The sequence below is a fragment of the Saccopteryx bilineata genome, chromosome 5 (genome assembly GCF_036850765.1).
Source record: "Saccopteryx bilineata isolate mSacBil1 chromosome 5, mSacBil1_pri_phased_curated, whole genome shotgun sequence".
Classification (NCBI taxonomy): Eukaryota; Metazoa; Chordata; class Mammalia; order Chiroptera; family Emballonuridae; genus Saccopteryx; species Saccopteryx bilineata.
The window spans coordinates 157864820-157936908 of NC_089494.1; the positions used below are offsets into that span (position 1 = coordinate 157864820).

The 72089-nt window shown below is 36.7% G+C and overlaps 1 pseudogene; it reads left to right on the top strand.

The window, feature by feature from the left end:
- Nucleotides 1-30919: 30919 nt before the first annotated feature.
- On the top strand, nucleotides 30920-34225 carry LOC136306574 (protein transport protein Sec24C pseudogene; annotated as a pseudogene).
- Nucleotides 34226-72089: the final 37864 nt, after the last annotated feature.

Sequence of the window (72089 nt, forward strand, 5' to 3'; positions counted from 1 at the left end):
GAAGCAATACTTTCAAACACATTTTATGAGGCCAACATAACCCTTATACTGAAACTGGGCAAGGACAGCACATAAAAGGAAAACTACAGACCAATATCTCTAATGAATACAGATGTTAAAATACTAAATAAAATACTAGCAAATCGAATACAACAACATATTAAAAAAAATAATACATCATGATCAAGTGGGATTCATCCCAGAATCTCAAGGATGGTTCAACATACGTAAAACGGTTAACGTAATACACCATATCAACAAAACAAAGAACAAAACCCACATAATCTTATCAATAGATGCAGAAAAGGCATTTGATAAAATACAACACAATTTTATGTTTAAGACTCTGAACAAAATGGGTATAGAAGGAAAATATCTCAACATGATAAAGGCCATAGATGATAAACCATCAGCTAACATTATATTAAATGGCACAAAACTGAAGGCTTCCCCCCTTAAATCAGGAACAAGGCAGGGTTGTCCACTCTCTCCACTCTTATTTAATGTGGTGCTAGAGGTTCTAGCCAGAGCAATCAGACAAGACAAAGAAATAAAAGGCATCCATATTGGAAAAGAAGAAGTAAAGGTATCACGTTTTGCAAATGATATGATCATATACTTCGAAAACCCCAAAGGATCTACAAAAAGACTACTAGAAACAATAAGCCAATACAGTAAGGTAGCAGGATCCAAAATTAACATACAAAAGTCCATAGCCTTTCTATATGCCAACAATGAAACATTTGAGAACAACTCAAAAAAATAATCCCCTTCACGATTGCAACAAAAAAAATAAAATACCTAAGAATAAACATAACAAAGAATGTAAAGGACTTATATAATGAAAACTACAAACCATTGTTAAGGGAAATCGAAAAAGATATAATGAAATGAAAGAATATTCCTTGTTCTTGGCTAGGAAGAATAAATATAATCAAGATGGCAATATTATCCAAAGTAATATACAAATTTAATGCAATTCCCATCAAAATTTCAATGACATTTTTTAAAGAAATGGAACAAAAAATCATCAGATTTATATGGAACTATAAAAAACACTGAATAGCCAAAGCAATCCTAAAGAAATAGAACAAAGCTGGGGGCATTACAATACCTGACTTCAAACTCTATTATAGGGCCACGACAATCAAAACAGCATGGTATTGGCAGAAAAATAGACACTCAGACCGATGGAACAGAATAGAAAGTCCAGAAATAAAACCACATATATATGGTCAAATAATTTTTGATAAAGGGCAACAACAACACACAATGGAGAAAAGAAAGCCTCTTCAACAAATGGTGCTGGGAAAACTGGAAAGCCACATGCAAAAGAATGAAACTCGACTACAGTTTTCCCCTTGTACTAAAATTAACTCAAAATGGATCAAAGACCTGAATATAAGACCTGAAACAATAAAGTACATAGAAGAAGACATAGGTTCTAAACTCATGGACCTTGGTTTTAAAGAGCATTTTATGAATTTGACTCCAAAGGCAAGGGAAGTGAAGGCAAAAATTAATGAATGGGACTACATCAGACTAAGAAGTTTTTGCTCAGCAAGAGAAACTGACAACAAAATAAACAGACAGCCAATTAAATGGGAAATGATATTTTCAAACAACAGCTCAGATAAGGGCCTAATATCCAAAATATACAAAGAACTCATAAAACTCAACAATAAACAAACAAATAATCCAATAAAAAAATGGGAAGAGGACATGAACAGACACTTCTCCCAGGAAATACAAATGGCCAACAGATATAGGAAAAGATGCTCATCTTCATTAGGTATTAGAGAAATGCAAATCAAAACTGCAATGAGATACCACCTCACACCTGTTAGATTAGCTATTATCAACAAGACAGGTAACAGCAAATGTTGGAGAGGCTGTGGAGAAAAAGGAACCCTCATTCACTGTTGGTGGGAATGTAAAGTAGTACAACCATTATGGAAGAAAGTATGGTGGTTCCTCAAAAAACTGAAAATAGAATTACCTTATGACCCAGCAATCCCTCTACTGGGTATATACCCCAAAAACTCAGAAACATTGATACGTAAAGACACATGCAGCCCCATGTTCATTGCAGCATTGTTCACAGTGGCCAAGGCATGGAAACAACCAAAAAGCCCTTCAATAGAAGACTGGATAAAGAAGATGTGGCACATATACACTATGGAATACTACTCAGCCATAAGAAATGATGACATCGGATCATTTACAACAAAATAGTGGGATCTTGATAACATTATACAAAGTGAAATAAGTAAATCAGAAAAAAACAAGAACTGCATTATTCCATACGTAGGTGGGACATAAAAATGAGACTAATAGACATTGATAAGAGTGTGGTGGTTAAGGGGGGGGGAGGAGGAGGGAGACAAAAAGGGGGAGTGGGAGGGGCACAAAGAAAACTAGATAGAAGGTGACAGAGGACAATCTGACTTTGGGTGATGGGTATGCAACATAATTGATTGACAAGATAACCTGGACATGTTTTCTTTGAACATATGTACCCTGATTTATTGATGTCACCCTAGTAAAATTAATTTAAAAAAAAAGATTTCAGCTTTTTTCACATCCTTGCCAGCATTGTTATCTCCTCTCTTTTTTATGATAACCTTTCTAATGAGCATGAGGGAGTATTTCATTGGTTTTGACTTATTTTCCCTTATGTTTAGTGATGTTGAGCACATTTTCATGTACCTGTTACCACTATGTGTTTTTGAAAAAAAATGTATATTCAGGTTCTTTGTCCATTTTTAGAATAAATTATTTGTCTTTTTATTGTTGAATTACATAAGTTCTTGATATTTTGGATATTAACCTTATAAGATATATGATTTGCAAATATTTTTTGTATTCCATGGCTTGTCTTTTTTAAAAAAATATTTCTTTCACTATTCAGAAGCCTTTTAGTTTGATGTAGTCCTACTTATTTACTTTTTGTTTGTACTTTAGATGTTATATCAAAAAAATCAATGTCAAAGTCCATGTCAAGAGGCTTTTACTCTCTTGTTTTTTACAGCCAAGTGGTATTCATTGTAAAATATATCACAGCTTTTTTTAACCTACCCATCTACTGATGAGAACCTGGATAATCAATCTTATCTTTTGTAACAGCATGGATGAACTTGGCGAGTATTATACTCTAGTCACAGAAAGGCAAATAACATAATTTCACTTATATGTGGAATCTAATGAACAAAATTAAAAGATAAAGTACAAACATACTCATAGATATAGAAAACAGACTGAGAGCTGTTAGAGGAGAGGGAGGTTAGAAAGCTGGGTGAGTAAGTTAAAAGGATTAATGAAAACAAACAAACTCAGACACAGGCAATAATATGGTGATTAGCAGAGAAAAACTAAGGTGGGGGGAGGTAGAAGGGGGATCAATGGTAACAGAAGGATACCTGACTTTGGGTGGTGAACACACCATAGAATGTACAGATGATTTATTATAGAATTATATATCTGAAATCTATATAATTATATTAACCAATATTACACCAGTAAATTCAATAAAAATTAAAATAAAATAAAGAAGCTTTTTGTTTTCTTTTATGAAATGTATGGTTTCCAGTCTTATATTTAAGTCTTTAATACCATTTGAATTAATTTTTGTGTGTGGTGTAATATAGAGAGCTACTTTCATTGTTTTACATGATAATTTCAATTTTCCCAGTATCATTCATTGAAAAGATTTTCTTTCCTCCATTGAGCATTGGTGGTTCTCTTATCAAATATTATTTGACCTGGTTTTATTTCTGGTCTCTCAATTCTTTTCCATTGGCTAACATTTCTGATTTTATGCCTATACAATACTGTTTTGAATACCATTGATTTGTAATATAGTTTGAAATCAGAACGATAACAAAGTGTGATGTCTTCCACTTTGCTCTTTCTCAGGGTTGCTTTGGCTGTTTGGGATCTTTTGTAATTTTATATAACTATGTGGGATTGTTTTTCTACTTCTGTAAAAACTTCCATTGGAATTCTGTTAGGAATGACATTGAATCTTTCAATGGCTTTGGGTAGCATGGATGTTTTAATAATATTAATTCTCCTAATCTGTGATTGGATAGAGTTTTTTCATTTATTTTTATTTTCTTTAAATTTATTCATTTATGACTTAAAATTTTCAGTGTAAATATTTTTTCACCTCCTTAGTTAAATACATTTCTAAATATTTTATTGCTTTTGTTGCTATTATAAATAGAATCATTTATTTATATTTTAGATAATTAGTTGTTCATGTATAGAAACATTACTGATTTTTTCCTGAAACTTTAATGAATTAATTAATTAGATGAATAGTTTTTTGATAAAGCCTTTAGAATTTTCTCTATATAAAATCATGTCATCTGTAAAAAGAGTTAATTTTACTTCTTCCTTTTCATTTTTGCTGATATTCTTCTTTAACCTAATAGTTCTGGCTTGGATGTCTAGTACTATGTTGAATAGGAGTAGTGAGAGTGGGTACCCTTGTATTATTCCTTACCTTAAGAAAAAAGTTGCTAATTTTTCACCACTGAGTACAATGTCGGCTATAAGCTTGTCATATATTGCTTTTATTATGTTGAGGTATGTTATTTCTGTACTTAATTTGTTAAGAGTTTTTATGATGAAGAGATATTAACTCTTGTCAATTGCTTTGACTGCATTTCCTGCTGAAATGGTGCAGATTAATGGGTGAATTATCCTCTTTTTCATGGAGTGAACAGAGAATCAAGAGTTGAGGCAGGAAATAACTGATATGTTGATGAAGATTTATAACTTACTAATATAAATACACAAATTCTTTATTAAAGTTGTCGATTTCAAAGTAATCATCTTGAGAAATCTTCACTTATTTCAGTATTGCTGGCATTTCAAAATCAGTTTGGGCTACTTTTAAAGATTGTTATTAAAACCTGAAGAATATTTTTTCTCAATATCCTGTGGAGCAGTAACCCTGTGGTCTGTGTGAATGAATTTGCTTTTTAGAAACAGCCAAACAATTATTTAGTACTGGGCCTGTTGAAAATGGTGGCTGAACAAAGTAGAGAATGATGGTTTGGGATCTAAATTGAGGTTGATCACAATTTAATGACTGATTTTCTTTTTAATGTCTGTGCTGGCTTGATGTTTTAATACATGTGATCATTGTGCATTTGTTGATGATGAGCCTTTTAAAAGCATGATCAGTGATCCTAGCCAGACTGAGTCAAAATCATACACCATAAATCCGAATGAGTAATATTGAGGGGGCAGAAGGATTCTCCACACTTTCTAATATATCTTGCCCCTTTGTTTATCCACTGAAGTTTTATGTAGCCCTACAGAGGGTAGTGCTTGTCAGTGGTACTGACTTTGAATGACAAAGTCTTCACATAACCTTCAAGCAAAACCTCAGTCCAAACCTATCACTGATGGCCTAGGGATTCCCTGGGCAGCAATAAATGTCTCAGGTTCGTTACTCACCAAATAACTTTGTGGCTTAGGGTCCTGGAAGAAAATCATACATGACTCTATTCCTTTTAAATGCTCCAGATTCCCTTCCTCACTGACTTCCTTTCAAGGAAAAATTTTTTTTAAAGATTTCTTTTGTCATTTATTTATTTTACTTATTTATGTCCTTTTTGTTTCCTTTTTATTATAAATGTCCTAGATAATTATATTGTAAATAATTCTAAGTGATTCTCACATTCATTTTAACATCATTTTCATGGATCTATTCACGTAAAATGAGTTACATCTGTCTTGGCTTTTGTGACAGTGTTAATTTTGAGTCATTTTAACATTAACATGTGAGTCTGCCAATTACAAAAATATATTTCTGTATCTCTATTACTAATTGTATTTTAATATAAAGACTGTGAATTTTTGCATGACATTAACTTTCTAATTCCAAAACAGCTAAAGAATATGATGATGATGTTTGACTTTCTGTACTGTGTAAACCTGTGTTTGCAAATAGCTGAGTGATTTGCTTTTCTGGCTTAAAAAAATGTGCTTCTATTCTTTCCCAAGAAAATTCATACTGTTTCTAAGCTGAATTAAGAAATGTAAAATGGCCGTGGCCAGTTGACTCAGTGGTAGAGCGTCAGCCCAGTATGTGGATGTCCCTGGTTTGATTATTGGTCAGGGCACACAGGAGAAGCAACCATTTCCTTCTCCATCACTCTCCTCTCCCTTATCTCTCTCTCTTCTCCTCCTGTAGCCATGGCTCAATTGGTTCAAGTGCATCAGCTCCAGGCACTGAAGATGGCTCTGTGGAGCCTCTGCTGTGGGCAATAAAAATAGCTGGATTGAGAGCATGGCCCCAGATGGGCAGAGCATTGGCCCCAGACTCTAGAGAAGAGAGAAGCCTGGAGTGACTGGGTCTCCTTCTGCCCAGAGAAGCAGTGAGGGCAGTGGGGCAGAAACTAAACCAAAGTGGTGAGTTTTCTCAGTGGACAGAGCATTGGCTTGCTGGATGGATGTCCCAGGTTCAAATCCTGATCAAGGCACACAGGAGAAGTGACTATCTGCTTCTCTCCCCTTTCTCTCTCCTTTCCGTCCCTCTTCTCTCTTTTCTTTATCTCCTTCTTCTTCTACCACAGCCAGTAGCTCGATTAATTCAAACACCCAACCTAGGAACTGAGGCTAGCTTGGTTTGTCCCAGCTCATCAGCCTCATGTGCTAAAAACAGCTCAATTGATTCAAGAATTGGCCCTAGATGGGTGTTGCCAGTCGAGGCACATGCAGGAGTCTTTCTCACTATCTCCCTTCATCTCACTTAAAAAATAAAAATAAATAAATAAACCAAAGCAATGACAACAAGAGGCCATGGCCGATGTTCCTGCAATCTGCCAGCAACCTACAATCAGCACAAAGACTGAGGAAAATAAAATGAATCCTCCAACCTCCCAGATTCCACCTCCCTCACCTTACAGAGTACAGACAGTGGCACTGACAGATCCCACAGCTAACTCTGCAGAGCCATTCGCCCCCCTGAGAAACAGAAGTGCAGTGTATCTGATCCCTTGGTCTATGGAGATGTGGGAAGAAGTGCCTCGAGGTCTAAGCTCACTAAAGATATAAAGCCCTCACAACATGCCCCAACAACCAATGTGAAAGCAGCTTCGCACACATCATTGTGACAGCAACATCTCAGCAGAAATCAGTTCAGAAATTTTATTGAGCTAAAACTTGTAATACAGCACTACCTACTGGAAGAAAATAAAAACGTCTCAAATATGAATTTTTTTAATTTTCTTTAATTTTTATATTTTTACTCTTATTTTTTGTGTGAGTTTTTTTATATGTAATTAATTTTTTTCTGTTCTTGCTCTTTGTTTTTTTGTGGTTATTTTTTTATTACTTGTCATTATTTTTAATGTTTATGTTTTTCCATTTTTTAGTTGTTTTTTGTTAGATTTCTTTAAAATACCACTCTAAAATGCCATTGGAGCCCTGGCCGGTTGGCTCAGCGGTAGAGCGTCGGCCTAGCGTGCGGAGGACCTGGGTTTGATTCCGGCCAGGGCACACAGGAGAAGAGCCCATTTGCTTCTCCACCCCTCCGCCGCACTTTCCTCTCTGTCTCTCTCTTCCCCTTCCGCAGCCAAGGCTCCATTGGAGCAAAGATGGCCCGGGCGCTGGGGATGGCTCTGTGGCCTCTGCCCCAGGCGCTAGAGTGGCTCTGGTCGCAACATGGCGACGCCCAGGATGGGCATAGCATCGCCCCCTGGTGGGCAGAGCATCGCCCCTGGTGGGCGTGCCGGGTGGATCCCGGTCGGGCGCATGCGGGAGTCTGTCTGACTGTCTCTCCCTGTTTCCAGCTTCAGAAAAATGAAAAAAAAAATAAATAAAATAAAAAAATAAAAAATAAAATAAAATGCCATTGGAGAACAAAATAAATATCATGGCTACACAAGAAAGATACATAATTCAGAAAGAAAATAAAATATCTCCAAAAAGCAATCTTAATCACATGGAAAACATGGAGTAAAATGATACAGAATTGAAAATTGAAGTTCTGAAAATACTAAATGAGATGTAAAAAAACACTAATAGGCAATTTAATGAGCTCAAAAAACAATTTAATAAACAAAATGAGTACTTCACCAAGGAGATTTAAACTTTAAAAACAGAGATAAAGAACACAATATGTGAATTTCAAAAGGAGGTAGCAAGTTTAGCTAATAGAACAGGCCAGATAGAAGAAAGAATCAGTGATATTAAAGACAGGCAACTAGATATGTTACAGAAAGAGAAGAGAGAGACTCACTAATTAAAAAAGAAAAGACAGAGCTCTGCAACAATGTCTGACTCCATCAGAAAGAATAACATAAAATAATGAATGTATATAAAAAAGAGAAGGAGAAGGAAATGGAGAACCTATTCAAACAAATAAAGGATGAGAACCAACCAAGCTTATGGAAAGTTAGATCCTCAAAACCAAGAAGCAAACAGAATTCTGAGTCACCTCAACCCAAAAGACATTCTTTAAGGCACATCCTAATAAAATTGTCAAAAACCAATGACAAAGAAAAAATCCTCAAGGCCGATAGGAAAAAAAAGAACATAATATATAAAGGAATGTTCATCAGGTTATCATCAGACTTCTCAGCTGAAACTCTACAGGTCAGAAGAGAGTGGACCCAAACATTCAAAGTAATGAAGAAGAGAAATTACCAGCCAAGAATAATATATCACTCAAACTTATCATTCAGATATAAAGGAAAATTAAAATTTTTGCAGACAGAAGCAGAGGGAATTTATCACCAGAAAACCCCCACTGCAGGAAATACTCAAGGAGGTTATTCAACCAGATACAAAGAACTAAACTAATCAAACTACAAGTAAAAGCTCCAACAGGTTACAGTAAAAACAAAGATAATGTTTGACAACAAATTATGAACATATGAACATTTTTCTCTTAATAATCTAATGGTAACTACCTACAAATAAAACACATAGCTTAAAGAAATAAGAAATGAGAAAGAAGTATGGAATACCATCAAGCAAAACAATTGATAGAAACAGAAAAGAGAAGAACCAAAGAAGAAACAGAACAACCAGAAAAAACAAACAAACATAAAATGGCTATAGGAAAGTCTCAAGCATCAATAATTATGCAAAATGTAAATGGAATGGACTCACCAATAAAGAGGTACAGAGTAGCAGATTGCATCAAAAATCAAAACCCAACTGAATTCTACCTTCAAGAGACACATCTAAGCTGCAAGGACAAAAGTAGACTCAAAGTGAAAGGTTGGAAAACAATTCTCCAGGCAAATAATACCCAAACAAAAGCAGGGGTAGCCATACTCATATCTGACAATGTTGACTTCAAGACAACAAAGGTAACCAGAAACAAAGACGGACATTTCATAATGATAAAGAGGACGCTGTATCAAATAGACCTACATTTCTTCATATATTTATACCAAATGAGGGAGCACCAAAATATATGACATTTACTAACTGACCTAAAAGTAAAAACAGACAAAAATACAATTATACTTAAAGATTTCGCCCTGGCCGGTTGGCTCAGCGGTAGAGCGTCGGCCTAGCGTGCGGAGGACCCGGGTTCGATTCCCGGCCAGGGCACATAGGAGAAGCGCCCATTTGCTTCTCCACCCCTCCGCCGCACCTTCCTCTCTGTCTCTCTCTTCCCCTCCCGCAGCCAAGGCTCCATTGGAGCAAAGATGGCCCGGGCGCTGGGGATGGCTCTGTGGCCTCTGCCCCAGGCGCTAGAGTGGCTCTGGTCGCAACATGGCGATGCCCAGGAGGGTCGCAACATGGCGACGCCCAGGATGGGCAGAGCATCGCCCCCTGGTGGGCAGAGCGTCGCCCCTGGTGGGCGTGCCGGGTGGATCCCGGTCGGGCGCATGCGGGAGTCTGTCTGCCTGTCTCTCCCTGTTTCCAGCTTCAGAAAAATGCAAAAAAAAAAAAAAAAGATTTCAACACATCATTTATGGCTTTAGCTAGATCATCCAAACAGAAACTCAATAAATAAATATCACCTTTAAATGACACACTAGCCTGACCAGGTGGTGGTGCAAAGGATACAGCATTGACCTAGAAGACTGAGAATCCAGGTTTGAAACTACGAAGTCACCGTTGGAATACAGGGTAATCTGGATTGAACATGGGCTCACCAGCTTGAGCATGGGGTCGCTGGCTTGAGAGTAGTTTCACAGACATAACCCCATGGTCTCTGCCTTAAACCCAAAGGTCACTGGCATAAAGCCTGAGGTCATTGGCTTAAGCTTTAGGTTGCTGGCTTGAGCAAGGGACCATAGGCTCAGCTGAAGCACCCTGGTCAAGGCACATATGAGAAAGCATCTGCAAACAATTAAACTGCTGCAACTACAAATTGGTGCTTCTCATCTCTCTCCGTTCCTGTCCTATATCTCTGTTCACCCTCCCTTTCTCTTAAAAAAAATAACAAACAAAAATAAAAATATAAAACAAAACAAAACTATGCACTAGACCAAAAGAACATAATAAACATTTCTAAGACACTTCATTCCAGAATATCAGGTTATATTCTTTTCCAGTGTGCATGGGACATTCTCAAAGATAAATCATTAGGTGGGCCACAAAAATAACATCTACAAATTTAGGAAGATTAAAATTATACCAAGCATATTTCCTGACCATAAGACTTCGAAAGTAGAATGTGAAAATTAAACAGCATACTTCTAAAAAGTGACTGGGTCAAAAAAATATGACATATTAAAATTTCTGAGATGCAGTGGAAGTAATAATAAGAGAGAAATTTATATCATTACAGGCTTATATCAAGAAACAAGAGAGATTCCAAGAAAACAACCTAACATCACATCTTAAAGAACTAGAAAAAGAAGAACAAATTAACCCAAAGTCAGCAGAAAATAGTAAAAATTAGAGCAGAACTAAATGGAATAGAGAAAAACAATACTATAAAAATAATTAATATAACAAAGAGCAGGTTCATTGAAAAGATCAATAATATTGACAAACCCCTAGTTAGACTAAAAAAAAAGAGAGAAATAATTCATATAAATAGTATCTGAAATGAAAGAGGAGAAATTACTACAGACATCGTAGGTATACAAAGGACCATACTAGATTACTATGCAAGATTGTATGCCACTGAATTTAACAATATAGAAGAAATAGTTAAGTCCCTAGAACTATATAATATTCTTAGACTGAGTCATTAAGATATGAATACCTAAATAGACACAAAAGCAGAAAGGAAATAGAAGCAACTATCAAAAACCTTCACCAAAATAAAAATTAGGACCAGATAGCTACACTAGTGAATTCTATCAAGCACTCAAAGAAAATTTGGTACCTCTTTCTCAAGTCTTTCAAAAAGTAAAAAAGAAGCCATACTTCTTAACACATTTCATGAAGCACACATAACCCTGATACCAAAACCTAACAAGGACAACACACACACAAAAAAGTACAGAGTAATATCTCTAATGAATATTGATGCAAAAATCCTAAACAAATACTGGCAAATTGAATACAACAATACATTAAAATATAATACATCATGATCAAGTGGGATTCATTCCAGAAGCACAAGGATAGTTCAACATATGAAAATCAATCAACGTAATACACCACACCAACAAAACAAGGAACAAAATTATATGATCCTATCAATAGATTCAGAAAAAGCATTTGATAAGATACAACATCCCTTAATGTTTAAAACACTCAATAAAATGGATATAGATGGAAAGTACCTCAATATAATAATGACCATATATGACAAACCATCAACTAATATCATACTAAATGGTAAAAAAATTAAGGCTTTTCTTATAAAATTAGGAACAAGGCAATGCTGCTCACTCTATCCACCCTTATTCAACATAGTTCTGGAAGTTTTAGCCAGAGCAATCAGGCAAGAAAAAGAAATAAAGGCATCCATATTGGGAAAGAAGAAGTAAAGGTATCACTTTTTGAAGATGACATGATCCTTTATATAGCAATCCCCAAAGACTCCACTAAGAAATTTTTAAAACAATAAATCAATATAGTAAATTTTCAGGAAATAAAATCAGTATAAAAAAGTCTATTGCTTTATATACACCAACGATGAAGCTTTAAAATATGAATTAAGAAAACAACTTCTTTTACAATTACAGCAAAAAAAAATAAAGTACTTAGGAACAAACTTGATAAAGGATGTGGAGGAACTATATACTGAAAACTACAAAGCATTATTAAAAGAAATTGAAAAAGACACAATAAAATGAAAAAATATTCCATGTTCATGGATTGGAAGAATCAACATAGTTAAAATGGACATATTACCCAAAGCAACATACAAATTTATTGCAATCCCTATCAAAATCTCAATGTTATTTTTTAAAGAAATAGAACAAAAACTCACTAGGTTTGTATGAAACCATAAAAATCCCAAAATATACAAAGCAATCCTGAAAAAAAAAGAATGAAGCTGGAGGAATCATACTACCTGACTTCAAATTATACTACAGAGCCATGATAATCAAAACAGCATGGTATTGGCAGAAAAACAGACATATAAACCAATGGAACAGAATCAAGAGCCCAGAAGTAAAACTACATATATATGGACAAATAATCTTCAACAAAGAAGACAAAAACAACACAATGGAGGAAAAAAAGCCTCTTCAATAAATGACGCTGGGAAAATTGGAAAGCCACATGCAAAAGAATGAAACATGATTACTATCTGTCCCCTGCACAAAAATTAATTCAAAATGGATCAAAGACCTAAATGTAAGATCTGAAACAATAAATTACACAGAACAAAACATAGGTTCTAACCTGTTGGATGTTGGCCATAGAGAACAATTTATAAATTTGACCCCAAAGGCAAGGGAAGTAATGGGAAAAATAAATGGAATTATATCACAACAAAAGAAAGCAACAACAAACAAAAAAGCAATCAAGCAAATAGGTGATATTTACAAACAACAGCTCCGACAAAGAATTAATATCCAAAATATATAAAGGACTCACAAACTCAGCAACAAACAAGCAAACAGTCCAATTAAAAAAAAAATGTGAAAAGGACCTGAACAGATACTGCTTCCAAGAAGACATACAAATGGCCAACAGATATATGAAAAAATGCTCATCTCCACTAGCTATTGGAGAAATGCATATAAAACTACAATAAGATATCACCTCACACCTGTTAGATTGGCTGTTATCAACAAGACTAATAACAAGACTGGCAGTGGATGTGGAGAAAAAGGAACCCTCATTCACTGCTGGTGGGAATGTAAACTAGTATACCCATTATGAAAGAAAGTATGGTGGTTCCTCAAAATATTAAGAATAGAATTACCATGTGACACTGCATTCCCTCTACTGGGTATCTACCTAAAAATTCAAAAATATTGGTATGTATAGACCACACACACACCCACATTCACAACAGCATTACTCACAGTGACCAAGACATGGAAACAGCCAGAGTATCCTTTTTAATTTTATTTTTACTTTATTTTTTTGTGACAGAGACAGAGGGACAGATAGGGACAAACAGGAAGGGAGAGAGATGAGAAGCATCAATTCTTTGTTGTGGCTCCTTAGTCTCCTTAGTTGTTCATTGATTGCTTTTTCATATGTGCCTTGACCAGGGGCTACAGCAGAATGAGTGACCCCATGCTCAAGCCAGCAACCCTGGGCTCAAGCCAGTGACCTTGGGCTTCAAGCCAGCAAGCTTGGGCTCAAACCAGCAACGACGGGGTTATGTCTATGATCCCATGCTTAAGCCAGCAACTTTGCACTCAAGATGGTGAGCCCGCGCTCAAGCTGGTGACCTCAGAGTTTTGAACCTGGGTCCTCTGTGTCCCAGTCCAATGCTGAATCCACTGTACCACTGCCTGATCAGGCCAAAGTTTCCTTTGATAAAAGGTTGGATAAAGAAGATGTGGTACATATGTACAATGGAATATTACTCAGCCATAAGAAATGATGACATATTGCCATTTATGACAACATGGATGAACCTAGAACATTATACTGAGTGAAATAAGTAAATCAGGAAAAGCTAAGAACTATATGATTTTATATGTAGGTGGGCTATAAAGCTACGTGTAAAACTCATGGTTATAGATAACAATTAAGTGATTATCAAGGTGAAGGGTGTGGCAAGTGGGGAGTATAGAGGGACTAATATACAGTGACGGAAAATGACTTGACTCTAGCTGATGAGTACACAACATAATTAACAGTTCAAATGTTATAGAAATGTTTACCTGAGACCTATATACTCTTATTGATCACTGACACTGTTAAATTTAATTTTCTAAATAAAATTTTTTTTAAACTTGTGGACATTTTTGATAAATAATTTCAAATTTTCATAGTTATGGGGACTAGCACCTTAAAGTAAAGAATGCAAAGTATCTTTGAGCTAACCTCAATTCATTCAAGTTTCAAATGTCACAATGTAAGCATCTTCTATTGATTTTGTATCTACGTTATTCCCTTCTAATACAAAACAATCAACCCCTCAAAAACAATAAAAAATGTTGGCTTGCCAATGCATTTAAAAATTCAGATATCTGCCTGATGTAAGTGGAAATGAAACTTGTTAGGAAGATAGTAAGTAGCTCACAGAACAGGTAGGAAGATTGAAGATCTAGACATAGGACAGTGTTGTCAGGAGTACTACTGAATTGGTTTGATGAGTGCATTTCTGCTACACACATTCCCAGTGCCCAGAGCATTAAACACTCTATGGTGCCACCAGCACCCTCCTCAAAATAAAGGAGGAAGGCACTTTATTGGAGAAGACTCACTTATGTACTCAAAACCTAACTGCAGGGGAGGCTGGGAAAGGAAATATCTACCATGTTTGACTTCTAAAATGGCAGACAGGTTCTCCTTCCTATCAAGACTCATAATGCAAGGACTTCAGATGCAGGTTGACAAAGGAATGGAAAATATCCACTCTAAGAGGATATTTTGCAGGACCACAAGACACTCAAATACAGAGACACAATAGACTCTTCTCAAATTGTATTGCATTTCATTATTTATTTGCATCTTTTATTTTTTCCTTTTTAAAAAATTTATGGGGTAACACTGGTTAACAAAATTATACAGGTTTCAAATGCACAATTCTACAACACATCATGTGTACACTGTATTTGGTGTTCACTAACCCAAGCCAGGTCTTCATATACATATCACTGTTTATCTCCACTATACCTTCCTCCATTTCCTTCCCTAACGCCTCCCTCTAGCAATCACCACAGTTAACTTTTTTCCCTCTTTTCTATTTTTCTTTATTTTTTGCTTCTGTTGCCTCTACTAAATATTAGCTCCTCGAAGGTGCCAGCTATATCTCAATTACGCCTGTGTCTTTAGTGCTTTTGATATAGAATCTGACATTCTCAACTAATGGTTGTTAAGTAAATAGAAAAAATGAATTAATAAATGAGTGAGTGAATGAATGAATGCTATAAATAAGGACTCTTGCTTCACAGTGGCAATAGATCTAGGGTGGCCTGATGATATGTACCATATTTTTTGCTCCATAAGATGCACATTTTTTCCTCAAAAGTGGAGGGGAAAATGCTCATGCGTCTTATGGAGTGAATGTTCTTTTTTTTTTTTAGCTGCTGTGGGTTCCTGGACAACTAGAAGAGTATTTGAACATTAAAGTCTCTTCTCGGCCCTGGCTGATTGGCTTAGTGGTAGAGCATCAGCCTGGCATGCAGGAGTCCCACGTTCGATTCCTGGCCAGGGCATACAGGAGAACCACCCATCTGCTTCTCCACCCTTCCCCCTCTCTTTCCTCTCTGTCTCTCTCTTCCCCTCCCGCAGCCAAGGCTCCATTGCAGCAAAGTTTGCCCAGGCGCTGAGGATGGTTCTGTGGCCTCTGCCTCAAGCGCTAGAATGGCTCTGATTGCAACAGAGCAACGCCTCAGATGGGCAGAGCATTGTCCCCTGGTGGGCATGCCAGGTAGATCCCGGTCAGGCATATGTAGGAGTCTGTCTGACTGCCTCCCTGTTTCCAACTTCAGAAAAATACAAAAAAAAAAAAAGAAGCCTCTTCTCATTTGTTAATAACAGTGCTAATGGTTGTTAATACTGCTGTTGAGTTTACATTATTGAAATATTAGTGTGGTATATTTTATTAAATAGTTTACCACACCATTTGTTCAAATTTTTTTTTCTTATTTTTCTCCTTAAAATCCTAGGTGCATCTTATGATAAGGTGCATCTTCTGGAGCCAAAAAATATGGTAATTAAGTTTCTCAGTAGTTTCCTTGGCATGGTTGCCCACAGCAAAAGTGAGCCTTGAAAGTCCAAAGACTTTTTTGAAAACTTAATGGTGATAACTGTCATATCTGTGATGAGAAAGAAATCTGGGATTTGAGCCCAGAAGTTTAGAAATGGAAGAATGAGAATCAATACAATGAGGACTGCTTGAAGCAGGCAGCTTCTCAAAAATATATGAATTTCTTTCATTTCTGGTGGGGCTGCTTCTTGTTATCCCTTCTTAGACTCATTTATGTCAGAGTTGGCCCTTTGATAAAAATTAATGATTGATTCAAAAAAAAATGATTCATTACACATTCAACCAAAAAGCCTGATTACAATGTGACTAATTGGTTCCTTTCTCTTCAAAGACAAAACCAGGACACATAAACTGAACTTTTGGGGGTCAAAGAAAGCAAATTAAATGACTTTGCAAATTCATCTGAGAAAGTTTTCTGAATGTTCTGATTAGATATTTTCAAGTATTACATCGTTCAAGATTAGACAGACTGAAAATAAGTTTTCAAGGGTGGCTTAAGTGTCATGTTAAGAGACCTTGAAAAAGAAATCTGTTATTCAAAGATTTTTATAAAGAAGATATAAAATCCATTAAACAAAATAATTTGTGAATCATATTTGGCTAAACCTGAAAAATTACTGTTGGGCAAATAAGTTTGTAAAGTTTGTGTTATTTGATTTTGCTCACTTTTATTGTTAAAAATGGCCACTGCCCATGGGAAATGGCTAATTACCTTCCTGCTTAGGAAGGGCCATTGTTATGCTAATGTTTGCTGGAGGAGGCTTTTTTGCACCAAAAAGTTTTAAGAAGAAAGGAGAAGAAGAAGATGGAAGAAGGAGGCCATGTTTTTGAGAGTGAGAGAAGGAAGCAGCCAGGATGGCAGCATGCTGAAGGAGAAGCCAGTTTATGCAGAGAGAAAGAGATAGAGAACCAGAGGGAATTGAGGCTGGTGGGGAGAAAACTCAGAGAAGATTCTCCTGGTTGTGGAACCAAAGAATGTGAGTGGGTTTTGGAGCCCTCTGTGTGTTTGTGTTTATTCGCCGGCCGAGTGCTAAGCTAGAATAAAGGTATGGCCCATCAGTTTTCGGTTTTGCTGTTTCTTTACCATCTGTCTGAATCTAATGTAAACCTGCACATACATTGCTGTGATGGTGGTGACTACTGGCCATACAATTACAGTGATACTGTGAGAGTATTTTTAATCCACAGAAACTGTGTTTCCTTACTTATCTTGCTATAGCTTAAATGCACGTAAAATGCATGCTGCGTAGAAAATGCAACTACCAGCAGTCTATATAATTGGAAAGTAAGCACACAAAGAGAGCCTTGGAAATATATTTGTTAGTCTTTAATCTTAAAACATATTCTGCTGAATTATACATTTAATTCTCATAGTTCTTTGTAGCCAACAAGTACAATAAAAAAAATCTCAAAACTAAACTGAAGAACAGTTTGCACTTTCAGTCCTACTCTATATTGGTTTAATTTTGTAGGGTAAATGATTGTTGCTGTTTTTCCAAAATGAATGTCTGTGACTTCATAATTTTCTTCACAGTCAAAAAGAAAGAGAAGCTTTGGAAAATATGTTATGTGGGATTTATAGTCTGCTTAAACAGTCTACTTCTGGTTCTGTCCAGAAAGCTTTAGTTCAGTGGCCTGAAAACTGTGACTCATGTATTGACATAAGAAGGTTCTCAGTGGTAGAAAAGTGGAAAAGAGAGGTAGCTGGTTATTTATTAGGATTGGATTAAAAAAAAATGAGTACCTGGTAGAAGTCTGACTTGCAGATACTTTGTCTAAATCTCTTCTTTTTTTCCTTATTCACTTTCTATTTTCTTGCAATGGGATTCTAGCCTTGGAGGATTTTTCAACCAATTTCAAATGATAGGTAGAGAGAGAATGGAGGCAGCAAACAATACTACTTTTCCATGGAATTTTGCTGCAAGAGGAACAGAGAAATGGGCATCTGCCATGAGGCATATGGAAGCATAAGAAGATTCTCTCTCTTTAAAGGAGAGAGAAGAGATCATTATTGTGTTGATGTCTTTAAGTAGGGAAAGGAAATGGGATTCAAAATGCAAGTGGAAGTATTGCCTTCAGGTTGAAGAACAGAGTTCATCTATGGAAGCAAGAGGCAAGGCAGGATAGGAGCTGGTGAGAGCTCTACTCTGATTATTGCTCTTTTGTCAGGGAGATAGAAAATAAAGTGATCTGGAAAAAGAGAAAAGTACTTGGAGTGTGCTGAAGATTTGAGAAGAGATAAGTGTAAAATTGTCAGAGAAACAGAGAGAACGTAAATGGACAGGAAATACAGCATTTCCTGGCATTGTTTGAGGTTGGTGGTCCACTTAGCAAGGCTGGGTTTTTCTTCAGCCAGGCTCAGCAGCACAAGGATAAATAAGCCTTGAACACGCCAAGTTTGGATTTAACGAGGACTGAGGTTTTACTATTGAGGATAGTGGAATGAGGCAGGGGCCATGATAGCTAAGGGTTGTAAGCAGTGGAGTTGTAAGAATGAACCATAAAATCTAAGTTGGCTAAGAAGAAAGATGAATACAAGACAGGCCAACAAATTGCAGGACCCAGAGGCATGGAAGGATTTTTGGATATAGGGTACAAAAGAATGTGAGCTTCAAAGTAGAAGGTAATAGTAAAACAGTGAACACCAGAAACTGAAATATGGAGGCTGTGCAGTAATTGGTAAGGACAAAGTCTAGAGAAGAGAACAAGGTCATTCACAGAAAAGCGATCAGATACTGATAGCCCAGTATCTGATTATTATTTGGAATGATAATCTTATTATATATTAAAATCACTATGAATTATGAAAATAGCATTAGAGATAGCAACATGGATCACTTAGCTAAATTCCTCAAAAAATGAGAACAGAAACCTAGAATTTTATGATGGCTCAAACAAAGAAGGTTTAGTAGGTGATATGAACTCATTATGGCATGAGTTTGAAAATGGTGAGGATAGGTAATTATGGAGAATAGAGGAAAGATGATTTGAGAAGAGCAAGAAGATCCAACAGTACGAGGAGTATGAGAGCAAACAGCCACCTTCTGAGAGGCACAGAACAAGTGTTCTGGAGGACAGGCAGGTTTCATTTAAGGTGAGAAGGTAAAGAGGACATCAGAAATCAAGGTTGAAGATGTAAACTGTTTTGGTGCTGATGGACGATGAATTCCAAATGGTATAGTAGGAGGATTTTGAACGTTGGGAATGTGCAGAAATAGGGTTAGGTTAAAGGATACACAGACCATATTCAGAATCAGGGTTCAGATAATAAGGAAAGATATATGAACTTTTAGTCCCTTGTGGTGATTGAAGTAAATGGATGAGGAGTGTGATGAAAATGGATGAGGAGTATTAGCTAGTGAAGATTTCAGTGCTAGAAAAAGTGAATGTTGTCTCTCCAAGAGCACAGCAGGCTCTGTGGTGTGCCTTACTCCTGCTCATGTTAGTATAATGGCTTTCTATGCACCTCGTGCTGTTGTTGTATATCATCCTGGTCCACTGCATTTATAGCATCATACTGGTTACCTTTGGAGAAATGGAAAGCATTTTGAATGTCTCTATATAACATATAAAATTGGAAGTGATAACCTTAGTGATGTTTCTGGAGATCCAGTGGGGCATGTAGAGATTTTATCTCTAAGGAAAGAAAGCAGGCTGGACATCTTGAGCTTCTTACCCACCACCTGCTGAGTAACTTCAGATTTCAAAGATGGAATGGTCTTTCTCAGAGACTTTCATATACTCATTTACCTTTTTATGGGGGCCAGAGCAGTGACAGGCTCTCTAGGTAATCCAGGTCATGCCATTAGCTGGCCTACTGCCATCAAGTCAGGTACAGTGTGTGTTATATGGTAAGCCCCAATAAAATAATTATAACGAGAGCTTTCGGGTTTGAAGAACTCACACAATACCTCTTTAATGCATAACTACTATTCTTTGGAGAAGTAGCTCTTAATTTGGACCAGGCTCTGTTAGAAACTAAAATATTGTTAAGCAATACCTGGCATTCATGCAAATTGAGCTGAGCATCATAGAGTATGAGCTTTCCTTGTCTGCAGAGATGCAAACCTGGGTGTGCTCAGCAACACTTCAGTATTAAGTGGAAGTGGTATGTGTGAGACCAGATGCTCAGATGCCCTAAAATGCAAAAATATATTTCCTACAGTTTGCTTCTCCCATAAGCTTCTTTCCAATCATCTTCATTCAATCAATTCTTGGAGCTTTCTCATGCCCATTGACAGAGTAAGAATATTGAGAGTGTATGAAAATATTTGAGCTATGTTCAGTGAGGACCCTAAAATCTGTCTCCATTCACTCTATAATTCATGGAAATTCTTACTACTCTTCAGAAAATGGTTAATTGTTGGCCTTAATTTCATATTATGTTATTTTTTTTCATCTTTTTATGTGTCTTCTCAAATAATTGAACAAAAACTTGGAAAAAGATATAGTCAATTCTCAATACAATATTTGTGGTCATTATGTTGTAGACATTTTCCACAAACACTGAATTAGTGTCTTTTGAGCCAGAACTCTCAGGAAAAATACAAGTTAGGTTTCCATGAGCCTAAGTCATGACAATTTTGTCAACCAATCAATCAATAAATAATCTTGGTTTATGTGTGTTCTGTTTAAAGACACTTTATTTAATATAGATAGCTAACTCGTTATCATTGAAATCACAGCCAACAGCACCATGCCTCATGACTCATTGAAGTTTATCTAACTCACATATTTTCTCTGTAAGATGCATCACAGTCTTCTCATGCTTAGAAATATTAGCACTTTAGTACTATGGTGAGAGGCCATTTTAAAAAGTAAAATTACCAACAAAAAGCATAACAATGTGTAAAATATACCACTAAGTAGACTGAAAAGTATATTTGTTAACAGTCTGAGAGCTGAAACAAGAGGGCAGAGCACCACCTTGGTCAACCTCAGCTGGCAACATGAGCATCAGAGGACTCAAACTTTTTGCCACTCAACAGTTGTCCATGATTGACTAGACAAATGTCTATTTGATTTGGGGATTTTACATAAATTTAAGTGAGAAGGAGAATTCAAAAATGCAAAAAGCTTCCAATAATGAGGATCAACAATATATTGTAAAAAAAAATCACTGGCAATGTGTTCGTGCTATTCCAGATACCTTCTCTGCGCAAGCTAAACTTTAGACAAGGCACTGCAGTTATTCCTCAGGCCACCCACATGGGAAAAATGATGTGAACACTCCTAGCATCACATTAAAACAAACGAACAAGCAAACAAAGGCTAGTGGGGAATGTTACTATTTACTGGTTACTAGATGAAGAGAAAGGGAGAAGAAAGTGGTAACACTACTTTCTTGTGTTTCCTGTCAGCTACCAAACTAAAATGTTCTCAAAATTCTCTTATTGGGTCTGATCTCCTCAGAAATGCATATTAGCTCTTTGTTCTTGTGCAAGATGACTTGATTTGCATTGGACCCTCTTTAGTAACTTGTTCTAAAGAGAAAGTGATGAGGTGGAACCTGGTCTCATCGTTCAAATATTTGTACCTGAGGGTCTGGCTTCACGCTTATAGAATTTGCTTCCCTACCCACACACTTCCACCAACTCCTGTCCATCAGAAGGGGTGTGTTTTTTAATTGGTCCTCATTATGGTAATAATACTAATAGCTAATAGCTAATGAGAATTTACTACATGCCACATACTATGCTAAGCATTGTTTCATTTAATCATTATAATAACCTTATGAAATGTTAGTATCTTTATATAGTTAAGGAGGCTGAGGCTTATATTTGCATTTAGATAATTTTCTCAAGATCACAGAGCTATGTAGTGGTATATATAACTAGGATAAGAACCTTGATGGAAGTATCCCAGTAAACACTAAGCTTGTTACTTCAGAAGCATTCTACATCAGCAAGGATAGACCAGGTTCTGCAGCAGTAACATGCAACCCCTAAAATCACAGTGACTTAAAAATTGCAGGTTTCTTTCTCTGTATGCCACATTATGTTTCCATCCTGGATCAGCTGTGGGCCTGTGCTGTGCTACCTCCTTTCCAGACTGTTCCAGGCTGGTGGAGCAGTCACAATCTGGAATATTGCCAGTCACCAGAATAGAAGGAAAGTAAGTGTAGCAATATCACATTGGGTAAGAAAGCTTTTTTCTGCAAGTGGCATTACTGCTTCTGCTCACATATGATTGGCTAAAACAAGTCACATGACCAATACTAACTCCAAGGGGTCAGGGAAGTACAGTCCTACCAGGTCTAGAAGAAGTGAAATATGTGCTGAATAGCATTAGTGCCTGAAGATTTCTCAGAGAGGCAAAGGTTCTCATATCTGACTCAAACACTTTTGTGTTCTTAGAGGATGCATTCTATTCAGCTAGTAACTGGAACAATTTCTTCTTTCTTCTTTTTCCAAGTGTGAGGAGGGGAGATAAAGAGACAGACTCCCACATGCACCCCAACTGGGATCCATCCAGTAACCCCCATCTGGGGCCAAAGCTTTGCCCATCTAGGGCTATGCTCATAACCAAACTATTTTTTTAGTGCCTGATGCAGTGGCTCCACAGGGCCATCCTCAGCGTGATGTGCTCAAACCAATCCAAGCAAGCCATGGCTGCAGGAGAGGAAGAGAGAGAGAGAGAGAGGGAGAGAAAGGGGAAGGGGGAGAAGGAGGAGTGGAGAAGCAGGTGGGCACTTCTCCTGTTTGCTCTTACTGGGAATTGAACTCAGGACATCATACATCGAGCTAACATTCTACGACTGAGCCAGATAACCAGGGACTGGAACACTTTCATAGTCAGATCTTGCTGACCATAATATTATTTTTAAATAGTGAATGTATTTCTAAATCCTTATCTTAATTGTATAATATTCTACTATATCACTAGTCCATTTACATTAAACAATACCCTACCTTCCGATATTTCAGTTGGTGTCCATTTTTCACTATTTTAACCCAGAGCAGATATATTTCCTATTAGGCCAGTGCATGTTTCTTCTTAATGGTTTAAATATTTGATGTTTAGCTACTAAACAGGCTTTTCTTGTCACAAATGATGCAAATAGCTTTCATGGTTTTCTCTTTGCCTTTTAAGTATAACTGTGGTAATTTGGACAAGGAAGTTTTTAAGAACTCTGTTGGAACAGTCACATAGGAGTAGATGAACACCCCATGTCCATCCTGTGCATCAAATCAATATTCAGAGCAAATGAAATCTGATTATGAGCTCTGGGGTCTTAACACCACATAGTCATCCTTATCTTCTAGCATTTTGTTAGCCTTTTTAAAATGGACTCCTTGGATGATCTGATCTCTATCCCTATAAACAGGAAAGAATAATAAATCAAATACATGAGAAAAAAACAAAACTTAATATTATTAAAGGAAAAAAAGAGAACACTAGGTTAGGAAGACAGATGGGAAGAATGGATAGCCCTAAACAATGGCAGATGCACTAAGATACAGATCATATTACATTTCTCCAGGTCATTTCCCCAATTATTTTTTCTTATATCTTAGTCTCCAGCATTCATGTTATTGTTTTTTGGCTTTAAGGCTCAAATTTCAAATGCTCATTTATGCTTATGTTAGCTGACATCCAAGAACAATTCTAATACTTTGTTTCTTGCTTTTCCATGAAAAAACAAGTTTATTATCGTCTGTTAATGCAAAATGTCTTAAACTAATGCTTTCTTTTACTATCAATATAGCCATAAAGCATTGTGGAATTTTAAAAGACCTGGGGCATTAAACTTATTTGATGCTCTTTTATATCATTTGAATGTTTTATAAGTATTTCTGGTTATTTTTACAAGAAAAATTTGTATATGATAAATATATATAAATGACCTAAGGAAATAATTTTAATTAAAAACATATTCTTAATTATTTTATATGATGCTAAAGAAATTCTAACGATAAACACAACTGGCTTTAGAGTAGGGTGGTGGTTTGCAGTAAAAAGAGAAGATATTTCTATGTTATTCTAAATGATAAAGTTAAAGGGGTTTCAGAATTAAATAAAATTTTGATTTGGTCATAATTAATATGACTTTTTTTGAAATACATTACTTAGCAGTACTTTGTTCATGTTTTTTTCTCTCAAAAAACAAAATGTTGGATTGATCCAGAGTCTCTATTCAAGAATTACATTGTAGAATATAGTTTAAAAGTGAATTTGAGCCTGACTGGGTAGTGGTACAGCAGATAGAGCATCGAACTGGGATCCAGAGGACCGAGGTACGAAACCCCAAGGTCCCCAGCTTGAGTGCAGGCTCACCAGCTTGACCACAGACAGGGTCGCTGGCTTGAGCGTGGGATCATAGACATGACCTCATGGTCACTGGATTGAGCTCAAAGGTCACTGGCTTGAAGCCCAAGGACACTGGCTTGAGCAAGGGGTCACTCACTCTACTGTAGCCCCCCCTGCCAAGGCATATATGAGAAAGCAATCCATGAACAACTGATGTGTTGCAATGCAGAATTAATGCTTCTCAGCTCTCTCCCTTCCTGTGTCTTTATCTGTCCATCCCTCTTTCTCTCTCTCTGTCTCTGTCACAAAAAAAGTAAATTTGATTTAAGAGAAAAGCAAATTTCTCAGATGACTTAAGATATTAAATAGTCATTTATTTACAAATCACTGACATCAAAACGTACTGATATATTATCAACAAAGAAATGTAGAAATTATATTCTGATTTTTTTAAATACGTCTCGTTGGAAAAGTAAAATTAAATTATGTTTCCATCATAAGATGTAGGAGAGAAATATTCTATAGGTGTCATAAATGTTGTTCAACAGGAAACTTTTTAAATTGTCCCATAAATAAAAAAGATCTATTTTTAAAAAGATATTTGAATTAAAAAAAATATAAGTAATCTCCTGAGAACTGTTTCATTACTAGATTCAACTTCTCCTGACCTTATGCTGATTATATGATAAAGTTTTATGAGGAGGTATAAAATTGTAGCGGTTACTCGGTGGAGGGAAGGGGGACCAATAGCAAATTGACTGCTTAAACTACTCTATTTTAAATAGTAGCACAAAATTATGCAAAAGGATAAAAATCATAAATATTTTAGAACTCTGATTGATAGATATTTGGCACTATTTTGAGATATTAAAAATGGTAGTATATTTCTCTCCAGGCAAAAGCTATGACTTAAAGTTAAAATTACTGTAGCTACAAGTCTCAACTAAACAAAGTAGTATTAGGTTCAAGAATCTTGAGGAACTATTTTATGTGTTTGTGCCACCCTAAAAAATGTATTGTACCCTTTCTTTTACTAGAGACCCATTGAACATAACTTAATGACATATCCTACTGAGAGCTCTTGAGGCATAACTGACCATATATAACAGCAATACAATAATACCTCACAAACACAGTTATTTATCTAAAAACTTTAATTATCTAGAAAATAACTATCAAAAAGGTAATATAGTAATTGAATACCCATGTTTTAGAGCTCTGTGGTCATTGAAGAAATCTTTAGGCATTTGCTCCTGGTACCTAGCAAAAAACTTTAGACATGATTTTAACTGCTTTATTTATTTGCTTTCTCTGTCTATAGCAAAATAGAAGCAATAAATTAGAAGTTGGGGACATCAAAAGCATGAAAATGACATAAAAAACTGGTAACATAGCTTGAGTATAAAGGATGAGATAGAATAAAAGTTATAGCACAGGTGGTGAACATATCGTGAGGTACAAGATGATGTATTGTGGATGACTCACCTGAAACGTATGTAATGTTATTAATCAATGTCACCCCAATAAATTCTTTTGTTAATTAGAAAAATTGAATTTAATGAGGTGACATTGATCAATAAGAGTGCATAGGTTTCAGGCAAATATTTCCATAGCATTTGAACTGTTGATTGTGTTGTGTATGCATCATCCAAAGTCAAATTATTTTCTATCACTTTATAGTTGTTCTCTTTACTCTCCTTCCCCCTACTCATCCCTTTAATCCCCTCCCCCAGTAACCACTTCACTTTTATATATGTCCATAAATCTCAATTTTATATCCCACCTATGTGTGAAATCATACAGGTCTTAGCTTTTTCCGATTTACTCATTTCACTCAGTATAACGTTCTCAAGACCCATTCTTGTTGTCATAAATGATAACATGTCATCATTTCTCATAGGTGAGTAGTAGTATATGGTATACATGTACCACATTTTCTTTATCCAATCCTCTATCAAGGGACATTTTGGCTGTTTCCATGTTTTGGTCACTGTGAATAATGTGGAGGTGTGTGTGTGTGTGTGAGTGTGTGTTGTATATCAAAGTTTTTGAGTTTTTAAGGTAGCTATCCAGTAGAGGAATTGTTAGGTCATATAGTAATTCCAGTCTTAATGTTTTGAGAAATATTCATTCTCTCTTCCATAATGGTTGTACTGGATGATGTCAGAGTAATGGCAGTGTAAGACATACTCCTGATATCTCCCCTTGAAATTTAAACAAATTAAACAACTATAATTCAGTGAAGAAATCCCAGCTGGGCTCTCAAGCATGCTTAAAAGTTCCATGCATGGAATGGACTAAAGGTGGGATGGCTGTAAATGGGGAGGGGGGTAGATAAAACACAATCTCACTGGGCTTTGGAGAGGAGAGGAGACAAACCTGAAGTGACTGGGTTTTATTTTTTTTTCTTCAATGGACTATGGGGAGGAGGGAAGCTCAGGCTCTTTGGATTTTTTCTGAAGAGTATGGAGTGAGAAACTTGGAGTGACTGGGTCTTATTTTTCCAGGAGGAGTGGTGAGACAGGAGCAGAGGGGGAGATAAACCAAAGCAACCAGAGTACGGGGTCATGGCCAGTGTTCTCACAGTCTGCCTGCAGCCTATACTTGGCAGAGACAGAGAAAGCTAAAGTGTGGCCCCCAGCCTTCCAGGTCCCACCTCCCTCACCTTGCTAAGAGTGGCAGAGACAAACACCACAGTTAGCTCTACAGAGAACAGAGGTGCTACATGTTTGGTACCCAGGTCTGTTGAGGTGTGAGAAGGCATGAACAGAATCCTGAGATTGGCATTTTTAGAGTTCTAAAGCCCTCAGAACACACCCCATCCACCAATGTGACTGTGGCCCTGCCTACATCATTGCCACAACAATATCTCAGCAGACAGCTCAGAAACTTCACAGAGCTAAAAGTTATAATACAGCAACTCCTACTGGAAGAAACCTCTCAAAACTGAAATCTATCTTTCCTTTTTTTACCCTTTTCCCCTTTATTTATTCTTATTCTTTTTTCTCTTTTTTATTTTTATATTTTCCTTTTTAATTTTTATATTTTCTTATTTTTGTGGGTGTAGTTTTTTTCTTTGCCTTTGATCTTCTTTTCTTTGTTTTTTCTTTTTTACTTGTCATAATTTTTAAATTTTTTATTATATTTTATTTTTTTAGTTGTTTTTGGTTAGAATTCTTAACAATACCACTCTCAAATGTAATCAAGGAAGAAGAAATTGAATACCATGCTACATAAGATAGGCGTATTTAAGATAGAAAAGGAAAATCTCTCCCCCATAAATTCTCAATCAAATGAAAGCCTTAGAGTTAAATGATAGAGATTTCTAAATTGAAGTTCTGAAAATACTAAATGAAATGCGAGAAGACACAAATAGGCAACATAATTAGCTCAGAACCAAATTAATGAACAAAATTAATACCTCACCAAGGACACTGAAACTTTAAAAACAGAGACAAAGAACTCAATATGTGAATTGAAGACTGAGGTAGCAAGCTTAGCTAATAGAACAACCCAGATAGAGGAAAGATCAGTGACATTGAAGACAGGCAACTAGAGATATTACAGAGAAAAGAAGAGAGAGACTCATGAATTAAAAATAATGAGAGAGCTCTAGAAGAATGTCTGATTCCATCAGATAAAAAGCAATTTAAGAATAATGAGTATATCAGAAGAAGACAGGGAGAAGGGAATAAAGAGCCTATTCAAACAAAGAATGGATGAGAATTTTCTAAGCATATGGAAAGAGTTAGAGCCCCAAATATAAGAAGCAAACAGAAGCCGAGTTACCACAACCCAAACACACCTACTCCAAGGCATATCATAATAAAAATTATAAGAAATCAATGACAAAGAAAGAATTCTCAAGGCAGCTAGGGAAAAGAAGACCATAACATATAAAGTAAACTCTATTAGGTTATTATCAGATTTCTCAGCAAAAACTCTATAAGCCAAAAGAGAGTGGATCCAAACATTCAAAGCACAGAAAGAGAAAAATTACCAACCAACGATACTATATCCATCAAAGTTATCCTTTAAATATGAAGGAGAAATAAAAACTTTTCCAGACATACATAGTTGAGGGAATTTATCACCAAAAAACCCCCATTGCAGGAAATATTCAAGGTGGTTATGTGACCAGACACAAAGAACAAAACAAATCAAAACTACAACTCAAAGCTCCAACAAGGTCACAATAAAAACAAGGTTAATTGTAACAATAACATAAAAGAGAAGAAGATAAAGATCTTCAGTAGCAAAGAAGAGAGTGCAAAAGCACTCATCTGACAGAGGACTGTTGCACATATTTACATTTTTCTCTTAACCTAATGATAACCACCCAGGAAAAAGTCACTACTGAAAAACACAGCTTAAGAAAGAAGAAGCAGGGAAAAGAAATATGGATAACTTCAAACAAAAACAACTGACAACCACAAAAGAGAAGAACCAAAGGAAACACAGAGCTACCAGAAAACAAAATATAAACTGGCTATAGAAAATCCTAAAGTGTCAATAATTATCCTAAATGTAAATGGATTGAACTCACCAATAAAGAGGCACAGAGCAGCAAATTGGAACAAAAAACAAAACCTAGCCATATGCTGGCTTCAACAGTCACATTTAAGCTACAAAGACAAAAGTAGATTCAAAGTGAAAGGTTGAAAATGATTCTCCAAGCAAATAAGATCCAAAGAATAGCAGGTGTAGCCATACTCATATCTGACAAAACTGACTTCAAGACAGCCAAGGTAACCAGAGACAAAAATGAACATTTCATAATGATAATGAAGACATTGTATCAAGAAGACATAACACTTCTTACTATATATGCACCAAACCAGTGAGCACCAAAATATATGACATCTAATAATTGATCTAAAAATAGAAGCAGACAAAAACACAGTCATACCTTGAGGTTTCAACACAACACTGATGGATTTAGATAGATCATCCAAACAGAAAATCAATAAATAAATATCAGTTTTAAACAACATTCTGGACCAAATAGACATAATAGACTTTTATGGGACGTTTCATCCCAAAATGTCAGATTATACATTCTTCTTCAGTGTGTGTGGAACATCCTCAAGAATAGACCCTATGTTGGGCCACTAAACTAACATCAAATAATTCAGGAAGACTGAAAATACACCAAGCATTTTTTCTGATCATAAGGCTTTGAAATTAAGATTCAACTGTGAAAATAAAATTTAAAAACCCATAAAAATGTGAAAATTAAATAACATACTTCTAAAACATGACTGGGTCAAAGATGAAATAAAAGTAGTGATCAAAAGATATATCCAGACAAATGAAAATGATAATGCAACATATCAAAATGTCTGGGATGTAGCAAAAGAAGTAATAAGAGGCAAGTTGTTTTTTTTTTAACATTACAGGCTTATATCAAGAAACAAGAGAGATCCCAAGTAAACAACTTAACATCACACCTTAAGGAACTAGAAAAAACAGGAACTAAGGCAACCCAAAGTAAGCAGAAAAAAGGAAATAGTAAAAATTAGAGCAGAACTAAATGAAATGGAGAACAAAAAAAGCTATAGAAAAAATTAATATAACAAAGACTTGGTTCTTTGAAAAGATCAGTAAAATTATCAAACCACTGACTAGACTTACTAAGGAAAAAAGAGGAAGGACTCATATAAACCAAATCTGAAATGAAATGAAAACTTACCATAGTCATCATAGATATCCAAAAGATCATAGTAGAATACTAAAAAATATTATATGCCACCAAATTCAACAAACTAGAGAAAATGGATAAATTTCTAGAAGTATACAATCTTCCTAGACTAAGCCACAAAGAAGTAGAAACCTTAAATAGACCGTAGGGAGGCAACAGAAACAACTATTAAAAACCTACCCAATGCTTGATCTCTGGTGGCGCAGTGGATAAAGCGTCGACCTGGGAACACTGAGGTTGCCAGTTCAAAACCCTGCACTTGTCTGCTCAAGGCATATATGGGAGTTGATGCTTCTTGCTCCTCCCCCCTTTCTCTCTCTCTCTCTTTCTCTCTTTCTCTCTCACTCTCTCTCTCCTCTCTAAAATGAATAAAAAATTTTTAAAAAAAATTTTTAAAACCTACCCCAAAACAAAATTCCAGGACCAGAAGATTACAGTAGTGAGTTCTACCAAACATTCAAAGAAGATTTGGTACCTATCATTTCTCAAAGTCTTTCAAAAAATAAAAGAAGCAATATTCCCCAACACGTTTTATGAGGCCAACAAAACTCTCCTACCAAAACCTGGCAAGGACAACACAAAAATAAAAACTGCAGACCAATATCTCTAATGAAAACAGATGCAAAAATCCTAAACAAGAGGAGGGAAAACCACCATCAGCTGTAGCATTTGTGGGGGTGATGGGGTGGATCAGCAATGGAGAGCTGGTTAACTGGAGGTGTTGTTTTTTTGAAAACTTAGTTTTTTTTGAAAACTCAGGTTTTTTTCCTCCTCCTTCAGGGAATGCAAGTCCCTGATACATTCAATGCACATCCTACAATATCCCTTGCACATCTGACATGGCTAAGCAGGCTCAGGTGCCCCTGGCAGCTGTCATCAAGCCACTGGCAAAGCTGCCTCCAGAAGAGGTTTCACCGTATATCGTCAACCATGGGGAATGTGGGCCTTTGCGCTGCAATCGCTGCAAAGCATACATGTGCCCTTTCATGCAGTTCATTGAGGGAGGGAGGCACTTCCAGTGCTGCTTTTGCATCTGTATCAATGATGTTCCCCCCCAGTATTTTCAACATCTGGATCATACCGGCAAACGTGTGGATGTTTATGACCGTCCTGAGCTATACCTCGGCTCTTATGAATTCTTGGCCACCGTGGATTACTGCAAGAACAATAAGTTCCCCAGCCCTCCTGCTTTCATATTCATGATTGATGTCTCATACAATGCTATCAGGAGTGGTCTTGTTAGGCTCCTCTGTGAGGAGCTCAAGTCACTTGTAGACTTTCTGCCCAGGGAGGGTGGAGCAGAAGAGTCAGCAATCCACGTTGGCTTTGTCACCTATAATAAGGTGCTGCACTTCTACAATGTGAAGAGCTCATTGGCCCAGCCACAGATGATGGTGGTATCTGATGTGGCTGACATGTTTGTGCCACTGCTAGATGGCTTCCTGGTCAATGTCAATGAGTCTCGAGCAGTTATCACCAGCTTATTGGATCAGATTCCAGAAATGTTTGCAGACACAAGAGAGACAGAGACAGTATTTGCCCCAGTTATCCAGGCTGGGATGGAAGCACTGAAGGCTGCCGAGTGTGCAGGAAAGCTGTTTCTGTTTCACACCTCCCTGCCCATTGCAGAGGCCCTAGGAAAACTGAAGAACAGAGATGATAGGAAATTGATCAACACAGACAAGGAGAAGACTCTGTTCCAGCCTCAGACAGGTATTTATCAGACTCTGGCCAAAGAGTGTGTGGCCCAAGGTTGCTGTGTAGATCTCTTCCTCTTCCCTAACCAGTATGTGGATGTGGCTACGCTCTGTTGTACCGCAGCTCACTGGTGGCTCTGTCTACAAATATGCTTGCTTTCAGGTAGAGAATGACCAGGAACGGTTCGTGAGTGACCTGCGTCGGGATGTACAGAAGGTTGTTGGCTTTGATGCTGTGATGCGGGTCCGGACAAGCACTGGTATCCGTGCTGTAGATTTCTTTGGGGCTTTCTACATGAGCAACACAACAGATGTGGAGCTGGCTGGGCTAGATGGGGACAAGATGGTGACTGTGGAATTCAAGCATGATGATCGGCTCAATGAAGAGAATGGAGCCCTCCTGCAGTGTGCCCTGCTCTATACCAGCTGTGCTGAGCAGCGACGGCTCCACATACACAACCTGGCCCTAAACTGCTGCACCCAGCTGGCTGATCTGTATCGAAACTGTGAGACTGACACGCTCATCAATTACATGGCCAAGTTTGCATACCGGGGGGTCCTGAACAGCCCTGTGAAGACTGTTCGTGATACCCTTATCACTCAGTGTGCCCAAATCCTAGCCTGTTACAGAAAGAACTGTGCCAGCCCCTCCTCTGCAGGACAGTTGATCCTTCCTGAGTGCATGAAGCTACTCCCAGTTTACCTGAACTGTGTGTTGAAGAGTGATGTCCTGCAACCTGGAGCTGAAGTCACTACTGATGACCGTGCCTATGTCCGAGTTCTGGTTACCTCCATGGACGTTGCTGAGACCAATGTCTTCTTCTATCCTCGTCTCCTACCGTTGACAAAGTCTCCCATTGAGAGTACCACTGAACCACCAGCAGTTCGAGCATCGGAAGAGCGTCTAAGCAATGGGGATATATATTTGCTGGAGAATGGGCTAAACCTTTTCATCTGGGTGGGAGCAAGTGTTCAACAGGGTGTTATCCAGAGCCTCTTCAGCGTCTCCTCCTTCAGTCAGATCACGAGTGGCTTGAGTATTTTGCCAGTTCTGGATAATCCTCTGTCCAAGAAGATGCGAGGCCTCATTGACAGCTTAAGGGCACATAGATCACGGTACATGAAGCTTATTGTGGTGAAGCAGGAGGACAAGCTGGAAATGCTATTCAAGCACTTCCTGGTGGAAGACAAGAGCCTGAGTGGGGGAGCATCCTATGTGGACTTTCTCTGTCATATGCATAAGGAGATTCGGCAACTACTGAGCTAGAGCAAGTGGATAAATGGCATAGGGTCCCAGGCCAGCTTCCAGAAAGTACCCCAGGAGAGCAAGGAAACCAGGACAGTTCCATATCTTCTAAGTTATATAAGCTGACCTGTCTCTTTGGGGGAGGGAGAGGTACAGGAGACACCTTTCTGGGCTCAAGTATCCTACCACTCTGTCATGTCCTGCTGATAGAAGGTGCCCCATCCCCTCACTTTGACCTCCTTTTCCTGCTAATCCTGTTGTAATGAATGTAGTTCCTCAATTCACTGTATATGATTCAGTGTTGGGGGATTTGGAGGCACCCAGATCCTGGCAATATTGTGTCCCTTTGGACCAACCGCCAAGAATGAGTAGGCAGGAGGGAGTGGGGAGCCCAGGATTACTATAGGGGAAGGGGCTTATTCAGCTCAGTGCCATCAACAACTTCCTATATTAGGGATAAAACATACAGGTGCACAAGAGCTGAGATATAGACCTTAGGTGGTGGAGAGCAAAGTGGTTGGTCCTTGGAGGGTGGTTGATTAGCTTTCTCTGCTTCCACTGGTTTTTTTCTCCTGCAATGATTGGTGATCACTCCGTGGATAGAGGCACGTTGTCAGGGGTGAATGAGACTGGTAACTGAGTTGCAAAGTATATTAAGACCTGAGAGAGGTACGAGACTCCTTTCCAGCTGGAGAGGCCCCAACACTGGATGGTTCTGTAGGAAGCCTGGTCATCAACTTGCAATACCTCACAGAGCCAGCCCATATCCCACTCTGAGCCCCCACTGGAAACACTGCTTCTCCAAGCTGGGGTTGTTGGGAGGAGAGAGGCAGAGGTGGCCAGAGCTCTGTTCTCTCCTCCCGGGACACCACTCGGGCTTTGGTATTGACATTATCTTCCAACCCAAACTGGCTGGAGCAGGACAAGGGCTAGGTTGATAGTGGCCAGGCTTGCCTGCTCCCAGCCTGGGATGACCTACTCTGGACCTCTCATTTCTCTTCATTGGTTTATTTTTCAATGCATCTTTAATTTGTAAAGAAATAAAATAAATTAAGATGTATTAGAAGAAAAAAAGAAAAAAAAATCCTAAACAAAATACTAGTATATCAAATACTACAACAACACATTAAAAACATAATACATCACAATAAAGTGGGATTTATTCCAGGAGCACAAGGATGGTTCAACATATGGAAATCAATCAACATAATACACCACATCAACAAAACAAAGAACAAAAATTATATGATCCTAACAATAGATGCAGAAAAGGCATTTGATAAAAATACAACATCCCTTTATGTTTAAAACACTCAATAAAATCAAAATAGAAGTACCACAACATAATAAGGGCCTTATATAACAAACCATCAGCTTTTATCATACTAAATGGTGAAAAGAATGATGGCCTTTCCTCTAAAATAAGGAATGAGACAAAGCTGCCCACTCTCTCCACTCTTATTCAAAATAGTTCTGAAGTTTTAGCCAGAATGACCTGCCAAGGGAAAGAAAAGGCATTTATGTCAGGAAAGAAGTAAAGGTATTGCCTTTTGCAGATGATATGATCCTGTATATAGAAAACCCCAATGAATCCACCAAAAACCTATTACAAACAATAAACCAATACAGTAAAGTCACAAGATACAAAATCAATATACAAAAGTCTATTTCTTTTCTATATGTCAACAATGAAACTTTGGAGAGTGAACTAAAAAAAATTATTTTTACAATTGCAACAACAAAAAAATAAAGTTACATAGAATAAACTTAAAGGATGTGAAGGACCTATATACTAAACACTACAAAATGTTATTGAAAGAAATTGAAAAAGACACAATGAAATGGAAAAATATTCCATGTTCATGGATTGAAAAGATAGATCAACGTAATTAAAATGGCCATATTACTCAAAGCAGTATACAAATTTAATGCAATCCCCATCAAAATTGCAATGTGGGTTTTTTTTGCAATGTTATTTTTTAAAGAAATAAAACAAAAAATCACCAGGCATGTATGGAACCATAAAAATTCCTGAATAGTCCAAGCAATCTTGAGGAAAAAGAAAGAAGTCAGAGATATTAAACTACCTGACTTCAAATTATACTATAAAGCCAAAATAATCAATACTACATGAAATTTGCAGAAAAACAGACCTACATACCAATGAAACAGAATCAAGAGCCCAGAAATAAAACCACATAGATAGGAACAAATAATCTTCAACAAATGAGACAAAAACAGACAATGGAGAAAAGAAATCCTCTTCAATAAGTGGTGCTAGGAAAATTAAAAAACCAAATACAAAAGAATAAAACTTGACTACAGTTTGTCCACTTTCACAAAATTAATTCAAATTAATCAAATATCTAAATATAAGATCTGAAACAATAACTCACATAGAAGAAAACATAGGTACTAAGCTCATGAACCTTGGCCATAGAGAACAATTTATGAATTTGACCCCAAAGGTAAGGGAAGTGAAAGCAAAAATAAAAGAATGGGACTATACCAAACTAAAAATGTTTGGTACAGCAAAAGAAATTGACAACAAAACAAGTAGGCAGTCAATCAAATGGGAGATGATATTTGTAAACAACAGCTCCAAAAAGGGGTTAATATCCAAAATAGATAAAGAACTCACAAAATTCAGCAACGAACAAGCAAACAATCCAATTAAAAAGTGGAGAGAGAACCTGAACAGACACTTCTTCCAAGAAGACGTACAAATGGTCAACAGGTATATGAAAAGATGCTCGTCTTCACTAGCTGTTTGAGAAATGCAAATCAAAACTACAATGAGAAACCACCTCACACCAGTTAGATTGGCTATTATCAACAAGACAGATAATAATAAGTGTTGGAGAGGCTGTGGAGAAAAAGAAACCCTCAATACTGCTGGTGGAAATGCAAGTTAGTACAACCATTATGGAACAAAGTGTAGTGGCTCCTCAAAAAATTAAAAATAGAATTACCGTATTAACCAACATTTCCTCTACTGGGTATATACCACCAAAATTCGAAAACATTGGTATGTAAAGACACATGCACCCCCATGTCATCGCAGCATTATTCACAGTGGCCAAGACATGGAAACCACCAAACTGTCCTTCAATAGAGGATTGGATAAAAAAGATGTGATACATATATACAATGGAATACTACTCAGCCATAAGAGATGATGACATAATGACAGTTACGACATCATGGATGGACCTTATATTCATCCTTATCATGGATGAACATTATATTGAATGAAACAATTAAATCAGAAAAAGCTAAAAACTGTATGATTTCACATAGGTGGGCTATAAAACTCAGACTTATGGACATAGAAAAAAGTGAAGTGGTTACCAGGTAGAAGAGAACCTGGGGAGTGGGAAGGGGACTTGAATAAATGGGGAATTGGGGACAGGGTGGGTTGAAAGGACTAAAGAGGGACAAATATAAGGTGACAGAAAATGATTTGACTTTGGTTGATGAGTATACAACATAATAAATAGTTCAACTGCTATAGAAATGTTCACCTAAAACCTATGTACTCTTATTGATCAATGTCACCCTATTAAAGTTAATTTTCTTAATAAAATCTTTAAATGATTAATAAAAAAATGGTTGTACCTGTTTACATTCCCACCAACAGTGAATGAGAGTTCCTTTTCTCCACAGCCTTTCCAACACTTGTTATTACCTGTCTTGTTGATAATAGCTGACATAACAGGTATGAGGTGGTATCTCATTGTAGTTTTGATTTGCATTTCTCCAATAGCTAGTAAAGATGAGCACTTTTTCATATATCTGTTGGTCATTTGTATGTCTTCTTGGAGGAAGAGTCGGTTAAGGTTCTCTCCCATTTTTTTTTTTTTTTTTGTATTTTTCTGAAGTTGGAAACAGAGAGGCAGTCAGACAGACTCCCACATGTGCCCGACCGGGATCCACCCGGCATGCCCACCAGGGGGCAATGCTCTGCCAATCTGGGGCATTGCTCTGTTGTAACCAGAGCCATTCTAGCACCTGAGGCAGAGGCCACAGAGCCATCCTCAGTGCCCAGGCCAACTTTGCTCCAATGAAACCTTGGCTGCGGGAGGGGGAGAGAGAGACAGAGAAGAAGGAGAGGGGGAGGGATGGAGAAGCAGATGGGCGCTTCTCCTGTGTGCCCTGGCCGGGAATCGAACCCAGGACTCCTGTACACCAGGCTGGTGCTCTACCACTGAGCCAACCGGTCAGAACCTCTCTCCCATTTTTAATTGGATTATTTGTTTTTTTGTTGCTGAGCTTTGTGAGTTATTTATATATTTTGAATATTAACCCCTTATTGGAGCTCTTATTTGCAAATATCATCTCCCATTTAGTTGGCTGATTTTTGTTTTGTTCTCAGATTCTTTTGCTGTGCAGAGCTTTTTAGTTTGATATAATCCCATTCACTTATTTTTCCCATTACTTCTCTTGCCTTTAGAATCAAATTCATAAAATGTTCTCTACAGCCAAGTCTATAAGTTTAGTACCTATGTTTTCTTTTACCTAAGTTACTGTTTCAGGTCTTATATTTAGGTCTTTGATCCATTTTGAATTAATTTTTCTGCAAAGGGACAAACTCTAATCAAGTTTTCTTCTTTTGCATGTAGCTTTCCAATTTTCCCAGCACCACTTATTGAAGAAGTTTTCTTTTCTTCATTGTGTGTTTTTGTCTCCTTTGTTGAAAATTATTTGTCCAAATATATGTGCTTTTACTTTTGGGCTCTTGATTCTGTTTCATTGGTCTGTATGTCTGTTTTTCTGCCAATAGCATGCTGTTTTCATATTGTGGTTCTGCAGTATAATTTGTGGTCAGGTAGTGTGATACCTTCAGTTCCATTATTTTTTCTCAGAATTGATTTGGATATTTGAGGTTTTTTAATGGTTCTACACAAACCTGGTCATTTTTTTTTCTATTTCTGTAAAAATAAATGAGGATTGCATTAAATTTGTATATTGCTTTGGGTAATATGGCCATTTTAACTATGTTGATTCTTCCAATCCATGAACATGGAATATTTTATCATTTTATTGTGTCTTTTTAAATTTTTCTCAATTTTTCTCAATAATGCTTTGTAGTTTTTAGTATATAGGTCTTTCACATGCTTTGTTAAGTTTGTTCCTAGGTATTTTATTTTTTTGATGTTGTAATTGTAAAGGAACTTTTTTTAGTTCATTTTCTGATGTTTCATTATTGACATATAGGAAAACTGTAGACTTTTGTATTTTGATTTTGTATTTGCAACTTTACTATTTTTTTTTTGTTTCTAATAGTTTTTTAGTGGAGTCTTTGAAATTTTCTATGTATAGGGTCATGTTATCTACAAAAAAGTGAGACCTCTGTTCTTTTTTCCCAATGTAGATTTCTTTTATTTATTTGTTTTCTTGCCTGATTGCTTTGGCTAAGGTTCTGGTACTATGTGGAATAAGAGTGGAGAGAGTGGTCAACCTTATCTTGTTCCTGACTTCAGAGAAAAAGCCTTCAGTTTTTCATTATTTAGTATGATATTGGCTAATGGTTTGTCACATATGGCATTTATTATGTTGAGGTACTTTCCTTCTATACACATTCTATTGAGTATTTTAAACATAAATGAATGTTTGAATGCCTTTTCTGCATCTATTGAGAGAATCATGATTTATCCTTTGTTTTGTTGATGTGGTATATTGCATTGATTGATATAAATATGTTAAATTATCCTTTTGCTCCTGGAATGAATCCCACATAATCATGATGTATTATTTTTAGTGCATTTTTGTATTCAATTTGCTAGTATTTTGTTTTGATATTTTGAATCTGTATTCATTAGAAATATCAATCTGTAGTTTTATTTTTTGTATTGTTCTTGCCAGTTTTTGATAACAAAATTATATAGGCCTCATAAAATGTGTTAAGAAGTATAGCTTCTTCTATTTTTTGGAGGACTTTGAGAGGAATATGTACCAAATATTCTTTGAATGTTTGGTAAAATTCACAAGTGTAGCCATCTGGTCCTGGGTTTTTATTTTTAGGGAGATTTTTGATACTTGTTTCTATTTTCTCCCTACTTATGAGATTATTTGGGTTTTTTACTTCTTCATAACTCAGTCTAGAAAGATTGTATAGTTCTAGGAACTTATTAATTTCTTCTAGATTGTTAAATCTGGTAAAATATACTTTTTATAGTATTCTAGTATGATCTTTTGTATATCTATGATGTCTGTGATAATTTCTCCTCTTTTATTTTGGATTTAATTTATGTGAATTTTTTCTGTTTTTTTCCTTACTGAGTCTAACCAGGAATTTGTCAATTTTATTGACCTTTTCTTTTTTTTCTTTACTTTCTTTTCTTTCCTTTGTAAGAAAGAGACAGAGAGAAGGACAGATAGGGACAGACAGACAGGAAGGGAGAGAGATGAGAAGAATCAGTTCTTCATTGTGACACCTTAGTTGTTCATTGATTGCTTTCTCATATGTGCCTTGACCAGAGGGCTAGAGCAGAGTGAGTAATTTCTTGCTCAAGACAGCAACCTTGGGTTCAAGACAGCAACCTTAGGCTTCATGCCAGTGACCTTTGGGCTCAAGCCAGTAACCCCATGCTTAAGTTGGGTGAGCTTGCACTCAGGTTGGTGACCTTGGGGGTTCAAACCTGGGTCCTCTACCCATGACACCACCACATGGTCAGGCAATTTTATTAATCTTTTCCAAGAACCTGTTCTTTATTGTATTAATTTTTTCTATAGCATTTTTGTTTTTTATTTTATTTAGTTCTGCTCGAATTTTTACTATTTTCTTTCTCTGCTGACTTTGGGTTGCTTTTGTTCTTTATCTAGTTCTTTATGATGTGGTCTTAGGTTGCTTACTTGGGATCTTTCTCATTTCTTGATATAAACCTGTAATGATATAAAACTCCCCTCTTATTACTGCTTTTGCTGCATCCCCAAAATTTTTATATTTTGTATTATCATTCTCATTTCTCTGTGTTTATCTTTTGATCTCTGCTTTTATTTCTCCTTTGACCCACTCATTTTTTAGAAGTATGTTATTTAATTTTTTTTACTTCCTTTTTTGCCATTTAATTCTCATTTCAAAGACTTATGGTCAGAAAATATGCTTGGTATAATTTCAATTTTCCTGAATTTGTTGTGATTAGTTTTATGGGCCAAAATATGCTTTACCCTTGAGAATGTTCCATGCACACTGGATAAAATGTATAATCTGATGTTTTGAAATAACATGTCCATAAATGTCTATTATTTTCATTTGATGTAGTGTGTCATTTAAGGCCAATATTTCTTTATTGATTTTTTGTTTGTGTGATTTATTAAAGCTCTCAATGATGTGTTGAGATCTTCAAGTTTTTGTCAATTTCTATTTTTAGGTTAGTCAGTAGATGTCTTATAATTTGGTGCTCACTGCTTTGGTACACATATATTAAGAAGTGTTATATCTTCTTGATACAGTATCTTCTTTATCACTATAAAATGTACAATTTTGTATCCTGTTACTGTTGTGTTGAAGTCAGCATTGTCAGATATTAGTATGACTATACTTGCTTTTTGGGGGGTATTATTTGCTTAAAGAATAATTTTTAAACCTGTCACTTTGAGTCTACTTTTGTCCTTGAAGCTTAGATGTGCCTCTTGAAGGAAGCATATGGTTGAGCTTTTTTTGGGGGGGGGGTCCAATCTGCTACTCTGTGCCTCTTTATTGGTGAGTTTAATTCATATACATTTAGGGGAATTAACATATGAGGATTTTCTATAGCCATTTTATGTTTTGTTTTCTGGTAACTCTGTGTCCCCTTTGAATGGTTTTTGCCTTTTTTTTCTGTCAGTTGTTTTTGTTAGATGGTATTCCATACTTCTTTTCACTGTTTATTTGTTTTTTAAGCTATTTGTTTCAGTATTTTTTTCCTCAGTGGTTGCCATCATGTTATTAAGAAAAACGTTGTTATATATACAAACGTCCTTTGTCTTATGAGTGCTTCTGCACTCCATCCTCCTTTGTAACTGCAGATCTTTATCCCTTTTATGTTTTTGTCACAGATTATGCTTATTTTTATTGTGACCTTGTTGGAGCTTTTACTTGTAGTTTTGTTTTGTCTGTATCCAGTAGAATAATCCCCTATTTCCTACAGTGGGATTTTTCTGGTGATAAATTTCCTCAGTTTCTGTATATCTGCCAAAGTTTTTATTTCTTATTTATATTTGAAGAATAACTTTGATGGATATAGTATTCTGGCTGGTAATTCTTCTCTTTCATAACTTTTAATGTTTGGGTCCACTTTCTTCTGGATTGTAAAGTTTCCACTGAGAAGTCTGATGATAACCTAATGGGCCTTCCTCCATATATTATACTCTTCTATTCCCTAGCTGCCTTGAGAATTCTTTCTTTGTCATTAATTTTTGACAATTTTATTACAATACACCTTGTAGAAGGTCCATTTGGATTGAGGTAACTCAGCATTGGTTTCGAGAATCTAACTTCATAGGCTTGAGAAATTCTCATCAATTATTTGTTTGAATAGGCTCTCCATTCCTGTCTTCTTCTCTTCTTCTTCTGATATACCCATTATTGTTATATTGCTCTTTCTGATGGAGTTATCCAATTCTTGTACAGCTCTCTCATTTTTTTTTAAATTTGTGATTCTCTCTCTTCTTCTTTCTGTAACACCTGTAGTTGCCTGTCTTTGATATCACTGATTCTGTCTGGCATATTGTATTAACTAAATTGCTACCTCATTTTTCAATTCATGTATTGATTTCTTGATCTCTGTTTTTAAAGTGTTAAACTCCTTGGTGAAGTATTTGAGTTTTCTTCATTAGTTATTTTTTTAGCTCATTATATTGCCTATCAATGTTTTCTCTCATCTGATTATTTTCAGAACTTCAGTTTTGAATTCACTATCATTTAACTTCATGGTTTCTATGTAATAGCAATTGTTTTCTAGAGTTTTTAATTTTCTTTCTGAATTATGTGTTTCTCTTGTGGAGCTATGATATTCATTTTCTTCTTTTTTAATGGCATTTGAGAGTAGTCTTGCTATAAAATCTAACAAAAAATAAATAAATAATACAATAAAAATACAATGAAAAATATAAAAAATTTAAAAATAATGAAAAGGAAAAACCCCTCAAAATGAAGAAAACCAAAAAATACTCACAGAAAATAAGAAATATATATATATATTAAATAATATGAAATTTAAAAGAGAGAGAGAGATCTCCACCTTATCTCTGGTGGCACAGTGGACAAATCATAGACCTGGAATGCTGAGATCACTGGACTGAATCCCTGGGCTTATCCTGTCAAAGTGCATACAGGAAGAAACTACTATGAGTTGATGCTTTTTCTTTCTCCCCTCTCTTTCTTTCTGTCCTTATCTCTCTTTTACTCTCCCATCTCCCTCTAAAAGTCAAGAAATAAAATCTAAAAAACAAAAAAGATAGATTTCAGTTTTGAGATGTTTTTCTGTTTTCTCCCAGTAAGTGACACTGTATTACAGGTTTTAGCTCTGTGAAATTCCTGAGCTAGCCTCTTTTGAGATGTTGCTATGGCAATGATGGAGGTGGAGCTGAAATTGCAATGACTGCTTTAGCAATGGTGATCTCAGGCCTCTGGCTACTCCTCCCCATGTCTCAACAGACCAGGGCACCAGGCCCAGAGCACTTTTTTTCTCATGGGAGAGAGTGGCTCTGGATAGCTAGTTGTGGGTTCTGTCTCTGCCACTCTCTATAACCCATAAGGTGAGGGAGGTATAATTTTGGAGGCTGGGGGGCTAGACTTTGTTTTTCTTTGTTTCTTTCTGAGTGTAAGCTGCTGGCACACTGTGGGAACACTGGCCATGACCCCTTATTCTGCCACTGCTTTAATTTACTCTCTCCCACACTGCCCCTCAATTTTACTGTTAGTTCTGACAGAAGGAGACCCTCTCACTCCAGGCTTCTCTTTTATCTGGAGCTCTAGCAGAGAAAAATCCAGACAACCCCGACCTCTCTCTTCTCTGGAGCCAAATTCAAATGCATCTTACTTACTGCCCTTCCCTCTCAACTCTTTTTACCTTTAGTCCAGTCAGTGTGCAGATCTTTCAGGCATGCCTGCGAATCCAGCTGGGGTTCCTTCACTGCATTATAGCTGTTCAATTTGTTAGAATTTCAAGGGAGAGAGTAAGGGTATATCTCATGCTGCCATTATTCTGATGCCATCCCTTCTCAATAAATTCAATTTAAAAAGTTATATCATCAATTCAAGAGCTCAGCAATGACAACAACAGTAACAATAATAGTAATAGTAATCCATTGCCATTCAATATGCCATAAATGACTCTTGTGTCATTGTGGTATAGTATAGGTGAAAGAAAGGATGAATATGGGGTATGTAACTATTCTTATATGAGAGAAATACCATCCTCTATTGAGAAAGTATATCTCCATAACTTTCATTATGCATAAAACATTGCTATGGGTATGCACTAATCTGTTTTCACCAAGAAAATTCCTACGTAACTTCTTGGAAATCTTAACATTAGGAAGAGGAATGACCTTGTTAAGAGTTATATTTATCTAGTCACTGAAACTCCCATATTAAAATTAATAAGGTAACTTTTTAATTTATACAGGGGTGGCAAAGGTAAGTTTATAGTTGTTTGTATGGAAAATAATTCAATAATTAATAAATAATAATACAAGAATAAAGTTTTTGCTTCATGTACTCACAACCATAAGCCTACTTTTGCTAACTCCTCTATATGTCTTATATCATATAAAATCAATATGAATCAAATCATATTTGATTTTACTAATGAAATCCAGTTTTTAAACCTAAATCTAAAGAAATGAACCTTAGTTCCTGGTAAAATTATGAAGCCATGCCACCACCTTTGATCACCAGCCTTCTCTCATATCCTCCAACATAAAGATAATTTCTCTTCAAGCAAAGTTTTAACAAAGATTCTTATTTAAAAGTTACTGTATGGCCCTCACCACTTGGCTCAGTGGTAGAGCATCAGCCTGCTGTGTGGAAGTTCCAGGTTTGATTACTGGTCAGAGCATACAGGAAATGTGCCCATCTGCTTCTCCACCCCTCTTCCTCTTGCTTCTCTCTCTCTCTCTCTCCCCCTCTCTTCCCCTCTTGCAGTCATAGCTCGATTACAGCAAGTTGGCCCAGGCACTAAGGATGGCTGCATGGCCTCTTCCTTAGGTGCTAAGAAGAGCTTGGTTGCTGAGCAACAGAGCAAAACCCCAGATGGGCAGAGCAATGCCCCCTAGTCAGTTTTCTGGGTGGATACTCATCGGGATGCTTGAGAGAGTCTGTCTCTTCCTTTCCTCCTCTCACTGAATAAGCAACAACAACAAAAGGTTTTTTTGTGGAACTACTCATTTTATTAAAGAAATCCTAAGAGTACCTACCATTTGCATAAGGCAAAAACATTCTCTAATAAGTCACAGGCTACAATATTTTTACAAATGACCCAGTTATTCCTCTTTTGAAAAATATACATATATTTAGTGAGAGAATGGGGAGGCAGAGACAGACTCCTGCATGCATCCTGACCGGGATACAAATGGCAAGTCCACTACTAGAGGGCAATGCTCTGGCCATCAGGGGCCCTTGCTCCATTGCAAATGGAGCATACTTTTAGCACCTGAGGTAGAGGCCAAGGAGCCATCCTTATCTCCCAGGACCAACTTGCTCCAATCGAGCCACGGCTGCAGGAAGGAAAGTGAAGAGAGAGAGAGAGAGAGAGAGAAGCGAGAGGGAGAGGGGTGGGGAAGCAGATGGGTGCTTCTCCTGTGTGCTTGGACTGAGAATCAAACCTGGGACATCCACACACTGGGCTGATGCTCTACCACCAAGCCAACTGACCAGGGTCTTAAAATTTTTAAACAATCATCATTAAAAAATTTATAATCACACATATAAACATTTTTTTATAATTATATGAAAAAAACCCAGAAAAGGTTACCTGAAGCAAAATAAAACCTTTTATTCACAGCAGAAAGAAAAGTTATTTAGGACTTACAAGTACTTTTGTGATTTTAAGCCAGCTCTGGGGCATGTTAAATCTTAAGGTATCACTGCAGACACTCTGTACAGAATAAAACTGTGAGTTTGAACCTGTATCTGTAAACAGAAACCACCTGAGGCAGAGGTTTTAATAATCTTCTAGCACTGTAAATATCACTTAATGCTCTTTCCTGATTTTGCACTCAGCGTAGAGTTCTAGGCATTGTGCAAAGTTGTATTGAATAGTTGTGATTGCTCCTTATTATCTTAGAAATAGTTTATAAACACAATCATATTTACAAATCACACTAATGGAGAGAAAAAGAGTAAATCTTCTCTTGTTTATCTCTGAGTGTATCTATGAACAATGCAGATTTTGACAAGGTCAGCATTGTAGGAAGCTGTCTTCTCTTTTTCAATTTGCCAGACAATACTTCATGATGCTGCTTAGAAGAAAGGAAAGGGATTGACTATTGAGTAAATTGCTTTTTTATTTTTATATTGGAGACTGTAAGTCATTCAACAGACATGCTTACACAGAACAACCCATGATAACAGGCAAAGAGAGGGAGAACATCATTCTATAAATGCAGATGTGTGAGAAAACATACTTATTTAGACATCCACAGAAGATGTGAGCCCTGTACTCAAGATGAAATAAAAATTTAAAAAAAATCTTTTGTTGCCTCTTCCAAGAAACCCTCCTCCAAAAAATGTTTTACTCATCTGAATACATGTTTAGAAGATGGTCTTGTGCATGATATCTAAATAGATATTATAGAAAAAGTACAGATATAGAACCTGAAAGTCAATAGAACCCTGCAGAGAGCATGACAAAGGATAGAATTCAGTATCGGTGTCCTTTGAGTTTTTATTAGTTCTGCTCCATGGCCAAGCCTCTGTTTGTTAGCATGAGAAAGTGCAATTTGTTTTGTTCACATAATTATTACTGGGCAATAAAGCATTACTTGGCTCTTGTCTCTGTCCTTCAGAGCCGTACACCTAACATTCCTATGCATTACTTTTCTCATCTATTAAATGGGTATAATAATGTATACCTTCCCAGACAGTAGACAGTTTGAGAGAAGATATATGTAGTGACTTCAGTGTAGTGCCTACTAATGTAAATTCTCAATAAATGGAAGTTGTCACTAATAACGATTCAGGAAGACTTCATCTATTCCCTGTGTTTCCTCTCTGCACATTATATCATGACTTTAAAAAAGAAAAAGATATAAGAAGTTGCTAGTTTTCCTTTCTGATAGTTTATTCACCTGTAAAATGAAGCTAGCAGTCCAGAAAGCATATTTAAATCAGAGATAACAGTTATATTTGTAAACCATGTGAGACCACATGTGAGAGGGACATCCTAAATTACATCCTTGGTACTTTAGTAAAAATACAATGCTGATTTGGAAGTAAATTTTCATTTCATTTATATAACACAAAATACTCTTCTGTAAGACATAGTATATTCACAAAGTCTTCCTTCATTGCTAGGGATTGTTAATGTAACACAAAAAATCTACAGCACAGAAATTAACTGTCACTATGCACTTGTAGCTTCATAAAAGGGTCCCCCAAAAAAACCTGTTAGAAAGTTCAGAAATCAAAGAACAAGATAAATGGATAGCTCAAAATTAGAGGATTTTAATGTGTATTTTCTTCCTCATTGCTTTACTGTTTCTTATGCAAGGACTCAATATTAGAGAAATTTGTTCAGAAATATCTATATTTTGGCAACTCTGTTTTGCCAGATTAGATATGTATGTAAATCTTCTTATGCAAGCAGTTAGTAAAAACTGATGATGGCTATAATAGTGAAAGGAAACTCAGTAAAAAAAAATTTTACAATCAAAATTCTCATAATGTCAATAGATTATATGCATGATTCATGATTTGAACCCTTCAAAATACATGCAGTAGTTTAGTTTTATAAATACCATTTCAAACACATTCTGTACTCTTTCTAAAAATTAATTTTAAAATATTAAGAAATAAAGTTGGTATATTAAAAGGTTTGGAGACTTGAAAATCAGAAGACAAAGTCTGTGTTTTATACCATTTAAATGAAATTTGGAGACAACTAAAGGGAATTTTCTACCTTATCTAACCTACATCAGAGGACAAAAGAGTGGATAGTCCGGACTTTAAGCAGTGACCTATAAGATTAAAAAGAAGACTCTGTCGCAATTTTATCATTACTTGTAAGTGATAAAGTGCCAAAAGACAGGCTTGTGGCAGTAGCAATATATTTTCTTCGAGGCAGTAAAATCATCAACAAAGTGTCTGTATACGTGAAGTCTTGCTGGAATATAAAAGCAATTTTCCAGAGCCCTGTAGCTTAATTCTACTGTTTTCGTCAAGAACGAATATTCTAGATCACAATTTTCAGTGACTGATTGTAGTGGACACAACTTGAAAAATGGATGAGGAAGCTACTCAAATGATTGCAGAACAAGGGTCCAATACTATCAATAGCAGTATTTGCATTTATCTAAAAAGAGATTAAATGCTAATAGGTCTGCTGTACACTTGTCTGCATGGCATCCTTGAATGCTCTTTCTGTTAAATTAAAGTAGAAAAAGTGCAAGATTACAATAAAGCAAAGTAGAACAAACTATAAGTAAAACAAATCTAAGTAAAAGTTTAAGGGGATGTTACATAATAATACAAAAAAATGTACACATTAGAATAAAACATTGACTTTTAAATATTCCATTATTTAAAAATAAAACACCACTAAAAATATAAATGCCACTTAATTATATCATATTCAACAAGTGATACAAGTAGTCTAAGTTTTCAAGTTTAAGGCAAATCCAAAAATGAAAAATATTACCATATCACCTTTGAGTATTTAAATCCAGTTAAGACCAAAGGCACTTTTAACTATTTAAATTCTCAACAGCTTTTAATGGATAATTTTATGGCCAATAGTTACTTGTGTAGAATGTTCCTTAAAAAGAATAATAACTGATCCTGACCAGTTGGCTCAGTGGTAGAGTGTCAGCCTGGCTTATGGACATGCCAGGTTCGATTCCTGGTCAGGGCACCCTTGAGAAGTGACAATCTATTTCTTCCCTTCTCACTCTCCCCTTGTCTCCTTCTTATCCTCTGGAAGCCAGTGGCTTGATTGTTTCAACCATCAGTCCTAGGCACTAAGGATAGCTCGTTTTGACCACACACATGAATTCAGGCACTAAAAATAGCTTGATTGATTCTAGTATTGCCCCTAGATGGAGGTTGCCAGGTGGATCTGGTTGGAGCACATGCAGGATTCTGTCTCACTATCTCCCCTCTTCATACTTAAGAAAGAAAGAAAGAAAAGAAAGAGTAATAACTTATGTGTGAAGAAATAATCAAGTTATCATGGGTCAGACATTAATTGTTCTCTCTGCTCTTTTGTTCCACTTACTGTCATTAAGTAACTAGAGGTTTGCTTTTCTTTGAGAGAGTCTTTTTGATGGTGATGCCACCATGGGGCATACAAAACTGAGAATCTCAAATTAGAGTCTGATATTCATTTTATGACATGCATAAGTGTGTGTACTTAAGATATTTTCAGGGGTACTTGAATGGTTGTTTTAGAAGCACACAGGGGATAGTAAATGTCGGGAGACATAAAAGGATTGTAATACACAGGGGAAAAGGAATAGCAGAGTATTGATGGCCTAACAACTTTAACTCAAATACTTTGGAAGATATCAAAGAGAAAATAATGGTATAGAATTCACAGAAATTAATATGTTTCAATTAATTGAGGTTTTAGAACACTTTTAAGGAAGACCTTATTTTAATCCTTAACTTTGAAGATATTTCTAATAGAAAATGTTTTTGTATCAATTAGCATAGTATTATAGTTCCATATTTCATTTTTGTGATGATTTAAAGTCTTATAAAAAAGCTCATTCTGCACCTCAATTATTACTGTAAAACTACTACAAGTTAGGGAAAAGGGTGTAGAAGATTGGATTAATGTAGATAGAACCAGAACATCCTTAAGAAGTTGATTATGTCATAAACCCTTAGTGTTACTTTCCTTTTTGGAGATTTGCTTTCTGGTTTTTAAAAACAATATTGTGAAAAGATTCTTGTTCACTGAGTATTCTTATCTTTCAAAGTTTCACTTATCTAGAAAAACATGATATGGAGAAACAAGCATCTTGAACTTGTGAAACATTATTTTAACCACACATTTGAAAATCTTGCTTACACAGGTAACAGATTTTAACGATGAAGCTAAAACAATAGTCAGGTTTACCCAAGACACTATCTGGAAAAAAATATCATGTGATTTCTATCCCTAAAAACCATCTAAGTGATTAGGCAGTATCCCGGGTAGAATGGTTTAGCAATAAGTGATCCCAAAAACAAAAGGTTAGAGCAGAGGAATCTACAAGTACTTTCTTTTTTCCAATTCCATGAATCTATACTCAGACAATAGAATTAAATTCCTTTCTTACTTAGGGAAAAAATTTCTAAATTACCTATTATTCCTTCATCCTCATACCAATGCCTTATAACCACTAATTCTGGCTGTTTAGTTACCCATTTTTTTTATAAGAATGATTCCTCCTCTCTTGAAAAAACAACAACAACCTATAAGTCATTTTATCTACAATCTTCATTTTATAGAAGAAGGGCCTAAGACAGAAGTCAGGTGATTTGTCAAAACCACACAATTAAGGCCCTGGCCGGTTGGCTCAGTGGTAGAGCATCGGCCTGGCGTGCAGAAGTCCCGGGTTCGATTCCCTGCCAGGGCACACAGGAGAAGCGCCCATCTGCTTCTCCACCCCTCCCCCTCTCCTTCCTCTCTGTCTCTCTCTTCCCCTCCTGCAGCCGAGGCTCCATTGGAGCAAAGATGGCCCAGGCGCTGGGGATGGCTCCTTGGCCTCTGCCCCAGGCGCTAGAGTGGCTCTGGTCTCGGCAGAGCGATGCCCTGGAGGGGCAGAGCATCGCCCCCTGGTGGGAAGAGCATCGGATCCTGGGAGTTTGTGGCATGTTAACTCTTACGAGCTCACTTTCCTTAGTTTTAAAATCATCCTGAAGGCAAGCAACCTTCAACTATGATAACTGAACATATAGCCAGTAGCACTGGAGAAAGCCAGAACAACCATTTCCATATAATTGTCACTATTATACCTTCTGGATGCTCCCTTAAAAAGGGACAACCATTGTCTGACCAGGCGGTGGCACAGTGGATAGAACATCGAACTGAGATGTGAAGGACCCAGGTTCGAGACCCCGAGGTCACCAGCTTGAGTATGGGCTCATCTGGTTTTGCAAGGCTCACCAGCTTGAGCCCAAGGTCACTGGCTTGAGCAAGGGGTCACTCAGTCTGCTGCAGCCCTCTGGTCAAGGCACATATGAGAAAGCAATCAATGAACAACTAAGGAGCCGCAACGAAGAATTGATGTTTCTCATCTCTCTCCCTTTCTGTCTGTCTGTCCCTATCTGTCCCTCTCTCTGACTCCCTCTGTTGCTGTCACCACAAAAATAAAAGAAAGAAAGAAAAGCGACAGCCATTCACAGGGTTTGTCTCTATTATACCTGAATTATAAATCACTCAGTGATGAAAGTTTTACTCCCAAGATATTAATCCAAATCAAAGGAATTGTTTAACATCTTATGTAGTTACCTGAGATGACAATATCAGTGGGGAAAACAAGAGGCTGGCCAACAATCTTGAAAGGAAAATCTAGGTAATAAAATATCCACAGGGGGCAAATTTCAACATATTCCTTAGCATCTAGAGGGCTACAATTATGTGGAGGTACCACAAAAGGCCTAGTCTTATAGCTCTGATGAACTTGAGGCTCTGTACAAGCATGAGGTGAAGGCTAAAGCAGAGCTTTAAAGTTCCTATGCTCAAGGCCTGCCATAAACCAAGCACAAAGCTCCTCAGCAAAGACTGGGTGCCTTATTGGTTCAATAAATTGAAGGACAGCTTTGAGAAGTCATTATCTGACCAATAAGCTAAAAGAGATTGCCATAACACACAATGGTTTATGGAATTAGTCCAGGAAAATGACTAAACAGACAAACTCTAAAGAAAGACCTGAATCTGATTTCTAGGTATCCACATGATATTCAAAATTCAACAAAACTTAAAGCATGCAAAGACACAGGTATGTACAAAAGTACACAGGATAATTTTTAAAAAGCAGTCAATAGAAACTGTCGTTGAGAAAATTTAGAGAATAAGCTTATTAGAAAAAGCATTAAATCAGTTACTATATTATTTAAAAACAATATCTAAATAATTAAAGTATTAAGGTAATGTTCACCAAGTAGAAAATATCATGAAAAAGGCGAACTTATTTTAAAAAGAGAGAGAGATTCTGGAGTTGAAAAGTATAATAACTAAAATTAAAATTTCACTAAAGGGATTCACCAGCAAATTTGAGATTAAAAAAAGAATCAGTAAACTTTAAGATAAGTCAATTGGGATACCCAGTCTAAGGAACAGAAAGAAAAAATAATGGGTAAATAAAAAAGCACACAACCAGCCATGGCCAGTTGGCTCAATGCTCAATGGTAGAGCATCAGCCCAGCATGTGTATGTCCCAGGTTTGATTCCTGATCAGGGCACACAGAAGTGCCCATCTGCCCTCTTCCTCTCATATCTCTCTCTCTCTCTCTCTCTCTCTCTCTTTCTTTCTCTCTTTCTCCCTCTCCTCCTCCTGCAGCCATGGCTCGACTGGAATGAGTTGGCCCCAGGCACTGAGAATGAAGAGGTCAGTTGCTGAGCAATGGAGCAATGCCCCAGATGGGCAAAGCATTGCCCCCTGGTGGAATTGCCAGGTGGATCTTGGTCAGGGAGCATGCAGGTGTCTATCTCTTTGCCTCCCTACTCTCACTAAATAAAAAAAAAGCACACAAGCTAGAAACACGTAGGCTACTAACACGTATACCAATATACCAGTAGTGAGAGTCCCAGTAGAAGATGAGAGAACAATGAGCATAAAGTTCATTTGAGGATATCATGGCTGAAAACTTCCCACATTTGAAGTTTAAGCATTAACTTGTAAGTAAAGCATTAACATGTGTGTCTAAGAACCTTAACAGAGAACCACACTTAGAACATCAGAGTCACACTGTTGACAACCACAGATAGAGAGAGGATCTTTTTAGTGTGTGTGTGAAAGAGACACAGAGAGAGAGACAGAGACAGAGAGAGGGACAGATAGGGATAGTAGGGACAGACAGAAAGAGAGAGATGAGAAAGAGTCAATTCTTCATTGTGGCATTTAGTTGTTTATTGATTGCTTGCTCACATGTGCCTTGACTGGGGGGCTAGAGCAGGAGAGCAGAGCAAGTGACTTCTTGCTCAAGCCAGCTGCTTTGGGCATCAAGCCAGCAACCATGGAGTCATATCTATAATTCCACGCTCAAGCCAGCAACCCCATGCTCAAACTGGAGAGCCCATGCTCAAGCTGGATGAGCCTGCGCTGAAGCCTGCACTCAAGCCGGTGACCTCGAGGCTTTGAACCTGAGTGCTCTGTGTTTCAGCCGGATGCTCTGTCCACTGCACCACTGCCTGGTCAGGCTGGGGGCAGAATCTTGAAAGCAATAAGAAAAAGAGAGTTATCATGCCTCCCCTATTAAAGTCAGTTCTTAAAAATGAAATAAAAAGATACAATAGACAAACTTGAATTCATAAGAAAGAAAGAAAAATCATCAGTAAAGTAACTACATAAAAAAATACTAAACACAGTACAAATGTATTTTTATAACTCCTTTCTTCTCCTATTTGATTTAAGCAACAGCTATATAATACTAAGTTTGTAAAATTGTGTTGAAGGGCTCATAATGTATAGAGGTGTAAATTTTATAATAATAATAGCACAAAGGGTGTGCAGAAGAAACAGAGCTATTTACAGCAAATATTTCCTGTACTGTTGAAGTTAAATTGGTATTAATATAAACTAGATCTTTTTAAAATTAAAATGTCAATTTTAATCACCAGAAATATCACTAAGAATATAACTCAAACATAGTAAAAGAAATAAAAGAAATTAAAATGATAAACTAGAAAAATATTTAATGCAGAAAAAAGTGGTAATGGGGAAACAGAAATAATATATAAGACATAGAAAACAAATAGCAAATGGCAAATTTACATCCTACATCATCATAATTATATAAAATATAAGTTAGTTAAACACTTCAATCAAAAGATAAAGCTTAGCGGAATGGATAAAAATATAATCTGTTTGCAAGAGACACACTATATTTGAAGATACAAATAATTTGAAATAAAAGAATCTAGCTTGATCAGATAGTGGCACAGTGGATAGAGCATCGGACTGGGATGCAGAAGACCCAGGTTCAAAACTCCAAGGTCACTGATTTGAGTTCAGGCTCATCCAGCTTGAGTGCAGGCTCACCAGCTTGAGGCAGGGTCACTGGCTTGAGCATGGGATCATAGAACTGACCCTATGGTAACTGGCTTGAAGCCCAAGCTCACTGGCTTGAGCTCAAGGTCTCTGGCTTCAGCAAGGGGTCACCCATTCTTTTGTATCCCCTGGTCAATGTAAATATGAGAAAGCAGTCCACGAACTGCTAAGGTGCTACAACAAAGAATTGATCCTTCTCATCTCTCTCCCTTCCTGTCTGTTCATATCTGCACCCCCATCACAAAACAATAAAAAGAAAAGAAAGTAAAAGGATCTAAAAATATATCTTGCAAAGAATAAACAAAAAAGAACTATAGTAACTATAATAATATCACACAAAATCAACTTAAAAACACATTATTAATCAGGAACAAGACAAGGTTGCCCACTCTATTCGCTCTTATTCACCATAGTTCAGGCAAGAGAAAGAAATAAAAGGCATTCATATCAGGAAAGAAGAAGTAAAGGTACCACTTTTTGCAGACAACATGATACTGTATATAGAAAACCCCAAGACTTCACCAAAAAACTATTAGAAAAAATAAACCCATACTGAAAAGTTGTGGGGTACAAAATCAATATACAAAAGTCTATTGCTTTCTGATATGCCAACAATAAAACATCAGAAAACAAACTCAAAAACATAACTTTTTTTACAATTGCAACAAAAATAAAAATAAAATACCTAGGAATAACTTAATAAAGGATGTGAAAGAACCACATACTGAAAACTACAAAGCATTATTGAAAAAATTGAAAATGACACAATGAAATGGAAAAAATTTTATGTCCATGGATTAAAAGAATCAACATAGTTGAAATGGCCATATTACCCAAAGCAATATACAAATTTAATGCAATCCCCATTAAAATACCAATGTCTTTTTTTTTTAAAGAAATAGAACAAAAAATAATCAAGCTTGTGTGGAACCATAAATATTCCCAAATATCCAAAGCAATCGTGAGAAAAGAGAATGGAACCAGAGGTATCACACTACCTGACTTCAAAGTATACTACAGAGCCATGTTAATCAAAACAGCATGGTATTGGCAGACAGACAGACATACAGACCAATGGGACAGAACTGAGAGCCCAGAAATAAAGCAACACCTATATAAACAAATACTCCTCAACAAAAGAGCCAAAAACACACAATGGAGACAAGAAAACCTCTTTAATAAGTGGTGCTGGGAAAATTGGAAAACCACATACAAAAGAATAAAACTTGACTACGGTTGATCCCCTTGCAGAAAAATTAATTCAAAATGAATCTAAGGCCCTGGCCGGTTGGCTCAGTGGTAGAGCGTCGGCCTAGCATGCGGAGGACCCGGGTTTGATTCCCGGCCAGGGCACACAGGAGAAGCGCCCATTTGTTTCTCCACCCCTCCCCCTCTCCTTCCTCTGTCTCTCTCTTCCTCTCCCGCAGCCAAGGCTCCATTGGAGCAAAGATGGCCCGGGCACTGGGGATGGCTCTGTGGCCTCTGCCCCAGGCGCTAGAGTGGCTCTGGTCGCAACATGGCGACGCCCAGGATGGGCAGAGCATCACCCCATGGTGGGCGTGCCGGGTGGATCCCGGTCGGGCGCATGCGGGAGTCTGTCTGACTGTCTCTCCCTGTTTCCAGCTTCAGAAAAATGAAAAAAAAAAAAAAAAAAAAGAATCTAAGGTTTTCCAGTCTTTCACTTTGCCACTACTTTTTTTTGTTCTTGCAGCTTAGGTATCTTGAAGGCAGTTTATGGCTGTGTTTTGCTTTTTGATCCAATCTGCTTCTCTGTGCCTCTTTATTGATGAGTTCAGCCCATTTACGTTTGTGGTAATTATTAATGCTTGAGAATTACCTATAACCATTTGGGGGGGTATTTCTGTGTCTCCTTTGGTTCTTCTCTTTTGTGTTTCTGTCAGTTGTTTTTCTTGTAATCCACACTTCTTTTCCTTGATTCTTTATTTTTTTTAAGCTATGTATTTTAGTATTGCTTTCTTCCTGAATGGTTACCATCATGTTTTTAAGAGAAAAGTTGTCATATAAACAAGAGTCCTTTGTTTTATGAGTGCTTCTGCACTACATCCTCCTTTGCTACTGCAGATCTTTATCCTCTCCCCTTTCATGTTATTGTTGTCGCACATAATCCTTGTTAATGTTGTAACTTTGCTGAAACTTTTACTTGTAGTTTTGTTTTGTTTTATTCTTTGTCTGGTAGTATAACCTCCTTGGGTATTTCCTGCAATGGGGGTTTTCTGGTAATAAATTTCCTCAGCTTCTGTATACCTGCAAAAGTTTGTATTTCTCCTTCATATTTCAAGGGTAACTTTAATGTATATGGTGCTTTGGCGGTGGTAATCCATCTCTTTCAGTACTTTAAAATGTTTAAACTCTCTTCTGGCTTGTAGAGTTTCTGCAGAGAAGTCTGATGATAACCTTATGGGCCTTTCTTTATATGTTGTGTTCTTATTTTCCCTAGCTGCCTTGAGGATTTTTTCTTTGTCATTGGTTTTTGACTATTTTGTTATCATGTGCCTTGGAGGAGGTTTGCTTGGGTTGAGGTATCTCAGTTTTCTGTTTATTTCTTGTATTCCAGAATCTAACTCTTTCCATAGACTTGAGAAATTCTCATCAATTATTTGTTTGAATAGGCTCTCCATTCCCTCATTTCCTTCTCCCTCTCTTCTTATTCTGAAATACCTAAAATTTTATCTATCTATCTATCTATCTATCTTTCTATCTATCTATCTATTTATTGACAGAGACAGAGAGAGTCAGAGAGAGGGACAGAGACAGACAGGAAGGAAGAGAGATGAGAAGCATCAATTCTTTATTGCAGCACCCTAGTTGTTCATTGATTGCTTTCTCATATGTGCCTTGAAGGGGGAAGGCGGGTTGGCTACAGCAGACTGAGTGACTCCTTGCTCAAGCCAGCAACCTTGGGCTCAAGCTGGTGAGCCTTGCTCAAACCAGATGAGCTGGCACTCAAACTGGTGACCTTGGGGTCTCAAACCTGTGTTCTCCCCTCCCAGTTCAATGCTCTATCCACTCTGCCAACACTGAGTCAGGCCCTATTACTCTTATATTGTTCTTTCTGATAGAGTCAGATGGTTCTTGTAGAGCTCTCTCATTCTTCTTAATTCATGAGTCTCTTCTCTGTGTAGTATCTCTAGTTGCTTGTCTTCAATGTCATTGATTCTCACCTCTATCTGGCCTGCTTTATTAGCCAAACTTGCTACTTCATTTTTCAATTCATGTATTGATTTGTTTATCTCTGTTTTTAAAGTTTCCATCTCTTTGGTAAAGTACTAGTTTTGTTTATTAATGTGTTTTCTGAGCTCATTAAATTACCTATCAGTGTTTTCTCACTTTTAATTGAGTATTTTCAAAAGTTCAATTTTGAGTTCTCTATCATTTAACTACAAGGTTTCCATTTGATTGAGATTGCTTTCTGGAGATTTTTCATATTCCTGGAGAACTACTTCTCTTTCTATTGTAGTCATGTTATTCAATTCCTTCTTCCTTGATGGCACTGAGAGTGGTATTTATTGTTTAGAAATATAACAAAAAAATAGCTTTAGTCTATTCAATGTGTGGATCTTTGAAGCAGGCCTGTGAGCCCAGCTGGGGTTCCTTTGCTGTATAGCTGTTCAATTTGTTGAAATTTTAAGGGGAGATATAAAGGGTATATCTTGCACTGCCATTCTCTGACTCATCCTAAAAATCAATGATCTTAAATGTAAAGTTTCATGATCTTGTGTGAGACAATGACTTATTAGATATGACACCAAAAACAAAATTAAAAAAAAAGATAGAATGGAATACATCAAAATCTAATACATTTGTGCTTCAAAATACACTATCAAGAAACTGAAAAGACATTCCATAAAATGGAAGAAAATAATTGAAAATCTTATATCTGAGAAGGGATTTATATCCACAATATGTTAAGAACTGTTAAAATTCAATAGTAAAAAGACAAATAACCCAAGTTAAAAATGGGCAATGTATTTGAATAGTCTGTTCTTCAAAGAAGATATGGAAACAGAAAATAAGTATATGAAATGATGTTAAACATTATAATTAGAGAATGCAAAACAAAACTATAGTATGATATCTGTTCACACCCACTAGGGTGGCTACAATAAAAAAAAAATACCAAGTATTGGCCAAGATGTGGAGAAATCTGAACCCTTAAACATTGCTGGTTAGATTATAAAATAATGCAGCTACTTTGGAAAATAGTTTGGCAATTTCCTAAAAATGTTAAACATTGAATTTGAATTACCATTTGACCTAGCATTTCATTACCAGAATATATATATATAATATAATGAATATATATAATATTCAACAGAAAAGAAACAATACATCCATACAGAAACTGTACATGAATGCTTATAGCAGCATTACTAATAGCCAAAATGTAAAACTACCTAAATATTCAACAACTGATGAATGGATCAACATTCTCAACAAATAGAAATGAAGCCCTAATACATGTTATAAATGGATTCACTTTGAACACATTATGTAACTGACAGAAGCCAATCACTAAAAACAATGATTTATTATTTTACATATATAAAATGTATAGAAAAGGCAAAATCATATAGATATAAAGTAGATTAGTGGTAGCCAAGAGAGAGGGAGAGCGGAAAAATAAAAGTGACTGCTAACGGTTATAAAGTTTTTTACGGAGGTGATGTAAATATTCTAAAATTAGATAGTGGTGATAGTTGTACAATTCTCTGAATGTTAAAAAAAAACTGCATTGTGTGGACTTCAAAATGGTTACTTTTATGGTACGTGAATTTTCTTTCAGCAAAGCTGTTTTTAAGGGGAAAAAGTCTTAAAAAATTGTACTTCAAGCTGCTCGACCCTCCCGGGGGGCCAGGCGTTGGCGAGCGGGGGAGCGCTGGGCTGGGCGCTGCTGGAAGGGCCCATCCAAGCTGCCTCTCAGCGTGGCCGGCCCCGCAAACTGCGTTGCTTCAGAGCAACCCGGGAGCGGGAGAGAAGGGCGCAGGGCGGCGCGGGCGGCACTGCGCCAGGGAGAGCCGTGTCCCCGGATGCCGCCCACCACGCCCCAGCCCTGCAGCCGCCGCGGTGGGAGGCAGCGGCTGTGACCGGGTGCGAAGAAGACAACCTCCGAGCGAACCACGAGCTGACCCACGAAGGGGGCGAGGAGCGGGAGCAGAGCACCGACAAGGCCTGGGCGCCGCGGGACCTGAACGAGGTCGAGGAGCCACTCCCTGGTCAAGGAGTTGGAGAACCAGAGCAGCAGCGCGGACTCGGAGGCGAGAGGCGCCGCAGCCCTCTCCAGACCCCTCTCTGAAGTCGCGGAACTATTTCGCTTAAGTGAGAAGGCCCAGGACCGCGCGTTCTTCAAGGGCCCCGGGACCCTGGGTACTCCTGATGACCCCGCACCTGGGCGGCCGGTACCTCCCTGGAGGAGTATGCAGGTACCTGAAGATGAAATAGTCCTCCAGCGCTGCAGCCAAGGACACCAGGTCACCATCCCCAGCACACTTGTTTAATCAAGTTCCTGTTCACCTGAATCACAGGCACGAGTTGACGCCCCTCATCTCCTACAGCAACTGCCACTTTCCCCTGGCTCCCCTCCCACACACCTCTCCCCTGAGATTGATCTGAAGACACGACTCTCCCTGCCCCTCAACCATCTGAACTGTCTCCGTATTACCCACTGTCTCCCGGAGCTGTCGGGCATATAACAGTAAAATTTGAGTCTTCCTAAAATACCTATGTGTATTTAACTTTTTTATACATATGTAGATATATATACACATATCATTTAGAATACCTAATATATATGCATCTACCCATATACATAATTTTACATAAATACACAAGCGTGAGCAAGCTTATTTCAAGTATGTTTGTTTTTCATTTCCACTGGGTTTCTCCTTCCTTATGCTTTTCTCTTCATAGACATCAAGTACCCTCCCCCAAATAATCTATGTTAAAAATCATCATATTTTTTCTGTACTCTTGTAATCCTATATAGTTATACATAGTCACATACCAGATATTATCTTGGCTTTTAAAAATAAAGTCATGATGTACTGCTTCTCTCCATCTTGATTTTGATTCTGAATACCTCGTGGAAATTTTTCCAAGTCATCTGATAAGGCTTTAGTTCATTATTTTAAGGCCCTTACTATCCATGTTGTGACCATGCTTTAACATGTGCAACTATTATCTTATTCATGGACATTCATTTTGTTTCCACTTTTTGCTACTATGAAAAACGCTACAATAAACAACTTCAGTTCTTAGAAATACATATATGTGTCCTATGTATGTTTTTGTTTTTAAGATATAAGTACCCAAGAGGAAGATGAATGGTGTCTACCATTATATACAAATACATTTATATATATATATATATATATATATATATATATATATATATATATTTGGCAAGGGTCATTGCCAAAAGAGAGAAGAGCAACACAAATATCTATTACATCTTTCATATATATATAATAATGTATATTATATATAAAATATTAATAGTTATATTTATATAAAATTCTAACGGATGTTGCCAGAAAGATTATAATACTTTGTATTTCTATCTATCTCAATGTATGTGCATATACTTTTCCCACATCTCTACCTATAATAGGGATTGTAGTTCTTTTTTATTTTTTTTCTTTGTATATGTTATCTATTGAGTTGGGATTCTATCCATTACAAATTTTAAAAGAAAGCTACCAGATTGCTCAACCAAAAAGAGAATCAATTTGCTCCTAGTGACACAATATTACCAGCCTTGGTTACTCCTTCTTTCTCAGTATCCCCTCCTCCCTACTGACCTTGTTCTCAGATCAGCTGTCCCCTCCAGTTATACCATTGTAGCCCGCATATCCTGGAGCTACATTTTTCTAGCTTGACATTTAACAAGAAAGAGACAGAGCCCTGTTTTAGCATTCCCAGCGATGGTTTTGAGGTTTGCTACTGCTAGACTAACTGTATGTATGCATCTTTGAATATAACAAACACCACGTGGTGGGAAAATGTGACGCCTTATGGCAGGGGTCCCCAAACTACGGCCTGCGGGCCGCATGCGGCCCCTTGAGACCATTTATCTGGCCCCCACCGCAATTTCAGAAGGGGTACCTCTTTCATTGGTGGTCAGTGAGAGGAGCACATTGACCATCTCATTAGCCAAAAGCAGGCCCATAGTTCTCATTGAAATACTGGTCAGTTTGTTGATTTAAATTTACTTGTTCTTTATTTTAAATATATTTGTTCCCGTTTTGTTTTTTTACTTTAAAGTAAGATATGTGCAGTGTGCATAGGAATTTTTTCATAGTTTTTTTTTATAGTCCAGCCCTCCAGCGGTCTGAGGGACAGTGAACTGGCCCCCTGTGTAAAAAGTTTGGGGACCCCTGCTTTATGGCTTAGATCTGCATCACGTGCTCTACCCTAGGATTAGAGGTAGAGCCTCAACCACACTAAGAGGGTTGGGGATGAAAGGCCCCCCTCTCCTCCTCAAAATATCAGGGTCATTGCCAAAAGAGAGAAGAGCAACACAAATATCTATTACATCTTTCTTAATATATGAAGTATGATTACATCTTATTTATATTGCAGTTCATCATAATTAAATTATGGCTTACCCTTTTAAACAGCTTTAAATATCAAAATTTACATTTTCAACCTTTCACTAAATTTTTTACTAAAGTAGTTTATATCTTACATAAGTAATAACCATATTATCCTGTATGTGCTTATTACTTCAGAGTAATCATTAGGAATCTCAGTTGTCATAATATGCTATATTCCAATATAATTAGAGTCTATGAACGATACAGAATAATTGGCTTTTAAAAATGTGTTCTTAATTTCTTAGTTTTTTTATGTCTTTATTTCCCCACTTTTTATGATATTATTGTACCTATCTTTAGCTCTTTCCACTGTGACTGCCCTGTTCTTGAAACCTGTCACTTATAATATGCAAGTTGTCTAGGATGTAAAATATAAGACCCTCTAAGTGAGAACCTAAGTATTGATATTTCCTGTACTGGGGAAGTATAGGAGCTTCAGCACAAAGGCTCTAGGTCCGATTCAGTCAGTCTAGATCACATTTGTGTGTGAGCACCTGGATGCTCACTTGTTTTATGACTGAAAAAATCAGAGGTCTTTCTGCTCACTTTACGGTTTTCATAGCTCTATAAAGCTATTTGAGATTCTCAGGATAACTGAGCTTTTAGTGTGTGTGTGTGTGTGTTAGACATATACATACACATATAATACATTGTATATTATAAAGATATAATAGCAGCATAGGCTCCAGAATCTGTTTAAGCTTATCGCTTACCAACAATATGACCTGAAGCAAAACACTAAACATCTCTGTACCTTAGGGCCCCTACTTGATAAATAACAACAATAACAGTAGATACTTCAGAGGGCTGTTGTGAGTAAAATGTGGGATCATCTTTGTGAAACTCAGCATGGTGCCTGGTATGTAATGTGTTCAGTTAATGGGAGTTGGTATTATCCATTTGCTTGATTGTGGGCAATGATATTCCCAATACATAACACACTGATAAATTATTATACATAAATATTAAATAATTCCTAGAAACTACCAGGTACTTTTTGTCTATGTCCATAGATGTGTACATTCATATTTATACCATCTCAGAAAGAAATCGCTGGTATTAAATATTGCAGGAATAGAGTCAGCAGGTATAAAATGAAATAAAACTATATATACCTAGATTTACAACAAAGTCATCATAATTCCTTAAAACTGTGCCAATAAATTCCTACACTGAAATCCTGTTCTCCCATTTTCTTTTATCACTCTACTCATTTCCCTGGTCAAAAATAATTCTTCCAGAAATATTTTTCATAGAGAATATGCAAGATGAAGCAATTAAGAAAAAAATAATGTTTAACAAAATAGATGAAAAAATAGAAGAATACTTTTTTAGGAAGTATCCAGACTCTGATTTGAGAGCTATTCAGATTTTAAATAACATTGCCCCAAGTTACCTGGGGAATCGATTCTGAACACACTGACCCTGGAATGTCTTTGGGATGTCTCCACTATATTTTATACTGAACTTTCCTTTCCCGTAGTTACAGTACCCCTCAAACCTCAAAATTATCAGGCTTTATTTTTAAAAATAAACAAAAATCAAGATTATACAGAGATGTTAAGATCCAAAGCTTTGCCTTCCATTTTCAATCCTCTTATTAATACCCATGTCATGACTCTTGTTGAGAAAAAGGTTTAGTGTCACTGTCCTCAATCAGTGTTCTTTCATTCACTTTCATTAAGAGCCATGTTTTCCTGACAAAGGATAACAAATGGATACTGTTGGTCCCTAATGTGCTTCTGACTACAGATCCTGCACCATTTCTCTGTGAAGCAATTGCAATTATTTGTCATTTTAATATGACTTGGCAAGGAGGTCCGACAAACATGGCTATTATTCATCAATATGTATATTTTGTTCTTACATTAATATTAGAATATCATTATCACTCTTCTCATATTGTATGAGCAAGATAAAATTACACCATGTAAAAAATGCATTAAATTTTGTTCAGCTGCACTCTTATAAGCAAAAGTAAAGGTAATTTAAGAGCTTGCACCATTTATATGCTAAATGCTACCATTTATTATTATTAGTGGAGAAATACTTTTACCTTTGCATTAATGGAAAATATATCAATATGTTTCCACTGTTAATTGGAAATAATATGGCTAATTCTAAAACTCAAATCTTGCAAAGTGTATTATCCATCTTTTTAAAATGTTCTAGTGCCTAATTTTTTTACATGTTAGTATAATATAAATGTTATTTTGATATTAGTGTATAATTATTTAATTCTTGAATTCTACATTCTTTCTCATGATTTTGTCTATAGAATTAATTTTTGAAACCCTTGAAATTCAGGAATTAGCTTTGTAAATAACTACAAATAATTCAACAGCCAAACTTTTCTTATAATTGTGATAAAACAAGTTAAACCCCTATGCAATTCTGGGTAGTTTTAGATTGTTTCTGTAATTTTGTCATCTTTTTTTCTAATTCTAAGAAAAAGTTAAGTAAAATAAAAACACAATTTTTCATTGCTACATGCTAACCAAATGGAAGGAAAGGGCAAGTGTACTAAAATCTGTTGCTCTGAATTAACGGCAACACACACACACACACACACACACACACACACACACGGGGACCAAAGAAAGGGCAATCAAGTAGATTTTGTGTTTCTAATGTGAATGAGACTTGTATCATCAAACTAAATTTTTACCTATTCAATAATTATTTACTAAGTGCCCTGCTAAAGGCTAGGTTCACTTTTAATCACCTCCTAAATCTATGCCCAAGTGACTATACTAAGGCATAATTTTGGCTCAGAAAGCTTAGAAGATTGTGAAGCCAATGACAGCTTTTTAGCTGAGAAAGAAAGCAAGTAGCAACAACCAAGGTAAAATAACATGCTTGTTTGTACTGTTGGGTAGGCTGGAAAAAGGGAGAAGACTAGAAACATCTAAGAGAGCATTGCTGAACTTCCAGTTATGAGATAACTGAAATGAAATTAACTGAACTAAAGAGAAATATGTGTATCAAAGGATATCCATCCCATTATTTATTTATAAAATAAAGATTGGTTAAACAAAATAAAAATTATACAATGAATTACCTAAAATTATTTTAAAAAACTACAGCTATAAAAGCGCTTAAAATCATGTCTTCAAAGCATAATTTTAAATGTAGAGATGTAAAAAAATGTGCTAGGTAAAAATATATTTTTTATAAAAATGCATACTCATACATAAAAGCACATATTTACATTAGTAAAACAAGATGTTACCAAATATTTACTAAGTGACAAGATTATAGATGATTTTAATTTTCCTCTTTATACTATTTGTATTAGCCACATTTTGTCCAATAATTGTGTTACATTGTCAGAAAAAATGTCACTTATAAGCATATTAAAATATTAATCAGAAAATTATTTTTTGATATGTAGAATTCTAAAGTTTTATTTTTAGCACACAATTCTGGATTAAATTATGGGTACGGGTTAAATTATTAGGAGGCTTAAATTTGTATTAAATAAATGTTTGGCCCTTCTTAATATTTTAAATACTGATGTTTTTTGAAATACCTCTGTTAAAGGTTAAGCATTTAAAAAACATATTAAAAACTTGCTCCTGTCCTAAAGAAATCACAGGACCTTTAGAAAATACAAAAGCAATAGTTATTTTTTAAAGTAAATATTAATAATATAACCCACATTTATTTTAAAATTTTGGTCATTCAGTGACACTTTATTCCAGTGTCAAATCTGAAACAGAGTTATAAAAAATGATGTAAATGGGGAAAAAAAGTGATGTAAATAGAATACTGCTCAACCATAAGAAATGATGACATTTTGGACGTCACGAAAATGGCGCCGTGAGCAGCGCGTCCAACAGATCTCCCCAAAATCTCAACAAATTTGTCAACTAGAAACAGAAAAATTTATCCTAGGAGCATCCCGGAGTTCCACACACACACTGAAAGCAAAAGGACTGTTGCTGAGGAGGGAATACGCCTGTGGTGAGTCAACCCACACGTGCAGCTGCCCGCGCCGCGTCCCGGGGAGTGCCGGCAACCACCAGCGTGCTCTGAGAAGCCGCACGCCCCCCCCACCAGCCGCGACCCGGGGAGTGCCCACAACCACCGGCGTGCTCTGAGAAGCCACGCGCCCCCCCCCAACCGCGTTCTGAGAAGCCGCGCGCGCCCCGAGCCGCCGCGTCCCGGGGAGTGCCGGCAACCACCGGTGTGCTCTGAGAAGCCGCGCGCGCGCCCCGAGCGGCCTCATCCGTGCCGGCAACCACCGGAGTGCTCTGAGAAGCGGCGCCCCCCCCCAGCCGCATCCCGGGGAGTGCCGGAAACCACCGGCGCGCCCCCGTGCCACAGTCCGGGAGGGGCGCCAAACCTGTCTTTCCTAGTCAGGAGATTCTCTCCGTGGACGGGGCACCTCACCCAGCCATTCGAGCTAACAATCAAGCATTGGGCGAGGGGCACGCAGGCAGCCTGAAATACTCTCTGGAGCACAGCTGCGGATCCAATCACTGAAATTAGCTTAACCCACGAAATCTATGCACCCACGGGGCTCTAATTGATAAGATCTCTCCCAGTTCAGTGATCCAAGACAAGAGGCATAATATTTTTCAGTGCCTTTCGCTAAAGGGGCGGGGGCAATATCTGATTGACAGAGCCTCCATATTCAGGGATATACCTAACAAGAGGGACTTGGCAGATATTAAGATCTATATAGCAAGCAGTGAATAGTGCATCTTCTTTCCAGCCAAAACAGGCTACAAAGTGTGGAAAGCCTGGGTTGAGTGGTCCAACTGAATGGTAGGCGCTGAACAGTCACCTTGACAACAATTGACTCCCAGCCCCACCTGATTACACTGGAGGCTCTGACTGCCAGAGCCTTACCCAGAGCCTTGGGCTGAGTGAGGATAGAGTGGGGATTTCCCAGCTCTTTGAGCCTCTTACTCCCCAGACAGAAGCAGTGGCAGCCTCATAGCTGGATCACCAGGCTGCTAATTCAGAAAGGGGAGACTAGGGGAGAAACTCCAGGAAAGCAAACTCTCTCTCATTGTTGGACTCTACAAACGCCAACAAGCCTTGACTACCAGCGAGACTAAAGCCAATTATATGACATTGCCATAGAATCCCATCAACTGCAAATCCCTACCTAAGCGTGACACAGGGGCAGAACCTGGGGTACAGAGTCACCGACCAGGAAGAGGGAGAAAAGAAAAAGGAAGAAGTTAACCTCTCAATATCAAGAAAAATCCACAGACTTTATAACTTGTTCCACTAATTCTTTGTTGTTGTTGTTTCTCTCTTCTTTCTTATTGCCTTTATTTGTATTTCCTCCATCTCGGTCCTTTTATTCTCTGCCCATCTTATGCTACCCTTTTCTTGAACTACACTACCCATGAGTGTTACATTTTATTTCTTTTCTTCATCCTTACTCTCCCTTAGGGTTACACTCCAAAACCCTTAACTCTCACTCTCTCCCCTTTTGATTTCTTTTTGTTTTTTTTTTGTTTTTTTCCCCTTTCCTTTTTTTCTTCCTTCGTTTCTCTCTTTTTCTTATTTTTTCCTTTCTATTCGTTCCTTCTTTTCTCCTTTTACTTTTCCTCTCATTTAATCCTCAATCACGAACAAATTATTTAATTTGGGACTCAAGTTTTTTTTTGTTTTTGTTGTTTGTTCTTTTTTTTTTTCTTTTATTTTCTGCTTTTGTTTTTGTTTTTCCATTGTTTGTTTGTTTTTGTGGCATTTTGGGTACTTTTTACATTGCTTTTTAACTCACTAGCATTCCTCCCAACCCAAAGTCTCCATTGTATTTAGTCTTCACTCCACTTAATACAACAGATTTTTACTTATTATTTTTATTTTTTTCTTCTTTAAATATTATTTTTTCTCTCCTTTTTTCAGTTTCCCTCTTATCCCTCTCACTATATCTCTTAGTCAACCATCACTTACAAGCAAATCATTTTATGCTTGTCTAAGATATCCTCCTTTTTTTTTTTTTTTTTGCATTTAGTAGGTCCCTACTCCCTTTTTTGCCCCTTGAACTCTTCACCCCAAATCAGGCCCTCTGTTATAGGCAGTTTTTGTTCCATTTAGCATAATATAATTCACAGGACATCACAATATTTACCTAAAGAGGTGAGAGGAGGGGAGGAGAAGAAAGAAAAAAGGGGAAAATAATAAATCATTACTTTTTTTGAGTGTGGAGTGTTTTTCTTTTTTTTTCCCCCTTTTTATTCTTTATTAATTCTAATTAACAATATCAACAAGACCACCTTCAGATGCCAATAAGAAAAAGGAAATCGAATATTATGGATACAAAAGATAGAGAGGTAACACAAATAGATGTGGAAAGATCTATGGAGAAAAGATTTAACATACTGGAAGCCTTGGAGCCAAATGACAGAGAATTTAAAATAGAAATCTTAAAAATACTCAGAGATATACAAGAAAACACAGAAAGGCAATTTAGGGAAATCAGAAAACAACTCAACGATCACAAAGAATATATTACCAAGGAAATTGAAACTATAAAAATAAATCAAACAGAAATGAAAAACTCAATTCACGAACTGAAAAACGAGATAACAAGCTTAGCTAATAGAACAGCCCAGATAGAAGATAGGATTAGTGAAATAGAAGACAAGCAACTTGAGGCACAACAGAGAGAAGAAGAAAGAGACTCAAAAATAATAAAAAACGAGAAAGCCCTACAGGAATTGTCTGACTCCATCAGAAAGAATAACATAAGAATAATAGGTATATCAGAGGGAGAAGAGAAAGAAAATGGAATGGAGAATATACTCAAACAAATAATAGATGAGAACTTCCGAAGCCTGTGGAAAGAACTAAAGCCTCAAATTCAAGAAGCAAACAGAACACCGAGTTTTCTTAACCCCAACAAACCCACTCCAAGGCACATCATAATGAAGATGACACAAACCAATGACAAAGAAAAAATTCTCAAGGCAGCCAGGAAAAAGAAGAATACAACATATAAAGGAAGACCTATTAGATTATCATCAGACTTCTCAGCAGAAACTCTACAAGCTAGAAGAGAGTGGACCCCAATATTCAAAGCCCTGAAAGAGAGGAACTTTCAGCCAAGAATACTATACCCATCAAAGCTATCCTTCAAGTACGAAGGAGATATAAAAATATTCACAAATACAGAAAAGATGAGAGAATTTATCATCAGAAAGCCCCCACTCCAGGAAATACTAAAGGGGGTTTTCCAACCAGATTCAAAGAACAAAAGAAAACAAAACCACAAGTAACAGCTCCACCAAGAAAACAATAAAACCAAACTTAAACTGTGACAACAAAAGAAAAAAAGGGGGAGAAAGGATGAAGATTAAAAGTAGCAAAGGACGATGAAGCGCAGAAATACTCATAAGAAAGGGTACTACAATGAATATGGTAGGTACCCTTTTCATTACTTAATGGTAACCACCCTTGAAAAAACCACCACAAAAACACTTGATTTAAAAAAGGTAGCAACAGAAGAAAAAAGTATGGAATACAAACAAACAAAAACAAATGATAGAAAAACAAAAGAGAAGAATCAAACAAGATACAAAACTAACAGAAAGCAATTTATAAAATGGCAATAGGGAACCCACAAGTGTCAATAATTACACTAAATGTAAATGGATTAAACTTACCAAAAAAAGGCACAGAGTAGCAGAATGGATTAAAAAAGAAAATCCAACTGTATGCTGCCTAAAAGAAACTCATCTAAGCAACAAGGATAAAAACAAATTCAAAGTGAAAGGCTGGAAAACAATACTCCAAGCAAACAACACCCAAAAAAAAGCAGGTGTAGCAATACTCATATCTGATAATGCTGACTATAAGACAAAAAAAGTACTCAGAGACAAAAATGGTCATTTCATAATGATTAAGGGGACACTGAATCAAGAAGACATAACAATCCTTAATATATATGCACCAAACCAAGGAGCACCAAAATATATAAGACAGCTACTTATTGACCTTAAAACAAAAACTGACAAAAATACAATCATACTTGGAGACCTCAATACACCGCTGACGGCTCTAGATCGGTCATCCAAACAGAGAATCAATAAAGATATAGTGGCCTTAAACGAAATACTACAACACCTGGATATGATAGACATCTACAGGACACTTCATCCCAAAGCAACAGAGTATACATTTTTCTCTAGTGTACATGGAACATTCTCAAGAATTGACCATATGTTGGGCCACAAAGACAATATCAGCAAATTTAGAAAAATTGAAATTGTACCAAGCATATTCTCTGATCATAAAGCCTTGAAACTAGAATTCAACTGTAAAAAAGAGGAGGAAAAACCCACAAAATTATGGAAACTAAACAACATACTTCTAAAAAATGAATGGGTCAAAGAAGAAATAAGTGCAGAGATCAAAAGATATATACAGACAAATGAAAATGAAAATACGACATATCAGAATCTCTGGGATGCAGCAAAAGCAGTAATAAGAGGAAAGTTCATATCACTTCAGGCCTATATGAACAAACAAGAGAGAGCCGAAGTAAACCACTTAACTTCACACCTTAAGGAGCTAGAAAAAGAAGAACAAAGACAACCCAAAACCAGTCGAAGAAAGGAGATAATAAAAATCAGAGCAGAAATAAACAAAATAGAGAACAGAAAGACTATAGAAAAAATCAATAAAACAAGGAGCTGGTTCTTTGAAAAGATCAACAAAATCGACAAACCCTTGGCAAGACTCACCAAGGAAAAAAGACACAGGACTCAAATAAATAAAATCCAAAATGAAAGAGGAGAAATCACCACAGACATCATAGATATACAAAGAATTATTGTAGAATACTATGAAAAACTATATGCCACCAAATACAACAATCTAGAAGAAATGGATAAATTCCTAGAACAATACAACCTTCCTAAACTGAGTCATGAAGAAGCAGAAAACCTAAACAGACCAATCAGCAGGGAGGAAATAGAAAAAACTATTAAAAACCTCCCCAAAAATAAAAGTCCAGGTCCAGATGGTTATACTAGTGAATTCTATCAAACATTCAAAGAAGACTTGGTTCCTATTCTACTCAAAGTCTTCCAAAAAATTGAAGAAGAAGCAATACTTCCAAACACATTTTATGAGGCCAACATAACCCTCATACCAAAACCAGGCAAGGATGGCACAAAGAAAGAAAACTACAGACCAATATCTCTAATGAATACAGATGCTAAAATACTAAACAAAATACTGGCAAATCGAATACAACAATATATTAAAAAAATAATACATCATGATCAAGTGGGATTCATCCCAGAATCTCAAGGATGGTTCAACATACGTAAAACGGTTAACGTAATACACCATATCAACAAAACAAAGAACAAAAACCACATGATCTTATCAATAGATGCAGAAAAGGCTTTCGATAAAATACAACAAAATTTTATGTTTAAGACTCTCAACAAAATGGGTATAGAAGGAAAATATCTCAACATGATAAAGGCCATATATGATAAACCATCAGCCAACATCATATTAAATGGCGTAAAACTGAGGACTTTCCACCTTAAATCAGGAACAAGACAGGGTTGTCCACTCTCTCCACTCTTATTTAACGTGGTGCTAGAAGTTCTGGCCAGAGCAATCAGACAAGATAAAGAAATAAAAGCCATCCATATCGGAAAAGAAGAAGTAAAGGTATCACTTTTTGCTGATGATATGATCCTATACATCGAAAACCCAAAGGACTCCACAAAAAAATTACTAGAAACAATAAACCAATACAGTAAGGTCGCAGGATACAAAATCAACATACAAAAGTCCATAGCCTTTCTATATGCCAACAATGAAATATTAGAAAACAAACTCAAAAAAATAATCCCCTTCACGATTGCAACAAAAAAAATAAAATACCTAGGAATAAACATAACAAAGAATGTAAAGGACCTATATAACGAAAACTACAAGACATTGCTAAGAGAAATAGAAAAAGACACAATGAGATGGAAAAATATTCCTTGTTCTTGGATAGGAAGAATAAATATAATTAAAATGGTCATATTACCCAAAGTAATATATAAATTTAATGCAATTCCCATCAAAATTCCTATGACATTTTTTAAAGAAATGGAACAAAAAATCGTAAGATTTATATGGAACTATAAAAAACCCCGAATAGCTAAAGCAATCCTAAGGAAAAAGAATGAAGCTGGGGGCATTACAATACCTGACTTTAAACTATATTATAGGGTCACAATAATCAAAACTGTATGGTATTGGCAGAAAAATAGACACTCAGACCAATGGAACAGAATAGAAAGCCCAGAAATAAAACCACATATATATGGTCAAATAATCTTTGATAAGGGGGCCAACAACGCAAAATGGAGAAAAGAAAGCCTCTTCAACAAATGGTGTTGGGAAAACTGGAAAGCCACATGCAAAAGAATGAAACTCGACTACAGCCTGTCCCCGTGTACTAAAATTAATTCAAAATGGATCAAAGACCTAAATATAAGATCTGAAACAATAAAGTACATAGAAGAAGACATAGGTACTAAACTCATGGACCTGGGTTTTAAAGAACATTTTATGAACTTGACTCCAATGGCAAGAGAAGTGAAGGCAAAGATAAATGAATGGGACTACATCAGAATAAAAAGTTTTTGCTCAGCAAGAGAAACCGATACCAAAATAAACAGCCAACTAAATGGGAACTGATATTTTCAAACAATAGCTCAGATAAGGGCCTAATATCCAAATATACAAAGAACTCATAAAACTCAACAACAAACAAACAAACAATCCAATAAAAAAATGGGAAGAGGACATGAACAGACACTTCTCCCAGGAAGAAATACAAATGGCCAACAGATATATGAAAAGATACTCAGCTTCATTAGTTATTAGAGAAATGCAAATCAAAACTACA